The sequence below is a fragment of the Macrotis lagotis genome, chromosome 2, assembly GCF_037893015.1.
Source record: "Macrotis lagotis isolate mMagLag1 chromosome 2, bilby.v1.9.chrom.fasta, whole genome shotgun sequence".
Taxonomy (NCBI): domain Eukaryota; kingdom Metazoa; phylum Chordata; class Mammalia; order Peramelemorphia; family Peramelidae; genus Macrotis; species Macrotis lagotis.
In genome coordinates, this window is record NC_133659.1 from 242,838,576 (window position 1) to 242,897,482 (window position 58,907).

General features: G+C 38.7%; 1 protein-coding gene across 1 annotated transcript; it reads left to right on the top strand.

The window, feature by feature from the left end:
- Positions 1–309: 309 nt before the first annotated feature.
- Positions 310–31,491, top strand: GUCY2D (guanylate cyclase 2D, retinal). The gene is made up of 20 exons (XM_074221010.1): positions 310–334; positions 397–969; positions 1,447–1,748; positions 2,857–3,208; positions 3,589–3,673; positions 4,072–4,174; positions 4,719–4,820; positions 20,313–20,393; positions 21,076–21,288; positions 21,447–21,603; positions 23,470–23,619; positions 24,379–24,527; positions 25,200–25,363; positions 26,717–26,909; positions 27,191–27,365; positions 27,593–27,691; positions 27,896–27,990; positions 28,974–29,059; positions 29,649–29,762; positions 31,297–31,491. Exons 1-19 carry the CDS (start codon positions 310–312, stop codon positions 29,740–29,742), a joined length of 3,198 nt encoding a protein of 1,065 aa, XP_074077111.1. The 3' UTR covers positions 29,743–29,762; positions 31,297–31,491.
- The last annotated feature ends 27,416 nt before the right edge of the window (positions 31,492–58,907 follow it).

Here is a 58,907-nt window from a genome sequence, read left to right on the forward strand (position 1 = left end):
GGTGAACTTCTTTGGGGGTGGCAAAGAACTAGCCTGGTCTTAAAACATCAAAGGATGAAGGTTGAAAGATGAAGGATGGGAGAGTGAGGAGGGAGATACCATAGTTTGGGGGGTAAGGGTCCAAACAGGATTTTCTATGATTATTTTGTCCTCTCTTTTCTCTCTCTCCTCCTGCATAATCCTTTTCCTTTGACCTTTATCTTTTCTGTCTGTTTCTCAAGTTGTCCCATGATGGATTCCTCTCCATCTTCTCCCTTGTCTCTTTGATCCCATTACCCTTTTATCCCATAATGCTGGTCCCCTCCAAAAATGGTCTCTCCCATCACCAACCATGGTACTTTCCTCCTCTCCCCTTTCTTCTTTTCTTTTTATTTCTCCTCTTCCCCCCTGCACCAGTCTTCCCAGCCACCTTCACGGTGGGTGTCCTGGGCCCCTGGACCTGTGATCCTATCTTTTCCCGGGCCCGCCCAGACCTGGCTGTCCGCCTGGCTGCTACCCGACTCAACCATGACCAAGCCCTGGAGGGTGGTCCCTGGTTTGAGGTCATTCTGCTCCCAGAGCCATGCTATACCTCAGGCTCCCTGGGGGCCCTATCCCCTTCACTAGCCCGAGTCTCAGGCCTTGTGGGCCCTGTGAATCCAGCTGCATGCCACCCTGCTGAACTGCTGGCTCAAGAAGCTGGGGTCCCCCTGGTGCCTTGGGGCTGTCCCCAAAGGGAAACTCGGACCACAGCTCCTGCCCTCCCCCCAGCCCCTGATGCCCTCTATGTCCTGTTGCGGGCATTCCACTGGGCCAAGGTAGCCCTAGTCACTGCCCCACAAGACCTATGGGTAGAGGCTGGCCAGGCCCTGGCTGGGGAGCTCCGGAGCAGGGGCCTACCTATAGCCACAGTGACCTCCTTGGAGACTACGGACTTGGAAAGTGCCAGGAATGCCCTTAAAAGAGTCACAGATGGACCCAGGGTCAAAGGTATGGATAGAGTAACAACACTGAATTCTTGCAAACAAGACCAATTCTTGGACTTGGGAGGTTTAGATAACTTTGTACAGGTATCATCTCACTGGAAAAGGGAGATGGCCTGTCCCCCAAGGACATGCAGAACCACTGCATCATGGCAAACACTTCTTGAACCCCTAAGAGGTGGGTGGGAGCAAGGAAAGTTTGGCAGACCCTAGCAAAGAAGCAACGCAGCCACAAGATCATGGAGGTGATAACCTAGGCTAGGAGTCTGCTCCTTGTGATATGAGATGACAGAAGACAATAAAGCATGGGGATGGTAGGCATCCCTTGCTATGGCACTGAGCATGGTTCTCTAGGAGGGGAAAGTAGTTGAGAAGATTCAGGTGAGCCAGGGCCTGGGGCAGGGGAACTCCTGAGTCAGATAGGAGAAAGAAAGGTTCTGAGGCCTGAGCTGCTCTCCATCCCTGAACTGACCTGCCTCCACAGTGGTCATCATGGTGATGCACTCAGTTCTACTGGGTGGGGAAGAGCAGCAGCTGCTGTTGGAAGCTGCCGATGAACTGGGCCTTGTAGAAGGAACAATGGTGTTCCTTCCCTTTGACACCTTACACTATGCCCTGCCCCCTGGTCCCGAGGCTCTAAGGCCCCTCACCAACAGTTCCAGACTCCGAAAAGCTCATGATGCTGTCCTCACTCTAACCCGATACTGCCCTAAGGGGAGTGTGTCAGCTAACTTACGCCAGGCCCAGGAGCACCAGGAGCTACCAAGGGACCTTAAACCCCAGCAGGTGAGAGGTGACTTCCCGTCTTAGATGGTAAAGACAGGTAGAGGGCTGGTTGGGATCCCCGATCAGGAAGAGAGGGTCCTGAAACACTGGGGAGAGAAGATGGAGGAGATGGGGGGACAAGATCTAGATGCAGAGAGGTGACGAATGAGAGAGAGTTAAAGGAAGCAAGGAAGAAGCTGAAAATGGGTACCTAATGACCAAAAGGACGATAAGACTAAGCTGATGTGAAATGTCTCACTTTAGCCAGTGGAGAATGATCAGTCAATGAAGCAATAGAAGAGATGGATTCCTGGTTAGTGAAATGGGCATGGCTCTGGCCCAGTCTCTCTTCCCTTCCACTCTTCCATCAATGTCTTAGTCATTATTTCTTTGTCAAATATTTATGTTTATCAAATTTCTGGATGACATATAGAAATTGTGATGTGCTCCAAATTGTCAGTATCCTTCTTAAGTGTGGTAGTCAGATCTGAACACAATACTCCAAGTATTAAGATTAGAGTAATAACCATTAGGATCATTACCCCCTTCATCTGTTGCATTGGGACTGATTATAAGACTGGGTAATATTCTGGAGAACAGTTTAATGGACTGGAACAATGGACTGTAACTAACAACATGGAATGTAGTATGGAGAAAAAATATCTTACATTTTGCAAAAAAGCAAAACAGTTACATAAATACAAGGGGATGGAGGTGGGATATGACATAATTGGGAAAATACAAGGAAGGAACTCGTAGTCCTATTGTTCTCTGCTTGGTCAGATTTATCTGGAGTGTTTTAAGAAAGACATTGGTGAAGTGGTAGGCATGCAAAGGAAGGGCATTGGAATAGTTAGGGACATAACTGTCTGACAATATTTGAAGGTTTATATGAAGATAAAGAATTAAACTTGTTCCTTTGGGTCTCAAAGAAAAAAGCTAAAAATATTAACTGTAAATCATGGATACAAATCATAGATAAAATATCCTTACAATTAGAGCTATCTCAAAAGAGATATTTAGTATTTAGTTCCTCATTACGGGAGGTCTTCAAACAGACTAGAAGGCTACTTGTTAGGAAGATTGCAAAGGACTGAACTAGATGACCTCTGATTCTCTCATTATTCAGGTATCCCCGCTCTTTGGAACAATCTATGATGCTGTCTACCTGCTGGCAGGAGCTGTGGCAGGAGCACAAGTAGCTGGGGGTGGTGGATGGGTCTCTGGGGCAGCAGTGGCCCGTCACATCCCCAAAACTGAGGTCCCAGGCTTTTGTGGAGACCTAGGAGGAGCAAAGGAGCCTCCTTTTGTGCTACTGGATACAGATGGGGCAGGAGACCAGCTACTCCCTACTTTTACACTGGATCCAACCCAGGGAGTCCTCAGCTATGCTGGTAATCCCATCCACTTTCCTCATGGTGGTCGGGGGCCTGGTCTTGACCCTCCTTGCTGGTTTGACCCAAATGTGATCTGCAGTGGAGGTAAGGTTCTTTCCCATTCTCCATCCCTAAGACTCTATATGTCCTATGTAATTTTTTCTGGAATTCTCCAGTTTCTTCTTGGTTGTCCTGCCTCTCACTTCAGTATCTTTCTTTGGACTCTCCTTCAAAACTCTTAGAAATTCCCAAATGTTTCTCCCCTAGAAACTTACCAGGACCCCCTTATTTCCTGTAAGACACTCCCCACCCCACTCATGTCCATCCTAAAAATTCCCTCCCAAGCCTACCAGAGCCCTTGACTCTGCCCCTTATGTTTGTTTCTTACATTTGATTATCGTGTTTCCAAATACTCTTTCCCTTTCTGACCCAACCCCAATAAATGTTGCCATTTGAGCTCCTCTCCATTTTCCTTTTGTCTTCAGGAGTAGAGCCCAGCTTCATCCTTCTTGTCATCCTCATCTTTGCTGGGGTGGGGCTTGTGGTAGCCACACTGGCCTATTACATTCGGTAAGCTGAGGGTTCAGGAGGGGGAAAAAGGATGGAAAAGGGGAACAGGACTTACAAGAAGGAGTAGGGGCTAGTTCTAGAAACTGATATTGGAAGTTGATAGATGAGTCAACTCTCCTTTCTGTGCCTATGAACCATGTGTTTAGATAGCCTGGTTCTACCTTTCTTAATTGAGGCTGTAGAGAAAAAAAAAATTGTTCATCAGACCAAGGAGAGTGGATGGATGTTAGGGTTGTTGTCAGTTCCAGTCAAGTTGTGTAGCCTTGGTAAAAGAAGTGTTACCTAGCTCATCCTCTATTACCCTAGGGATAAAGCTCCCTCATTTCTTATCCTGTACCTGGATTATCCTGTCCCCATCATTCTCTCCCCAAGTGACTAGTCTACATTTGGGTTTTTAGACGCCAGATCCTCCATGCTCAAATGATCTCTGGTCCCAACAAGATGATCCTGACTTTGGAGGACATCACCTTCCTCCCTCGCCAAGGCAGTAGTTCCCGAAAGGTAAGGGAGTCTAGGTGTAGGGGGATAGCAGGAGAAATGTGATGTCCGTCTAGTCCCAAGAGGTTGGGAAAATCTGGAAGATTTTTGGGGTATCATTTTATCCCCTGATCTCTACCCTAGTCTGCTATTCCTCTATCACTTTCTGAAAAGTCACACGTTAATGACCAGAGCCCTAGCCTGAGAGTCAGGAGAACTAGATTCCCATTTGCTCACTGCTACTGAATTACTGTGTGACTTTATAGGCAGCACACCCAATTTATCACTCTGAACTTCAATTTTTCTCCTCTGTTAAATGAGGATAAGAATATTATTATCTGAGAACTAATTATCTCAAATAGTGGGGGTGGGAAGATGTGAAGGGGCTTTACCTTATAAATAACTATACACATGGAAGAGATGATTATTTTCTCCCTTGACACCTGGCCCCTACCCTTTTCCTTCCCTAATTTTTAACTCTCAATCTCAACCTGATTTCAATCACAGCCCACAGTTGCTGCCCCTTTCCCTATCATCTTATACTTCCCCTAACTCTCTCCTTGCCTAGGTAACAGAGGGTAGCCGGTCAAGCCTGGCTGCCCACAGTGTATCTGATATGCGCAGCATCCCTAGCCAGCCCCAAGACAATTCCAACATCGGCATGTATGAAGTGAGTACACTACCAGGATCCTTCCTCACAGGGTCAATCTTTCTTCATTCAAAAATAATATCAACTGAACAATGGAGTGAGGGAAGAATGGTTGAAAAGTGATTTATTCAAATGTTAGTTATATTAAACTGTGTTTTAGATTATCAAGAATGATAGGGTCAAACTCCAATGAAAATGGGGACTTCTGAACCATCCAAAGGGGCAGCTAGGTGACAAGAGTGCCAAGCCTGGAATCAGGAAGATTCATTTTACTGAGTTCAGATCTGGCTCTGACACATTTCTTTTTAAGGTTTTTGCAAGACAAATGAGGTTAAGTGGCTTGCCCAAGGCCACACAGCTAGGTAATTATTAAGTGTCTGAGATCAGATTTGAACTCAGGTACTCCTGACTCCAGGGCTGGTGCTCTATCCACTGTGCCACCTAGCCACTCCTGTTCTGACACTTATTAACAGTGTGATCCTGGGTAAGTCACTTAACCCTGTTTGCCTCAGTTCCTCATCTGTAAAATGAGTTGGAAAAGGAAACGGCAGTAACTTTGACAACAAAATCTGAAATAGGACTAGGAAGAGTTGGAAATGACTGAACAAAAACAGCAAACCATGATAAGGATCCCTGTGGGCTACATATTGACTTAGTTGTAAATGTAATGTTATCTATGATTCACTATATATTTATTTTGATAACTGTTTTCCAAATACATTTTGATCTAGTTTTGGCACAGTATTGCAGGAAGTAAGTAGCTTTCTTGACACTTCTGTTCTAAGGTATGTCTCTAAGGGATGGATTTCTTTTTTTTTTATTATTATTATTATGAAAAAATCTCTCCAGCAAATCAATCATGATTAACTAGAGAATTTTGAAGGTGGACTTGACAAATTGCCTAGCCAACAGCTATCCATACTTATATCTTCAGTGATTGTAATTCCATTTGAAAAAGGAAAAATAGATTCCTTTACTAAAAAAACAAAACAAAACTGAATATCCTGGTGCAAAAATGTGGTTAATCTGGATTGTTGTCAGTGATGCAAAATGTGGGTTATCTGGAATCCTGCACAAATATTTACAATAAGAACATACCTCCCACGGGACTGATGTGGGCTGTGCAGGATGTGAGGTGTCTATGTCAAGTGGTCTCCCACGCAGTAATCCTAACTTAACCCAGCAAAATGGCAATTGTGGATTCTGGCTCAGAGTTTGCGACTTTGGGCAGGTCACATTGGAAATTGAGGGAATGCCCATCAACTGGGGAATGTCTAAATAAGCTGTGATATATGATTATGATTAAATATAGGATAGTATCAGAAAAACCTAGAAAGACTTTTATGAACAGGCAAAAAGTGAACTGAACACTACCAGGAGAACATTGTACACAGTAAATAGCAGTAATGTATTTATGATTAACTGTGGATTAGTAGCTATGTTAATCAACACAATGATCCAAGATAGTTCTGAAGAATTTATGATGAAAGTTGCTATCCAACTCCAGAGAGAACTGATGAAATATAAGTATAGTTTGAGGTATCATTTTTTTTACTTTATTTTCTTTGGGTTTTTTTTTTTGCAGCATGGCTAATATGGAAGAAAGGATTAATAATTCAATAATTTTTTAAAATGAATGTTTAAAATAAATAATAAATTTATTTATTTTTAAAAATAGATAATGAACTCCTAGGCCTCGTCCAAATTAGACTCTTTCTATGAATTTCTTTTTTTTGGGGGGGTTTTTGGGGCAAAACACACACACACACACACACACACACACACACACACACACACACTACACACACTATCTGAAAGCAATGATATTCCTGGGTGCTTTTCATTTTGGAGTTTCTTTCAGGAGGTGACCAATGAATTCTTTCTATTTTCACTTTGCTCTCTGATTCTGAGAGATTTGGGCAGGTTTTTTTTTTTTTTAAGATTTCTTGAGATAGGATGTCTAAGCTCTCTTTTTTTTTTTTTTTTTTTGGTCATGTATTCAGCTAGTCCAGTGATTAATTTTTTTCTCCATTTGTTTTCCAGGTAAGTTGATTTTGCTGAGATAGTTTCTTCCATTTTTTCAACCTTTTGACTTTCTTTTTCTATTTCTTATCACCTTATAAAATCAGGGAGTTTGTATCAAACTGTTAATTGTTTCCAATTTGCTTTTTGGCAAGGCAATGGTGTTGAGTGACTTCCCCAAGGTCACACAGCTAGGTAATTATTTAGTGTTTGAAGTTGAATTTGAACTCAGGTCCTCCTGACTCCAGGGCCAGTGCTTTCTCTACTGTGCTACTAGCAGCCCTGCATAGTTCTTTTTTTAATGTTTTTTTCCCCCAAGAGTTCTTACTCCATTTATAAAAAAAAAAACATTTTGACTCTCTTTCAAGAAAATAAAACTCTTGCTTCATCTCTTCCAGAAATTTTCATTGAGTTGGTACCCAAGCTGTTTTTCTCTGAGACATTGCTATCAAGAAGTATTAATTATGCTTCTACTATGTGCTAGGGCACTGTATATTTTGAATACTAGAAAGGCAAAAAAAATCCTACTTTTAAGAAGTTTCCAATCCAATCAGGAAAACACTCTGTATGCAACTTTGTACATATAAGTTAAATATAGGCTAAATTGGGGATAATCAACAGAAGAAAGGTACTGATATTTAGGGAATTCAGGAAAGGCTTTATGTAGAAAGTAAGACTTTTAACTGGACTTGAAGGAAACCAGGGAAACCAGGACACTGAAATATGTAAAGCTTTTGTATATGGAAGGGGAAGTAATACAAAACAAAGCTGGAAAGATAAATTTTGGTCAAGTTTTGTAGGAGGCTGTTATAATAATCTAAATGCAAAGTGATTATACTAGCTGTGCAAGTGGAGAGAAAAGGTCAGATGTAAAATATTTTTTAGGTAAAAATGACAAAATTGGCCATGGCCATGGTGGGGGGGGGGGCAGTGGATAGAGCACTGGTTCTAGAGTCAGGAGGACCTGAGTTCAAATTGATCTCAGACACTCATTAGTTATATGACTCAAGCAAATCACCCATCCCTGATTACCTCCCCCTTCAACCCTCTCCCCCCCCCAAAAAAAACTTTGACAATTGACTGGATATGTAGGATAAGGGAAAATGAGTACCAATTTTATGAGTTATAAAAAGGATGGTTAGACTTTCAACAAAGAATAGGAATAGGAAGTTTGGAAGAGAGGGTGACAAAGTAAAATCAATGAGTTTAGTTTTAGACATATTGAGTTTAAGATGTCCCTAGGATATACAGTTTCAAATGTCTGATAAGCAATTTGTGATTCAGGACTGAAGGTCAAGGGGAGAAATTGGAATTAGATACAGGGATCTGGGAGTAATCTGAAGAGAGATAGTTAAATACATGGGAACAGATGAGGAGAGAGAGAAAAAAGAGTAAGAGGGGTAATGGGAGGAAAATGAAGAAAGAAAGAGGGAAACAGAGAAAGGAAAAGAAAGAATAGAAAGAGAAAAGAAGAGGGTCCAGAACAGAACACTGTCAAGCATTCAGGTGATGATTAGATTCATTGGGAAAGGAGCAGTCAGATAACTAGGAGGTAGAGAATGAAATCATAAAATCTTAGGGAGGTCAAGTGAAAAATGAAACAGACAAACCAGGAAGGATGAAGACCGAGGAAAGATCATTAGATTTGGCAATTAAGAGCACTGATTACAAAGGAGATAGAAAGTAGTATAGTATATGATTGAGGAGTGAGTGAAGGTAGAGGAAATAAAGGCTATTCCTTTTTCAAGGAATTTGATTGAGGAAGGGAGCAGAAATATAGAACAATTTGCTGATTGATGGTAGGGGGTCTAAGTGACATTTTTTAAAAGATTTGTAGTGATTTGGGCATGCTTAAAAATTATTAAAAAGAACCAGCTATTAGGGAGAAGTTAAAGATCCAAGAGAGTAAGGATGCAATCTACTGAAAAGACAAGAGGGGATGGGATCAAATACCCATTTAAAGAGTTTGCCAGAGGCTGAGGGAAAGGAGGAGAAAGTGAGAGATGACTTCAGGGGGTTTTGAGATGAAGAGCATGGGAGAATGGTCTCAATTTTTTAAGTTAAATACAAGACAGTCTTCAGCAGAGAGGTGGGCAGGAAAGAGGTATTGCGGAAGCAAGGTAAGGTTGTAGCTTCTGTTGGACTTGAGATAGGAATCAATTAAAAAGGACTTGTCAAGGATTAAAAGAACTGTTTTGCTACAGGGAGGGCCCCATTGAGGTTGGATAACATGAATTTGTAATGGATATACTATAATCAATACAGTTATGGGTTTTCCTTCAGCCTCATTTAGTTGTTCATTTATAAGAGGAGAAGAAGGAAGGTGAGAGTTACAAGGCTGAGTACAGTGATTGTATCACCCTCTAATTTGTGAAGTTATTAATGACTTTAAAACATTATATAAAAAATTATATAAAAGCTATTATTATTATTATTATTAGTCCAATAATGCATTTTTTGTGTTACTCTATTACACTGCTGATTCATAATGGCATTGTAGTCCACTTAAAACTCCCAAATCATCCAACCAATTCTGAGTCATTCTAACTGTATTCTTCTCTACTCATATTTCTTTATCTTTTCCACATGAATAGTAATGAGATATTTTATGAAAAGCTTTGCTAAAATATAGAGAAACCAGCTCTACAGCTCTCTGCTTATCTACCAGTTTAGTAATCCTGTCCAGAAAAAGAAACAAGCTTAATTTGAAATGACCTATTCTTGACGAAGCAATATAGGCTCCTTGAAATCAAAATAGTACAACAACTAAGTTGGTTCACCTCTTTAATTACCAGTTATAGATTTTTCACCATGACTCACCACTTCATCACCACTGGTGATTCACTAAGCAAGCTGGTTCATCTTTTTAATGACCTATTATAGAATTTTCCTGGTAACTAAAGTCAGACTTATTGGCCCATAGTTTGTAGAAACTTTTTTTCCCTTATTAAAAAAATGAGGACAATGTTTATCAGTCTCACATCTTATAGCACCCCTACCATTTTCCATGATTTTTCAAATATTATTGATATTGGCTTAGAAGTCACATCTACAAGTTCTCTTGGTGCCTGAGAATGCACTGGTTTTCATGACTTTCCACAGAGGAGGATGGGCAATCTGGGCTCTTTTGAGGATCAACTCTCTATTTTGCTTTTCAAACCTTAAGATGCCATATAAATGTTTGTTATTATTATTAGTCACCTTTGTTCTCATATATATCCAGCACAAAAGTCATTTTACTTGTTTGGGGGAAAAGCAAAAGCAAAATCATAATAATTAAAAACTAATACCTGTTGTGAGATATATTTCCATTTACCCCAAGCATCTTATTCTTTGATTTTTCCTCTTTTCTCCCAGAATAGATTTAAAAAAGCACACACACACACACACACACACACACACACACACAAACAAAACCCCTTTTTAGTTGTCTTTAGGTTCCTTCTACCCTCTTGACTTTTAGCATATCTGACATATATCTGACATTTTTAGGAATGTACCATATTCTTATATTCAAGGTCACAAATGGCAACCCTTTTCTTTACCCTCTCCCTCCACCCCAATCTGGGGAGTTGTTAGAAAAGGTCATGTCCTATTGCTTCTTTTTCCTCATTTCAGGTACTCCAAACATGGAGGGGAGAGATCTCCCCCTACCCCAAATCCTTCCCCTCTAAGACACTGGGGAAATCAGAGCAGCTCTTCATGAAGAAAAGTTTGAAGTTTCTAAGTTTCTCTCTCTCCCTTGACCCTGCACTTGTAATTCCACCGTCATGGATGTTTTCTGTCTTTGGCAATTCTTTCCCTGCCATTTTGTCTCTTTTATTTTCTGTCCAACTCATTTTCTTGCTAACATCTGTTCTTAATATCTTTCCAACTTCATTCTGTAGCTATAATTCATCCATTTAGCTCAGCTAAACTCTAAAAACATTTGGTAATCCAAGAACATGAGACAGGAGAGTGGGCTAAGAAATGAGCTGAATTCCATTCTTAAAAACCACTACACCTACTGTTCCTGGTCTTTCTCTGGTCTAATTAGACATTGCTTTTGATGGCAGGAATGCCAGTTGGTTGTCTCCAGTTCCCTTATAGGCTCTGCAAGGTGAGGCAATCTCTGTCAGAACCATCCTTCCTCTTCCAAGGTGTCATTTGATTTTTCTTCAAGGGGAAGGCCCATCAGTATAAACCAAACCAAACCCACAAATGGGTAATGTCTGTTCAGCAGCATGCCTGCATTCCTACAAACCAAGTTTCCATGTCAATGTGTATGGAGGAAGGTAAATCTCTCACAGGGCACTTGGCCTACATATAGACTCTAAGAATTGTAAAGGACCTCAGAGGTTGACTCAGTTGTCTGAATTTTGTATGAATTCTCATTTTACCATATATTCGCTATCTAACACTTGTGGAATCCCTTCTCTATTCTAGGATTTAATTCCTCCATTTTTGAAATGAGGAGATGGGACTAGATGTTGTCTACAGTGTCTTTCAGCTATTAATTTCTGAGCCAAAAGTATTAAAAAAGCATTTGAAAGCCAGTCCTCCCTAAGGGAGGGATCTTAATCTTTACTCAGTTAGAAAAAGAGCTGGAGGAAGGAAATGTGATGAGTAGAATTATACTTGGATTAGACTGATTCCAGATCCTAGAAGAAGGGAAGCAGTTTATACTACCTCTAAAATTTCTAGGAATAGGCTTCTAAAATTTAACCAGGCTAGTTTCAATGATCATTCCTAATGGAGTAGAAGACAAGTCTGCCAAAAGCAATTTTTATTAATTTAACATTTTTCTAAATCCAAGTTATTTCTAACTTAAAGAGAAATATCCAAACTGACATAGGTCCTTCTCTCTTCCACCCTACTACCTTGGTTAGCACATGCTTCTCTACCCCAAACATGATTTACAATAACATTTAGAGTAATCTTGAACAAGGAAAATATCTCAATATATTAAAATACAGTTTAGGGTTAATATTCTACTCCAACAAATAGAATATTATTTACTTAATAACTATTCAAGTCCTTCCTTGACCACTACCCTTGAGGGTAGCAAAGGTCTTCTTCCTTGTGACCTTATCCAGAATCCGTTCTGAAAAAGCCCTCTGAATGGAGAAGAGGGCTCTTCTTTTAAGTAGGTAACAGGCCAGTCATTTACAGGGGTTGGGGAAGGCTATGAATTTAACAAGATAACAGGTTTTGTTTCTACCCTTAATCCATTTCCCTAAAGAAAAGTCTTCTGTTTTTTGGCCTATGTGCTTTCAAACAGGAGCAAATCTGACTATTAGACTTGAGAAATATTAATTACTTATATTTTTAGAGAAATTCAAATAGAACATTTTCATGTACTTTATCAGAACCTTTGATTCTACCTTCAGACATTCTCATCTAGTCTAACACCCTTATTTGACAGATGAGGACTAGGAAGGGTAAATGCCCAAGGTCATGCTAAATGGCAAAATGAAGATTTGAACTTGAATCTCAAATCCAGTTCCCCTGTATCATGGAAAGTGGAAGCCATGGTTTAATCCTTCTTCTCCCTCATTATCTCAAAGATAGTATATATATATATATATATATATATATGTACACATATATATATATTGAGATACTGAGATTTTTTTGTTCTTGTTTTTGCAAGGCAATGGGGTTAAGTGGCTTGCCCAAGGCCACACAGCTAGGTAATTATTGTCGGAAGCCGGATTTGAACTCAGGTACTCCTGACTCCAGGGCTGGTGCTCTATCCACTGTGCCACCTAGCTGTCCCAATACTGAGATATTTTGAGATACCTCAAAGTTTTCAGGAAAACTTGGATCTAGTATGATTTCAGGACATCTCTGCTTCATGATAATAGAAGTTCCTTAAAGAGGATTCCTACAATTAGGAATAAGATCTGTGAAGAAAGTAATCTAATGTTGGAAACTCAACAGCTAGTTAGAATATAGCTTCCTAATTGGAAACTCAGTCTGCTAGTGGTGGAGTATAAATGGTAGGGACAGAGCTTGGGCTTGCGATTTTAGCCATACAGGAAACTTTCTAAGCCTGCAGGTATACTTATAATTAGAATTACCTAGGATAGAGGTGTTAGACACACAATCAACTGCTCCTATGCAACCTATGACATCCAGGAGAGAGCAGAACCAGATTAAAATGTAATTGAGACATAGTTAACAAAATAAATACAAATACAATAGAACATAGATAATGTTAACATGTGATATTTTAAATAAGTATGAGCCTTAGGTGTGGTTTGTTGCTGTTATGAAGTTACTTCAGACTTAGCTACCCTATTTGGTGTTTTCTTTTTTATTATTATAATATATAAAAATTTTGTTTTTCCAATTGCATACAGTAATAGCTTCTACCAATATTTTTTTTTTTAAGTTTTTGTGAGGCAGTAGGGTTAAGTGGCTTGCCCAAGGCCACACAGCTAGGTAATTAAGTGTCTGAGATCAGATTTGATCCCAGGTACTCTTAACTCCAGAGCCAGTACTCTATCCACTGCGCCACCTAGCAGCACCCTCTACCAATCTTTTTTTTTGCAATGTTTTGAACTTTACAATTTTTCTCCCACCCTCCCTTCCTTTCCCCCTCCCCAGAAGGCAATCTGATCTAGGCTTTACATTTGCAACCATGAGAAGCATGGATCAAAATTGAACATATTGTGAAAGAATCAGATCCAAAAGGAAAGAAGAAAATATTAGAGATAACAAAATTACATGAAACCTAAGATAACTTTTAAAAATTGAAGATAATTAACTTTGGTCTTCATTTAATCTCCACAGTTCCTTCTCTGGATATGGATGATATTCTCCATCCCAAATTCCTTAATATTGTCCCTGATTATTGCACTGATGGAATGAGCAAATCCATCATGATTGATCATCATTCCATGTTTTTCTAGTTCTGCTCATCTCACTCAGTACATCTGGTAGGGGTTTTTTTTTTGTTTGTTTGTTTGTTTGACGAAAATACTAGGGTGGTTTGCCATTTCCTTCTCCACTTCATTTTGCAAATGAGGAACTGAGATAAACAGGATTAAGTGACTTGCCTAGAGTCATACTTAGTAAATGTCTGAGGCCAAATTTGAACTCAGATTAGTCTTCCTGACTCTAAGCTTGGCACACTATCCTCAGCAGCACCTACCTTTCCAAGTGTTAACTTTTTGTTTATTTTTTGACTTTCAGCTATGGAAAGATAAGAAGATACAAGATTGTTCTTGCAAGTAACCATAATAATATTGAGCCATAGTGGTGCTGCCTTTCATAATTCATGAAGATCATAGAATTTGAAAATGGAAGGAACCTTACTTCCACTAACTTCTTTCCAAATTAAAAGGCATCTAGTCTTCCTCTTATAGAGAAATAGGTTAAGTGATTTATCCAGGTCACACAAGTAGTAGTTTGCAGAACTGGAATTTGAACTTGGAATCTGTAACTCCATGTTCAATTCTTTTCATAGCACTATGATTAAGTTAATGGACCAACTTTTCTATAAAGGAACTGCTTCATAGTAGTAACCCCACCCTAATGCAGAACTGACAGGCCTGTTCATGTTAGCTCTCACTGACTTTTACTAAATATTTTAGAATAACTTATGTTTTAACACAAACTCCTCTGGCCCCACAAATTATGAAGGTGAATGGTCATTTGCCAGAAACCAGCTAAGGTTATTATTATTATTATTATTATTATTGTTATTATTATTCAGCAACTTATGGAGATAGCTAGGTGATCCAGTGAGCAGGGTGCATGGACTTGTAGAGAAGGAGATCCAGTTTCAGGTAACTGCAAATCACTTAACCACTTAACCTCACTTCCCTCATCTATACAGAGAGTTGGTTGTTCAGATGATTAATAACATCTCTCAAAGCCTCTCAACTAGTCTCAAGGCTACTATATTTCAGAAGCAGAACTTGAACCCCAATCTTCTTGACTCTGAAGCTACCTCTAATTTCTATTGAAAATAATTATTATGATAATGAAAGTAACAACAGCAACAACAACTTGGTGCCTAGAATGACACTTTCCAGAAGCTCAGTATCTGGACTAAAGGATAACAAATTCCCTTACTATAAATAGAGACCTCAAAATATGTTTGATAGAACTATTGGTCAATCAATAAATTGTACTGAAACTGAAGTATTACCATAGGATGAACTGTTGCCCATTATTACTCATTCATAAGATCAGTCCATAAAATCTTAAGAACATTCCCTATTCTCAAGGAACAAATATTTTAAAAGATGTTGTCATACCCAAGACTCATATCTCCAAAATGTGTGGAATGAAAAGATTTAAAAATGTAGACCTAGCTGAAGAAATAAAAATCATATGGGAACAGGTTAAAGAACACATCACCCCTGTGATTCTGTCTGTTGGTGGAGTTTTCCCCAAGGATTCTTTCACAATCCTGCAAAGATGAACATACATGCTAATTCTTTGGTTTCAACTTTAAAAAGCAGTGCAATAGTCCATAGTACATAAAATATAAAAGGATAACAGTAGAATGCTAACTTTAAATTTTATTTACATTTTCAAGTATTTATTTTTTCCCTTCCTATCTTTCCAAGCCTACTAAGGGAAAAGGAAGAGAATGAAAAAGAAGAAAACCCTTATAACAGTGTAATCAAGCAAAACAAATTCCCTGTTGGAGCTGAATGATTTTCCCAGGACTGTTCTATCTGAATTCTGTTGAACAAAATAAGAGTAAATTTTCTATGACAATAATAATAATAGCTTACTATTATATGACTAAACACTGTACCTGAGATTTTGCTAGTATAAGGAATTTCCCAAATGTAGAATTTTCCTCAACTAAAGCAGGCCAGCCTTCTCTTCAGCTCAGAGCTTTGGAGATCTGCCTCAACCACTAAGGGATTAAGTAACAACCAGGGACTCACAGACAATAACTATCAGGTTAGGACATATAAAGGGCAATGTATTTTACATAAGTTATTTAATTTGAGTCTTGCAACAGCTTGTGAGGATGGCATTAGAAATATTATTTCACAGATGAGTCTCAGAAATGTTAAATGATTTCCCCGAGGTGACCCAATTAGTAAGTGACACAGGCAAGATTTGTACCCAAATTTTTCTGACTTGAAGATCATGAAGGAGAAGGGAAGATTCAGAGATGATTTTCTAGTATTTTATAAGGGTACAGAAATGGAAAGGGAGGAAAGTTTGTTTTATAAGAGGGGTTCAGTTAAAGATGCTGATGAGTTCAGTTGTGCCTGCAGGAACTCCAAGTGGAACTCACAGGATCATATAATAACTAGAAGGAATCTCAGAAATTATCTAGTTTTCTTCCTTTTCCATAGTAGCTTTAAACCACACATACTGAATCAACAAATGGAATAAATCAGTAATTTTTTAAAATTTATTTTTATTAAAGATATTGAGTTTTACAATTTTCCCCCAATCTTGCTTCCCTCCCCCCTCCCCCCCCCACAGAAAGCACTCTGTCAGTCTTTACTTTGTTTCCATGTTGTACCTTGATCCAAATTGGGTGTGATGAGAGAGAAATCATATCCTTAAAGAGAGAAGTCTAAGGTAATAAGATCAGACAATAAGCTATCTGTTTTTTTCCTAAATTAAAGGGAATAGTCCTTGCACTTTGTTCAAACTCCACAGCTCCTTATCTGGATAGAGATGGTACTCTCCTTTGCAGACAGCCCAAAATTGTTCCCGATTGTTGCACTGATGGAATGAGCAAGTCCCTCAAGGTTGAACATCACTCCCATGTTGCTGTTAGGGTGTACAGTGTTTTTCTGGTTCTGCTCATCTCAGTCAGCATCAGTTCATGCAAATCCCTCCAGGCTTCCCTGAAATTCTGTCCCTCCTGCTTTCTAATAGAACAATAGTGTTCCATGACATACATATACCACAGTTTGCTAAGCCATTCCCCAATTGATGGACATTTACTGGATTTCCATTTCTTTGCCACCACAAACAGGGCTGCTATAAATATTTTTGTACAAGTAATGTTTTTACCCTTTTTCCTCATCTCTTCAGGGTATAGACCCAGTAGTGGTATTGCTGGGTCAAAGGGTATATGCACACTTTTGTTGCCCTTTGGGCATAGTTCCAAATAGCTTTCCAGAAGGGTTGGATGAGTTCACAGCTCCACCAACAATGTAATAGTGTCCCAGATTTCCCACATCTCTTCCAACAATAATCATTATCCTTCCTGGTCATACTGACCAATCTGAGAGGTGTGAGGTGGTACCTCAGAGAAGCTTTAATTTGCATTTTTCTAATAAATAATGATTTAGAGTATTTTTTCATATGGCTATGGATTACTTTGATCTTCTCATCTGTAAATTGCCTTTGCATATCCTTTGACCATTTGTCAATTGGGTAATGGTTTTTTTGTTTTAAAAATATGACTCAGTTCTCTGTATATTTTAGAAATGAGTCCTTTGTCAGAATCATTAGTTGTAAAGATTGTTTCCCAGTTTACTACATTTCTTTTGATCTTGGTTACATTGGTTTTATCTGTGCAAAAGCTTTTTAATTTAATGGAATCAAAATCATCTAATTGGTTTTTGGTGATGTTCTCCAACTCTTCCTTAGTCATAAACTGTTCCCCTTTCCATAGATCTGACAGGTAGACTAGTCCTTGACCTTCTAATTTGCTTATAGTATTGTTTTTTATGTCTATGTCCTGTAACCATTTGGATCTTATCTTGGTAAAGGGTGTGAGGTGTTGGTCTAATCTAAGTTTCTTCCATATTAACTTCCAATTATCCCAGCAATTTTTATCAAAGAGGGAGTTTTTATCCCAATGGCCAGACTCTTTGGGTTTATCAAACAGCAGATTACTATAATCATCTCCTGCTTTTACACCTAGTCTATTCCACTGGTCTACCATTCTATTTCTTAGCCAATACCAAACAGTTTTGATGACTGATGCTTTATAATATAATTTTGGATCGGGTAGGGCTAAGCCACCTTCTTTTGCACTTTTTTTTCATTAAGCTCCTGGCAATTCTTGACTTTTTATTTCTCCATCTGAATTTACTTACAATTTTTTTCTAACTCGTTAAAGTAATTTTTTGGAATTTTGATTGGTAGGACACTAAACAGTTTAGTTTTGGTAGAATTGTCATTTTTATTATATTAGCTCTACCTATCCATGAGCAGTTGATATTTGCCCAGTTATTTAAATCTAATTTAATTTGTGTGAGAAGTGTTTTATAATTGTTTTCAAAAAGATTCTGAGTCTGTCTTGAAATCAGTAATTTTTATGTTGCTATTTATGTCCTCAGACTCTGATTGCCAATAGCCTAGGAGTTTTAGGAAAAACACAATTTTGATGTTTAGTCCAACTCACTGTTCCTCCTCTCCCTCCTTCCATTAAAAGGGAGCAAAGGGGACCAACTCCCTAATTTTTCTGATGAAGAAACTAAGTCTCAGAGAGGTCAAATTATGACTATAGATATAAAGAGGCAAAACCAGGATTCGGTAAAGTCAGATTCTCTGATTCCAAACTCAACATTCTTTCCCCTTTTGATGTTCAACTGTTTTAGATGTGTCTGATTCTTCATGACCCCATTTGGGGTTTTCTTGACAAAGATCCTGGAGTTGTTTGCCATTTTCTTTTCCAGTTCATTTTACAGATGAGGAAACAAGGCAAACAGGGTTAAGTGACTTACCCAGGCTCACACAGTAAGTGTCTAAGGCCAGATTTGAATTCAGGAAGATGAGTTTTCCTGCCTTCAGATTTATCATTCTAACCACCTAGCTTCCATTCTTCTTCCTTATACTATATTATATATCTCAATAGCTAAAGATATAGATATGGGAGATATCAACACAGAAGGAAAGATTTAATGAAGTTTCAAGAAAGGGTAGGATTGCAAAAGGAGAGAGCTTAGAGAGAAGGGCAGAGGTTCTGAAGATAGAAGAAAGTAGGGGAAGCTCAGCTTAGCATACTTCAGCACCAAAGAATCAGAAGTCATTTAGTTCTCATTTTTCAGTGTGACTGATGAGAGGAGTAGTGATTTACACATGATCACAGAACTCATCAATGGCATAGTCAGAATCATAATCTAGGTCTCCTGATTCAGAGTTCTTTCTGTTGAAGTACTGAGTACAAGATAATAATAATGATACATTAAAGGGATGACTATGATGAATTATAAAGGTTAAATGATGGACATTGTTCAGAGACCCTGAGCACAGAACTCTTTTCTTCCAGACCATCTCTAGAGTGATGGTGATTGATAATTTAGCAATAATCAAGTGGCTATGGGTGATAATGATGAGAAAATTATGATAATGATTACCATGATGACATATTGAAACTAATTCCCAGTATCCTGTGAAATGAATATGTTCTAATCAAGTTAACTGGTTGTAAAATAGAATTCCAGATATGGAGCTCCATTTTCTCATGATGGGGAAAAATAAGAGAATCTTCATATTATTAATTAATTCCTGTTATTATATAAATATTTAAGTGGTGCAATAAATAAAAGGAGTCAAGAAAACTAATCTTTCTGAGTTTAAAACTGGCCTCAGGATTGCCAGTAGATAGAGCACCAGCCCTGGTGCTCAGGAGAATCTGAGTTCAAATGTGGCCTTAGTAAATAATTACCTAGCTGTGTGGCCTAGGGCAAGTCACTTAACTCCGTTGCCTTAAATAAATAAACAAACAAACAAATGAATAAATAGAAAACTGGTCTCAGACACTTACTAACTGGGTAAGTCAGGTCAAGTCACTTGTTTGCCTCAGTTCCTCATCTGCAAAATGAGTTAGAGACAGAAACGACAAACTACTCCAGTATCTTTGCCAAGAAAACCCTAAATGGGATCATGAAGAGTCAGATATGACTGAAAAATGACTGAATAACAATAATAAAAATGTAATGTGATACTATTGCACTATAAGAAATGATTAAAGGGACAGTTTCAGAAAAGTAGAGAAAGATTTGTACAAAATAGTGCAGCATGAAATGAGCAGGACCAAGAGACTAATTTCTACAATAATGGCATTCTAAAGTAAAAGACTTGAAAGATATAAGAACTCTGATTAGTGCAAGAGGATCATCCTCATTGCATTGCTACCCCTCTCCTGACATAGTGGTATTAGACTTAAAATGCAAAATAAGATATTCATTTTTAGAAATGGACTATGAGGGATTTTTTTTCTTGACTCTGTGTTTTTGTTATAAGGAAAGAAAATACATTTTCATTCAAAAATTAAGAGATTCCAAGGAAAAGTTGAGGAAATTTTGTATCTCTTTCTTTTAGGGGAATGGTGCTCCTACTTAATACTCTTTTTATTTTTATTTTTTTTTAAGTTTTTTCAAGGCAAATGGGGTTAAGTGGCTTGCCCAAGGCCACACAGCTAGGTAATTATTAAGTATCTAAGACCAGATTTGAACCCAGGTACTCCTGACCCCAAGGCCAGTGCTTTATCCACTACACCACCTAGCTACCCCATGGTCCTACTAAATACTGATCCCCTCTTTTCCATTCTTTCTGTTCCAGGGAGACTGGGTTTGGCTGAAGAAATTTCCAGGTGACCAACATACTGAAATTCGTCCTGCAACTAAGATGACCTTCTCCAAGGTGAGGAAAGATTAGGAAAATAGGAGAGAGATTCAAACATCCTCTGTTCCCAAGACATTGTTGAATAAATTAATGAATAAGTGAGTAAATGGATGTCCTATACCCTGAAGGAGTTTATAATCTAGGAAAATGAATTTAGCTGTCTAATAACACATCTATTAAATTAACAAAACTCAAAATTAGAAGATAGGAAAGAATTCTACCCTTCCACCTCTGTCCCAAGTCTCTCTTTGCTTGCCCTTCTTCCTATAAACCCAATAGTATCCTAATGTTCTTCTTTCTCCTTCCCCTCTCATTGGAACTTTCACAGAGAGCTTTCTATCTTTAGAAAAGGAATCAGTAGGGGCGGCTAGGTGGCACAGTGGATAAAGCACCAACTGGTTCAAATCCAGTCTCAGACATTTAACAATTACCTAGCTGTGTGGCTTTCGGCAAGGCACTTAACCCCATTTGCCTTGCAAAATATATAAATAAACAAACAAACAAACAAATAAATAAAGTCATTAAAAAAAAGGAATCAGTAGTGAGGGGCTTCCCAGACATCTTTCTCCTTTTTTCCTTTTCCTTAAGGCATGAAGTCCTTTGACAGTCATATTCTCTCCTCCCTACCCTCACCCTCAATTAGGAAATCTCCCTCCACAATCTAATTGTCTTTTTTCTCCCCAATTCCAAAATCTCATAGCTACGTGAGCTCCGCCATGAGAATGTAGCTCTCTATGTGGGGCTTTTCCTGACGGGGAATACAGAAGGAGCTGGATCAGGAGGGCCAGGAGGGAACATCCTGGCTGTGGTCTCCGAGTACTGTGCTCGAGGATCCCTCCAAGATCTGCTCACTCAGAGGGACATAAAACTTGACTGGATGTTCAAATCCTCCCTCCTGCTTGATCTCATTAAGGTATGAGAGGGAGAGGGAGAGGAGTCCTTGGGAGGAAGCAGAGGAAGGGATTGATAGGGCCCAGAGGAGTAGGGCAGTAATGATCCTAAGTGAGGAAATAGGGCTATGGTTACATCCAGCCCTCTCTCAGTGCACCTCTGATGTCTGCTACTTCGAAGGGCCTGCGCTATTTGCACCATCGTGGGGTTGCCCATGGGAGACTCAAGTCCCGGAACTGCGTTGTGGATGGGAGATTCGTGCTCAAGATCACAGATCATGGTCATGGGCGGTTGCTGGAGGCTCAGCGAGTGTCCTTGGAGTCACCCCAAGCTGAGGGTACTGGCCCTTCCCAAATGTTCCCCTATTCCTTATTCCCAAACAATTCCCCTTATCCTTGCCCCCAGGGACCTTTGATCTGCCTACATCTCTGTTTTTCTGTCACTATCCTTAGTATCCTTATCTCTTTTAAGGCACAGATCATAATTATTATTATTAGAAGGAGCCCTGAAATTGAACTCTGAAGGTCAAAGTTCTGTTTCTTACTACTTGTGTGACATTGAACAAATCAAATATCCTTTCAGGGCTTCAGTTACCTTATTTGTAAATTAGAGATTGAATTGAATAATAATTTAAGTTTCCTCCCCATTCTAAAATTATAATGAATTCTTGTCCCCATGTCCTTTTGGATATCCCAAGATCATAACCAGAGAGTCTCCATGAATGGGTCCCTACTTCCAAGGACCTCTCTTCAGTCCCCTAGGTCCAGGATAGTAATTTATCTCCCCCATCTCCAAATCTTCTCAGAGCCTAACTGGAAAGTGGTAAGTCTCCAGTGGGTAGGAGTTGGGTAGGAGCCCAGTCCTTGGAGCAATAGTGAAGGTGATCTTTGGCCCAGAGTAGTTTAGGAAATGGGGGTACTATGCCTCCTTTTATCAGTCTGCAAAGAACAAAAGTCCTGGCCAGCTGGAAGTCAGGAAATTTTGAGTCCTAGCCCTAGCCCTGCCACTGACTTGCTGTATGATCTCAGGCAAATTCCTGTTCCAGGAATAATAGTAATAATTCTGACAGTCATAGTTGGAAAGGGGAGCTAATGTGGTTGAGCAGAGGTAGCGTTATATTCAGCAAATTAAGTGTCTATTGTGTGCAGATGTAAGTGGTGGTTGTGGGAAGAAACCATGTATATTTTTTGGTCTGGATCTGCTATTTGATCCATATGTGGGTTTGGATGTCTCAGTGTGGAATCTCCTCCCACTAATGCTGACCTGCAACTCTTTTTGTAACTTAACTTTTCAGAGAGTTGCTTGGGGGACCCAGTGGTTAAAGAACTTACTTATGGTCATACAGCTTGTAAGGCAGAACTTAAAGAATGCAGGTTTTCTTGACAATGAGGACAACTTCTAGACATTTACACAACACTTCCTCTAGGGAGGAGATAAAATTTAGACAGTACTTGTCATGATGAAATCTACAGTTGGGGAGTATATGGCATCCATATAGTAATATCAACAGTTACATGCTAAGCACTTCATTGAGGTGCACAAAATATTCATGTCTGAAGTCTGAGGGGAAAAAGGTCATTGGCACTTAGGGGCCATGGAAGGCTTCCTTGAGGAGGTGATAAGATGAAAAATTCAATTTGTGTCATGTTGAGAAGAAGGGGCTGGCACACCATATGGGCAAAAATGACTTTAGAGATCATCTGATCCACCCATTTCCTCCTACTGCTTTCTTTTTACAGATAAGGAAATCTTCAGAAAGGTAATATGAGAAAGTTGGAATAGATAATTTTTGAGCTCCCTTTTTTAGAATCTTGTGATCTATATCTGAGGGTGTGAGGATTCCTCTCCAGGGGAAGAAGTTATTAGGAAATTTTGGTGCAAAGATCACACTGAAATGACCTTTAGTTTAACTCTACAATGAAACATCTATGACTTTAGACAAGGTTTTTTCCCTCTCTCAGCTTCAATGCCTTTGGAGGCATTGGACCTGATGGGTTCTGAGGTCTCTTCACTCTAACTTCTGATTCTTTGAGAAACAGGTCTCCTGATAGTAGAAACTTATCATGGGACCTGGGATGGTTAGTGAATCAGAGAGAAGCAAGGATTGATATCGTGGAACCCTGACTTTGATCCTCAATACTGCATGTTAAATTTTTCCCTTTCTTTCCCTATCCTGTGACCCTGCCTCTCCCCTCCCACTAAGACCGCTTGTGGACTGCCCCCGAACTCCTGAGGAATGAGGCTTTGGAACGACAGGGGACCCTGCAAGGAGATGTGTTCAGTGTGGGCATCATCATGCAAGAAGTAGTATGCCGCTGTGAGCCTTATGCAATGTTGGAGCTGACCCCTGAGGGTATATCTCCCGACTCTATTTGGAGCTTGCTCTTAGGGAAGGAAGTGAGCAGGAAGACCTTTTCACTTACATGACTCTCCCAGTTGAACACTCCCTTTGACTTCCCTTCACTACCAGGGATACTACCTGGAACTCATCCCTAAAGGCATGGACACTGTCTCTAACCCAAAGAATCTTTTCAAATCCTGGGATCTCGTTTTCTCACCTTTTAGAGGCCCCCTTCCTCACACTGGAACCTACCACACTATTTGAGAATTTTTAATGGAGCTGTACCTCCCTGGATTACTAGGGTGGAATAGAAGAACTCCACGGGGGAAAAATTAAAATGTCATCCTCACTTTTGGTTGGGGACAGAGTATCTTAGAGACATTGGGAGTGTTGGGAATTGCCAGCTTCGGCTAGCATATCCATACTTCTTAGGACTGCCAAGGTCAAAATGGCACAGTGTCCTTGGCTCCCCTCAACTCACACACAACCCACACTCTTGAAACTCATTAACAAAAGAGCAACCCTAGAACCCCCAATTCCTAGCCTTATAATCCATTGGTCCTTTGCTCTCAGTCTTCCAGTTTCCCTCAATATCTCAATCTCTTTTCAATGGTTCTCCAAGCTCATTTCCCTCATCACCACACTCCCTTCTCTGCTACTCCTTTTCTTATATATATTTCCCCAAAATTTCCCACTCTTAGACCAGCTGAGATCAGGGATGGTTTTTGACTGGTACTTAGAAACCAGACTGTATGCTCTCTTTCCCCACAGAGATTGTACAAAAAGTGCGGAGTCCCCCACCAATGTGCCGGCCCTCAGTGTCCGTAGACCAGGCCCCCATGGAGTGTATCCAGCTCATGAAGCAATGTTGGGCAGAGCAGCCAGACCTGAGGCCCACCGTGGATACAACTTTTGACCTGGTCAGGAACTGGGAGGGCCCCAAGGGTAACCCTTTACCCCATAGCCAAGGATTAATGTAATCCTGCACTCAGTCTATGTTTGGATATTGAGGGAGACAGTAGGGTAGTTAGTGGAGGGGGTAGGTGTATCTTTAGCTTGTGTGCAACAGCTGTCTAGACCCCCATTGAGTGAGAGTAGAGCCAGGACTAGGGATGGACAGGTAAGGTAAGGTAGTCAATTGCTTAAGGCATGCCACGTGGGTGGAACAGAAGACACATTTTGATATCACTTTTTACAAGTGGATTTATTTTTTAATGACTGAAAATTGTGTGCTCTATGCCCACAGGTACTTATTTTGTGTTACTTGTGTGGCAGTAATAACTAAAAGCTATCAGTAGACAATAAGAAAACAATGAAGGCAGAGAAAAGTATCCTTTTTCAAACAAATGCCTTACGTTGGCTAGGATCAAAGCAGGTAGACTTGAGTAAATCTGTCTATGAGAATAATTGGAGAGAAAAGGAAGGTCCAAGTTTACTGGCTGAACTGCTGGGGAAAGGGAAGAAGAGGGAAAGCCCTTGTTAGGAGTAGAGTGTGAAAGAGTTTGGGCCTGGGAGAGATTTGGGCTCCAGTCCTTAGACTGTTGTGTGAATAAGTCTTTAAGAACCACTCTTCCCCACTTCCTACCCTTAAGTTCAAGAATATCAACAAAGGACGAAAAACAAATATCATTGATTCCATGCTTCGGATGCTGGAGCAATATTCTAGCAACCTGGAGGATCTGATTCGAGAGAGGACGGAGGAATTGGAGCTTGAGAAACAGAAGACAGACAAACTGCTCACTCAAATGTTACCCCCGTGAGTGGCTCTGTGGGAACACTTTAGTGGGAGGAAGGAGAAGGTCTGTTGTGGAAGACAAACCTGAGAAGAAATGCCAAAGAATAGGGAGAGAACAGGTGGGTGAGGGATGGGTGGGTAGGTATTAACAGAACTGTGGCCTGTTACCAAAACACCAGAATCAATTGGACCAGATTCAATCTTGGAACTTCTTTAGAATCTATATGAATAATTTCTCCAATTAGTTTTCTCCTAGAGAGCAATCAAACTTTGGGCAGTTGGATCCTCATTAATACAAATAATGAATCCCATGAAATATATTTAAATTTGGGCTAATCAAAGTTTATGCAAAATATGGTCATTGGTTCCAGCCCAAAGGAAATATGCAGTACAAATTCAAAGAATGGGACCATGTCATAGGATTCATTATTTGCACTAATTGGGAGCTAGCTGTATAAGCATAGAAAGAAGCAGGAGGTTTTGAATATATTGAAAATGACTGATCATGAGCATTTAGGGCAATGATGGGAGCATGGGTAAGAGGGATGAGTTACTGAGAATCAGTAGTGCTATGGAAATTGCTCTGGATATGAAAATTAAAAGGCCTGAGTTCAAATCCTAGCTCTACTTGTGGGATGTTGGGCAAGCCACTTCATTTTCTTGGATCTCACTTTCTTCATCTGTAAAATGAGGGTATGAAGTCTAAATGACTTCTAAAGTATGAAGTGATTCCCACCAACCCTTAAACTATCTTGTCCCATGTCCTCTTTACCAGGACAGTCATTCTTTAAGGACAAGGATCCTATCTACATTCCTCACTACAAGTTGGTGGACAAGACATTGAGGACAAGGTCCTTGGGCATGGAGCTGCTCTCTTTGAACTATAGAATATGTGAACTAGAAGACATCTTAGAGATAATTTAGTCCAATGTTTCCTTTTTCTTATTGTCTTCTCCCATGGAGATGATTGAGGTCCTAGACATAGGTACACTCTGCCCTAAGCTGACCATACAGTTACAAGTTATATAGAGTTCCCTCTTCCTCATCCAAACTAGACTTTTGAAGCTCTTTAAACATATTCCTCCTTGTCCTTATACTATTTCCTCTGTCTGGCAGGTGCTTCCTGAGACCTAGCTCAAATGTCACCTCCTCCCTGAAGCTTCCTTGATCTTCCCCACCAGGGATAATCTCTGACTCTTCTGAGCTCCCATAGCATTTTGTATGGCAGCTTGTATCAGAGTTATTTGGATTATGTGTTTCACTCTGTTCTCTTGGTGAGCACATACCATCCATGGTGCTCTGCATAAAATAAATTGCTCAGAGTTTGCTGACAGGGCCCCTCCAGCTCTGCACTCACTATGCTGTCTTCCCCAGGTCTGTGGCTGAGGCTCTGAAGCTGGGGATCCCAGTAGAGCCTGAATACTTTGAAGAGGTCACTCTGTATTTCAGTGACATTGTTGGCTTCACCACTATCTCAGCCATGAGTGAGCCCATTGAGGTTGTCGATCTGCTTAATGACCTCTATACGCTTTTTGATGCCATCATTGGTTCCCACGATGTCTACAAGGTTGGGGACATAGAGGGATAGGGATGGGGAGTGGAGGCCTTAGAGAAAATGTCAGGGGATGCTACCTACTCAGGAACCTCCTGCCATAGCATTTGCAGGAGGTGAGAGGGGAGAGTGAGAACTTCAGCTGAAGCAGGGCAGTGGAACTTGTATTGAGTACTTGAGCCTGGAAAGACCCATGGGAGGGGAAGATGTCAGAATAGAATGGAAGATTTTATGGAGAGGAGTCACAAGGCTGTGAGTTGGGAATAACTCATTGTTGGCTGTCTTGGTCCTTGAAGGTGGAGACAATTGGTGATGCCTACATGGTAGCTTCAGGGTTACCCAAGCGGAATGAGCAGAGACATGCAGCAGAAATTGCCAACATGTCATTGGATATTCTCAGCTCTGTGGGCTCCTTCCGCATGCGCCATATGCCCGAGGTTCCTGTACGCATCCGGATAGGCTTGCATTCTGGTAATCACTCCACCAACCCAAAACTCCCATCTATTGTCAATAAACATTTTCATCTCCAGAGCTGCCCAAAACCATCCTCTTGGGCTCCACCCCTTTAAACCCTGGACTCTCCTAACCCCCCTTAAAAACATACTGTTTCTGTTTTCTAACAACATAAACTTTGTTTTCTCTCTACTCCATTTCTCTCTGTGTTTCTGTGCCTCTTTGCCACCCTGGTCTATAATTAGGACCCTGTGTGGCTGGAGTGGTGGGCCTCACCATGCCTCGTTACTGCCTCTTTGGAGATACCGTCAATACAGCTTCTCGAATGGAGTCTACAGGGCTACGTGAGCTGGGGCCAGGGTGGAGGTTTGAACTTGTTGGGGTGGGAAGAAAAATAAGGAGGGTTTACTGTTGTCAGGGCAGGTGTAGAGTGAGAAGTTGGGGAAAACAACTTTGGCGGGGGGGAAGAAAATGATAGATATCATGGAGGAGTTTGGGGTTAGAGGTTTTGAAGTGTATTCTGAACTCTCAATCTTCCTTCCCCTTAGCCTATCGAATCCATGTAAATGTGAGCACAGTGAAGATTCTTCAGGGTTTGAATGAGGGCTTCCAGGTAGAAGTCAGAGGCAAAACAGAACTCAAGGTGATGTTTAAAGAAGCTGAGAGTGCTAGATGGGGGGGGGGGGGCAAGAAGCTCTGAGTTCAAATCTTTCCTCCAACACATCCTCCTCCTCATTTACAGAGTACTTACTATCTGCCAGGCACTGGGTTGTGTGACCAAGTGACTTATTCTCTATTTGCTTCCCTCTACTATAAAATGAGGATAATAATAGTACTCACCTTCCATATTGTAAGGATTAAATTAGATAATATTTATTAAGTCTTAGTAATAGGTACTTAATAGATGCTTGTTCCTTTCCCCTACTATAAACTCATCCCTATAATAGGACTATCCCCTCTGAAAGTCTTTGGTCTCACTACTAACTATATCTTCCCTAGTTCTTGTTTTCTCTCTCTGACTCTGTCTCTCTCTGTCTTTCTCTTTCCCCACCACTTCAGAAAAACAAACAATATTGTTTTATTTCTTAAAATTCTGGTGAAAAAATAAACCTCCAAATGAAAATCCTTTTTTAAAAAAATCGTTAATTAATGTCTCTGGGTTAGTCACACTGCAGACTGCATTCTAATTTTTCAAGATACCTAAACATTTCATGGATTTTTTACAAATGTATCAGGTAGTATAGTTTCATTACAATCCTAACTTGATCCTTAATCCCTTCAGGGAACATCCACCCTTTTTCCTATCCCTTGGCTGGAATAGGTACATTTCCCAGGATGTCAGGTCACTCTTGTTTCTTCATCTCTCTGATCAATACCCTCTCATACCATAGACTAATAAAGTAAAGTCATCTCCAGGTTTTGCTCTAAGAAGACACCCCCATTGGTTTCTGGGCTTGCCTTGCTACTACTTTCCAGTTCACTGGAACCCATTCTTCCCTATTTCTATTGACTTTGAACTTCCTCCCAGATCCAACCTCTTTCCACAGTGGTCCTCTAATCACTATATCAACTTTCCCTCCTAATCCCACACCTATTCTGATTGCCTTCCCAAATTTCTCCCCACAGGGAAAAGGCATAGAGAATACCTACTGGCTTGTGGGGAGAAAAGGGTTTGACAAACCTATTCCTACCCCTCCTGACTTACTGCCAGGGTGAGTGGGCTTGGATGACAGGAAGGGTGGTGGGGTTGGAGCCCACAAGGGATATCAGGATTGCAAGTGGAAAAATTTGAGGGAGAATTTGATAATTTCCTCACTATTATATAACAACCTCTCCAATTGCTCTACATCTTTTATAAAGGCCATTGAACATAAGTGTTGAGAAATAAAAGGACTAGATAATCTTTAAGGCCCCTTTCAGATCTCAGTCCTATTATCCTATGGATAGGATATCCTTTGCCCTTCCTACCTCTCACCTCCCTCCATCTCTATCTCCTTAGAGTTTTTGATATTTGTCTTTCTCCTCTATCCCAAGCACTGGACTGGGAATTAAGAGATCTGGGTTCTAATCTAAGTTATATCCTTGGACCAATCATTTTTCTCTCAGTCTCAATTTCAACATCTGCAAAATAGAGATAATAACTTGCCTCTCTGGGGTGAGAGATGTCAACGTGTTTTAGAAAGTGTCAAGTAATAAACAAACAAATAAATAAATAAAAATTTGAAATGATTTTAAAAGTATAAAGTCCTCTCTGTAAGCTATAAGATATTATTACTTTTGTTGTTGTTTTAATTTCCCTAGGGCCAGTAGCCATGGCATTAGTTTGCAAGAGATTCCTGAAGAGAGAAGGAAGAAGCTAGAGAAAGCCCGTCCAGGGCAATCATTAGGAAAATGAGGCCATGGCCCCAAGAACAGGTAATTCTCTCTTTCCTAAATTCCATGACTCTTGCTCTATGGTATTTCCTGCTGTGAGTCCTCTCCACAAAAGCCTTTGTGGACATCTGAATCTACTTCATGACTACTTCTCTATGAAATCACTTGATGAACTTTCCCATTACTTTCTTAATTTTTAAAATTTTGTTTTTAATAAAATTTTCCATAGCATAGTATAATAAAAAAGATGATTGCATATGAAACTATAAATCTACTATGCACAACTTGCTACTCCTTTCAAATATGCAATAAAAATATTATGTATATTTCTTTTTTCTTTTTTTTCTTCCCACCCCAGCCTCAGAGATGGCCAACATTAGACACAAATAGATGTGTGTATATAAATATATATGTATACATATATTACATATATTCTATATATACTTCTATTTATTAGTTCTTTTTTTCTGGATGCAGATATGTCCTTTCATAGTTACTTTGGGTGGGTATTTATAATAGGCAAAACTGCTTATTCTCATTCTTAAACCAATATTGCTTTTACATATACAATGTTCTCTTAGTTCTGCTTATTTGGCTCTTCAATATTCTGTGCAAATATTTTAAAATAATATTCAATGAAATAGAGTATTATTGTTCTATAAGAAATGATTGGCAGGCAGATTTCAGAAAAACCTGTAAAGACTTACATGAACCAGAAGAACATTGCACAGTAACAGCAACATTGTGTAATAATCAACTGTGATAGACTTAATTCTTCTCAGCAAAACAATGATCAAAGACAATTTAAAAAATTTGTGGTAGAAAATGTCATCCACATCCAGAAAAATATCTGTTGTGTTTGAAAGGGTCCAAGGCATACTATTTTTACTTTTTTTGTTTCTTTTTTCTTGTTTTTTTTTGTTTTTTTTCTTTCTTGTGGTTTTCCCCTTTTATTCTGATTCTTCTTAAAGGGAATGATTAATAGAGAAATAAGTTTAGCATGATTGTGCATGTATAACATATCAAATTACTTCTATGTTAGGGAGGGGGAAGAGAAAGGTAGGAGGGAGAAAATTTTACAAAAATGATTATTGAAAACTATCTTTACATATAATTAGAAAAATAAATAAATTATAAAAAGAAAAAATTCAAATAACATTAAAAGTTGTTATAATTTCTATTTTTGAATTTCCTCCAACTTATTTTTATTCACTTTCCCCCCCTCTGTCTCCCTTATCTCCTTATTCCTTATTTTACCCTTCCCTCTAATAGTCCTTCATCTAATAATAATCTTAATAGAAATTCCTTTCTAAAAGTCCCTCCAGGATCCCAATAATTTTTTTTACCTCTCTAGAAGTAGTCTTCTAATCCTCTTTAGAAGTACATTCATATACATTGTTTCCTCTTCAGCCAGATGTAAGTGTAAGGATCCAGTATTCATCCCTAACTGCTTCTTCTTTATTAGTTCTTTTCACACCTTTTCACACCTTCCTTTAATGCCTTTCTCTCTTCTCTCTCTCTCTCTCTCTCTCTCTCTCTCTCTCTCTCTCTCTCTCTCTCTCTCTCTCTCCCTCAGGAAGAATATAGTTTGTACTTCTGGACACTCTCAAGGTTTCCTGGAGTCATTGAAGATAACTGAGGCCCAGAAGGGATAGTGATATGTTAAAGGTCACACACAGCATAGGTACCCTTTGAGTTTGCTCAAAACTGGGGCTAAATGTCCTTCAGCAAACCTTAAGCCAGAACCATAAGATTCTGAGACTGTAGATTATCTGACTGCAAGTTTGTTCTGTGACTTTTGAAAAGGATTTTTTCTTTTCTTTAAAATAAGAAAGTTGGACTGGACAATTTTTAGGGTCCCTTTGTACTGTGACCCTCTGACATTCTGTGGTTCTGTGATCTTGATTCTGAGATATTAGAACATTGATCGCTATTGGATTTCTGGAATTCTAGGACCTTCTAGGAACTCTGAAGGCTCCTCCAACTGCAGAGATTTCTGGAATTTCAGATCAACTAGCCACCAAGGGCTTTAGACCTTGTTCAAATGGAAGATTTTTAGTCATTTGAACTTCCAGCTTCAAATAGTTCTGGAACTTAGGATGTCCTAGGGATTCAGAGATTTCCGAACCTAAAGTCTCAAATGATTTGAGGACTTTTGGAGCTTTAAGTATCAGAAAAAGAGTAGCATAGGGACCTCCCAGTGAGTACCAGTTGGAGTGGACTTCAGATATTTTGTATCTGCTTGCAATCCAAGTGACTATGTTAAGGCCATATTTCATTTTGGGGAAAGCCATTTTCTGGCTATTCAGGACCAAAGACCTGGTACTACAAGAAGAAAGAAATATCTTCTAATAGACTGTGAAGTCAGAAAAACTGATGACTGAACTGAGACTAAGTAGGTATAAAAATGGAAGCAACTTCCCTCACTCTTGCTGCCATGTCATTGATTACAATCATTACAATAGTGAGTGATCTCAGAACTTGTCATAATACACAACTTGATATTTCAAAACAATTTCAATTATAGACATTCTTTTCTTTTTTTAGGTTTTTGCAAGGCAAATGGGGTTAAGTGGCTTGCCCAAGTCCACACAGCTAGGTAATTACTAGGTGTCTGAGACCAGATTTGAACCCAGGTACTCCTGACTCCAAGGCCGGTGCTTTATCCACTACGCCATCTAGCTGCCCCAATTATAGACATTCTTCATGATATTTTGTCTTCTTTAATTATCACCATAACTGTCCATGGATCCTTCCAAGATTGATTTAACATTTGGAGAAAAATATTATTCAACAATTCATACCTTATTTATGAGGTGCTCAGCAACAATTTCCCTCAGTCCAGTAGGAACTCTTCATTATATGTGTGTGTGTGTGTGTGTGTGTGTGTGTGTGTGAAATATGCATTTCTTCATCTTCATTTATTATATATATATATATATATGTATGTATATACGTATGTGTGTGTGTGTGTGTGAAATATGCATTTCTATACAGCTCCACAAAAATGAGAACCACCATTATTCCCATGTTGACTTTCTTTGGATTGCATTTTTGAGGAGATCCAAAATACTGTTTATACATTTTTCATTCAGGGTCATCAGAAAGGCCCAGATCTATATCTTAGCTATTCCTGTGGCTTCCCATCCCTCCCCTTTGATTCCATATTGTTCTCCTCCCCCTTTTCTCCTATCTAGGTAGTATGTCAGCTTGGATACCAGGGGAGAGAAAGATATAAGCTGTCACTACAAAATATCTCCAGACATTGCAGTACTTGCAAGAACTGATGACTGGGCATCCCTAACTCATCTGCTGCTCTGTCATTTAATCAGGGAAGAAAATGTGAAAGAAACAGTAGTGAGTGTTCACAGCCACCATCCAGCTCCTGAGAGGTAACTCAAAATTGCTTCTTCATTGTCACAAAAGAAAAAGAAAAAAGAAAGGACTGTAGTTCTGTCTCTGAAAGCCCTAAGTCATCAATTTTTCTGACATTCAGTCATTTCATGGTAACAACCTTAGTCGTATATGACTGGAAACCAACTGTCCCTAAGTTTCCACATGGTGACTTGAATTAAAACTAGGCAAATAATATCTGAACATGTTTCTAGGACTAGCCATCATGGGCCAATCGACTCATGCTATATCAGCCTTGGAGTCTATCAGAATCCTGGAATTCATTGCCTTCTACTTCCCTTCACCCTCACTACAATCTGCCCTCCCAGGGATCTTGGGACTTGAGCCCAAGACAAATCATAGAAGATAATGGAATTAGGTGTTGTGACCTCAGAGGATTTCAGGCCTTGCTGGAAACATAGGCTGTCAAGAGGTGCTGAGGTCATTGCCCTCCAAAGACAGAGGATAATAATCCTTCTGAATAGGATTTCCTTCCACACTCCTGAGGAGGGAGGTATATAAGAGGGTATGGGAGGGAGGTGTAAGTGTGTGTGTGTGTGTGTGTGTGTGTGTGTGTGTGTGTATTTTTTTATATGGAGGGTATGGTGAGAGGTTTGGTTTGTCACTCAGGGCTTAAAAAAATATCTAAGTGAACACTTTAGGGAATATCTTGTCACTATTTAGAACCTGATCCTTTTGCACATAGGAGAGAGGCAGTGTGGTAGTGAGCAAAGAGCACTGAACTGGCCATCCTGAAGCATGAGTTCAAGTTCTTCTCTGCCACTTACTTAGCTGTGTGACTGTGGGCAAGTCCCTTTACCTCTCTGAGCCTCAGTTTCCTCAACTGTAAAATGGGGAAATGTTATTTGCACTACCTGCCTCACAGGACTATTATAGCTTATAATTGTAAAGCACTATAAAATTCAGTTTATGGACAAAGATAGCTTGCTTAAGGATATAAAACCTCAGATTTGGAAGAGATAGTTTAATCTGAGTAATCCTACCTGAGTAGGATTTGCCTCTTCAATATCCCCAACAGCCTCTGAATAAAGTCCTCCAGTGAAAGGGACTCCCTCCGTCCTAAGGCAGTCCATTCCATAATTGGATAACTTTACTTGTTAAAAAATTTTTTTCCTTGTTAGAAAGTCAATCTACTGAGTGAAATTGGCCTCTCTGCAGTTTCTACCCATTTCTCTGGTTCAAGAACACAGATTTGAAGATCACTTTTATGTCCCCCATGCCCAGTCTTTTCTTCTTTCTTTCTTTTTTTTTTTTTAGGGTTTTTTTTTGCAAGGCAAATGGGGCTTGCCCAAGGCCACACAGCTAGGTAATTATTAAATGTCTGAGGCCGGATTTGAGCCCAGGTACCCCCTGACTCGAGGGCCGGTACTCTATCCACTGCTACACCTAGCTGCCCCTTTTCTTTCTAAACATTTATAATTATCTCAATTGGTTCCTCTCTTCCTCTTGGTTATCCTCTTCTTGTCCTTCCTAAACAATGGAGTCCCAAATTGAACACTTGAGACTGAGTTTGACCTGAGGAGAATATAATAGGATGCTCACTTGCCTCCACACTCTTCCTGTCAGTGAACTCTAAAATCATATTTGCTTTTTGATTTTCATATTGCCCTACTTTTACATTCAGTTTGGATCCAGTGATCCCCTCCTCCCCTCAAAGAGGCTGATTCTGGGCTTTAGGGGGAAAATGGAGTCCATAATGAGAATTTACAGTGAATCTATAATGACCCAGAATGTTGGGGGACCAGCATTCTTCCTGGATTTTTTTCTTAACAAGAGGTTGTAAAATTCAAAGCCACCTTCTTACTTATCTGATTCAGAGACTCATAATACTCTATGAGGGTAGTCATTCTGAACAGCAGCTCCCAGGATATGGTATTATTTTATTCAATTAAACAAACTCTTAATAAAATGTAGAAGGAACTCTATTGAGCAATAAGGACACAGATAGAAAAAATGAAGCAGTCTTTGGCCTCAGGGAGATTTCAGTCTAATTGTGCAAAATATATATAGTCCATTAAACATGGTAGAAGCTCAATGTTTGTTGAATTTGAATGAGCATATTACAAGGTACAAAGTGATGGGGCACAGGGAAAATCCACATAAAGTACTTTAGAAAGATTTGAGGAAAGAGAGATTGCTTTTGCTTGGGAGAACCAGGGAAGTCTCCATGGAAGAGGTAGCAGTTGAATTGTTGAAGAAAGATTCAGGGGTAAGGGTGGGAGAGGCTAAGTTACATTTGGGAATAGTGAGCCATTCATTTAAAAAAAATGTACATGAAAGCAAGTAGTATGAAATAAGACTGGAAAGACAGATTAGAGTCTAATTATGTAAGACCTTAAAAGATCAGTTTAAGGAATATTGTATTTTAAACCATCATCAGTGAGAAGTCAATGTGCCTTAGACTCACTTAGAGTTAACAAGAACACATGTTGGTGATCATCTAGTCTAGGGGTGGGGAACTATTTTTCTGTCAAGGGCCAAAATTTAAAAATTAGCCTGTTCTATTTGGTAAAACATTTCATTGGTATGCCCTAAAAAGTTCCTGGATTTATTGAATTTTGATTCCTGCCTGGGGTTGCCTTGGCAGTGCCAGACCAAATGATTTTTTAAGCCTTATTCAGCCCTTGGGCCAGATGTTCCCCACTCAAGTCAAAGGATACCCCCAAGCTCCCATCTCTAGTAAGCAGCAAAGTTGGGATCCTAGCCCACATTCTCTGACTTCAAACCTAGGATTCTTTTTGCTATACTGGTCTAGAGAGGGGCAAGACTTGGAGGGAAAGATGCCAGTTCAAAGGTTGTTATAATAGGTCATATAAAATTTGGAATAGGTTGTGGCAGAGTGAGTGACAGAACAAATTGGGAAGATGTTTCTTGGGGGTATAATTGATAGGATTTGACAACTTACTGGATTTTGGGGGTGAGAAGTAAGGTAGAAGGAAGGGTCCAATATTGCTTCCAGATTTCAAGCCTGGGTGACTAATTAGGAGAACTGTGGGACCATTGAAAGAAAGAAGAGAGTTGAGAAAAGGTAAAAGAGGATGAATGGTTTTGTTGAATTTGTGGTACTGATTTGGCTTTCTATCAGGAGAGGTAGTATGAAGCAGAGAAAGGACTCTGCATTTGAAGTCAAAAACCTGGATTTAAATTCTAGTTCTACTATTTGATACCTGTGCAACCTGGGACAAATTACTTCACCCCATTGAACTAATATCTAAGACCCCTTCTGGGAATGGTGCTCAAGGCTGAGGTTTGGGATTCATCTATGTACAGATGACAATTGAAGTCCTGGGAGCAGGTGAGATCACCAAGAGAGAAGAGAGCAAAGGATAGAGCACAATGGGGAGTTTAGGAAGATGATTTGGCAAAAGAGGCTGAGAAGGAATCATCAGATAGGCAAACCAGGAGAGTGTGAAGTTCTGGAAGCCAGTATTCTGAAATATGGATGATGAAAGAACTTTGCAACAACTAGAGTCAATGGTCAATAAAATGGCTTGCTTTGGGAAAGAGTGAATTCACCATGGGAAGAAGTCATAAAGGAGATTCCTACATTGAATGAAAGGTTGGACTAGAAGACCCATCAGAGGTCCTTTCAGTTCTAAGATTTTAGGATTCTGTAGATAAAGTAAAAATTGCTGTATGTTCAGTATTGTTGTGGTGGGATTAATCAGATGTCTGGACCTCAGAAAGAAATGAAGATGATTATGAGTATTTCGGTGAGTTTATTGCCTATTTCCTTAACTCAGGCAGTATTCCAGAACAACACAATATCTCTGCTTACTGAGATAGGAGAATAAACCTGGTATCTAGGGATTCTGCTGTAAATATCCCTTTATTCTCTACACTCCCAAGGAATCTAGCTCTGCCATTAACTCATTGTATGCGTGTGTGTGTGTCCTTGATGATCACTTCCTTCTCTGGACCTTAAGTAACCCAATTGTAAAATGAAGGAATTGGATTGTTGTTCAGTTGTGTCCAACTTTTCCTGACCCCATTTGGGACTTATTTGGCAAAAATTCTAGTGTTTTGCCATTTCCCTCTCTAACTCATTTTACATATGAAAAAACTGAAACAAACAGGGTGAATGATTTCCACGGGGTCAAAAAGCTAGTACATACATGTCCAAGGCTGGATTTGTACTCAAGAAATGAGTCTCCAGTCCTGGAACTCTGTCCACTGTGCCATCTGACTGCCCAAGGAACCTGGATTAGAGGATCTCTAAGGTTCCTTCTTATTCTAGAATTCTACGACCTCTAGTCTTGGGAAGGTATCTGAGGGTTGAAGAATATAATATATACCTGCTCCAGGTCTCCTTCTTGCCTCTCAATCATTCTACACAGTTGGGGTAGAAGTCAGACTAGCTGACAGAGCAGGGAAAACAAAGGCTAAAAAACATTAAATTTGAACCCTTTCCTAACACTCAGAATATTCCTTTTGTTGTTGGTGTGAAGAGTTATTAGCTAAATACCTGCTAGCAGCTTATTTTCTTATGTATTAATGCATTCAATTCAACAAAAATAGAATTATTCACTTCTGTGAGCAGAGCACTATGTTGAAGGCTTAGGTGAGATGCAAAACTCAGAAAAGTCTGCCTTTAGAGTTTAAGGGGAACATGATGTGCTAGGCTCCAGTATATATATGAGTAATAAAAATACTTAATAAGTAATATTTGTCAAGCACATACAAGAGATACATCAAAGTGCTCATTCTTCTAAGACAGATGGGGGGGGGCAGTTAAAAAAAGCCTAGGAGAAAAAAATCACAGTAAATTGAGTTTTGTTTGGATTGAGCTGCCATGTGTTTCTGACCTCATGACCCCTCCTCTGTCATATTCCTTTATGAAAACATTGATATCTTTTTTAAAAATTGGGTTGAGATATTGAGCTAATCAAAATAAAATAAACTTCATTTTAATGCAATATAAAGTGATTTTAATTGAGTTGGCATTTAGCTCCCTGATTTATAAATTCAATAAAAATATGAGATAAAAATAAAGCTCTTGTTCTGTGTTTCTGTTGCTATTGCAAAATTTCCTTTTAAATTTGCTCAGAGCTTAAGTGTCACCAAACAATTTGCAGATGGGCTAGGTTCTGACATATGCACTGTGCTATTTCACTACAGGTCTTTTACAGGTTGTACTCAGCTTCTCCCAGTTATGGTCAGGGAGTCAGAACTCTAAGCCCATGCATCAACAATGCCCCCAATGAGTGATCTTCTGTTCCCTGCAGGAAAGTTTCCTGTGACAGGGAACCCCTACCTCTTGAAGCATTTCCTACTTCCTTACAGTCCTAACACCATTTTTCTAGACTCCAACACTCAAGGATTTAAAACCGCTAAACAAGTTTTATTCTTTGTCTTATCCCATCTCCAGTCATTTTAAACCTTTTCTTTCTTCCTCAGCTATTCCTGCCTTTAAATTCCAATCATCCTAATCCAGGCCTTCACCATTAAGCATCTGCCATCACAGAATATCCAAACGGGAAGGTGCCTTGGTGGCCACCTTGTCCAACTTGTACCTGTCCAAGACAGTCTCCTATTATATTTTCCCCAAAGTAGTGATTCACTTTGCATGAGGACTTCCAATGAAGAGAAACCCTCTACCTCCTGTGACAGCCCATTACACTTTTGGTTAGCTCTAATTGTGAGTAATGTTCTACTGGTTGTGAAGATGCTTTGGAAAGTTTCCTCCATTGTGCCTAAGTTCTGTCTTCTGTTGGGAACTCTAATGTTCCTCCACCCACCAGCCCTTTAAATACTTGAGGATAGCTTTCCTTTCACTTCTAAGTTCACTTTTCTCCATGCTAAATTATCCTCAGTTCCTTTAGTCAAGCTTCCAGATATATCACATGACTATGTTAACAAGTCTGTTTTGTAGCTCCCCAGACTGGCTATCCTCTCTCCTGTTTCCATAATTTTGCCCTGTCTGTCTTATATATCTAGAATATTTTCTCTTTTCATCTTCACCTCTAAGAATTCCTAACTCCATTCAAGGCTCAGTTTAGGTGACACTTCCCAGAGGAAGTGGTCCCTTCAGTTGTTAGGATTCTCTGTTCTCAGATTATCTTATATTTGTGTTTGAGAACATATTGAATTCCCTCAATTAATAGATATTTAATAAACATTCATTCAGTGAATTGAATGTGTGAAGATCTTGAATGCTTTCACCATCTGAAGATATTTTTAGCTTGTCAATATCCTTCCTAAAATATGTTTCTCAGAATTTAGAACAATATTCCAGATGACCAAGACAAAGTTCTTACGACATTATTCTAGGGCAGTACAAGCTTTTATTAAACATTTCTGGTCTACCAAGTGACACTATTGACACATAGACTTGCAGCCCATTAAAAATTCCTTCTTTGGGGCAGCTAGGTGGCACAGTGGATAGAGCACCAGCCCCTAGAGTCAGGAGTACCTGAGTTCAAATCCGGCTTCAGACACTTAATAATTACCTAGCTGTGTGGCCTTGTGCAAGCCACTTAACCCCATTTGCCTTGAAAAAAACCTACCCCCCAAAAAACTCCATCTTTTTTAGGCAAATCATATTCTAACATTTGAAGCTGATTTTTTTGTTTTATCTTTTTCTTTCTTTTTTGCCTATTTAGCACTTTACAGTTTTTCTTGGTAGATTTCATCTTATTATATTGGCTCAATTTTCTAGATTGCTGAGGGGTTTATTTTGGATCCTAATTCTGTAAAAAATGAAGAATTAGCTATCTTTCTACCTGTGTGATTGGGTTGTTGTCTTTGGTGTGGGGAACCATCTGCCCATTTATACCCACAATATGTTAGCAAAAGTCATTTGTCTGGGGGCAGCTAGATGGCAGCTAAGGGAATAGAATACCTGCCCTGGAGTCAGGAGGACCTGAGTTCAAATCTAAGCTCAGACACTTAATAATTACCTAGCTGTGTGACCTTGGGCAAGTCACTTAACCCCATTGCCTAGCCAAAAAACAAAAACAAAACCCAAAAAATCATTTGTTTAGGCAGGGAATTGTTGAGGACAGACACTTACTAAAAAGATAGAATTGGAATGGAATGACTGAAGTTCTGGAACTCTGGGTAGGAACATCCTAAGAAGTGGAAAAGGGGAGGAGAAATTGAGAAGAGAACTGAGTTCTTGGATCTCAGCTTACATAATTAGGGAACCCTAGTATCCTGAATCAATTTTGAAGGAAGTGAGCATAGTAACTTAATAATGTGAAGAACTAGGACAGACTCGATGAGTAGAGGAATAGCAGGAATCTGTCTCAATGCTCATGGATAGGTAGGGAACATTTAGCCACCTCCTGCTTACTTTTCAATGACTTAAGGCACTGGAATATGTGTTGGAGGCAGGACTTTGATCCAAGGTCTTCCTAGCTCTTTATTCACATTCTTTATTTTCTAACGTCTACAAGTTCATGTTATCTTGCTAGAAATTTCCTTCTCTTTTTCATCATTATAGTGAACCTACACTTATCTTAAATTTGAACTTCCAACGAGCTTAACCTGGGGTCCAGAAATAGCCATTAAAGGCATCATCTTCTCCCTTTTATGCATGAAGTCTTATTGACCCCCTAAGTTTCTTAAGAATTATATATCACTTGGCTTTCCAGCCTATGACTGGAAACAGAGAAACAAAAAGTAAACTGAAGAACCAAATGAGAATGGAAAAAAGCAATAACTAAGCTCAAATATTGGAGATAAAAACTAAAAAGGACAAAAATTATGTATAACAAAAATGTATGTTCATTTAGCTAATATTTCAGTTCATAAAGCAAATAAATCTGTAAATATCTGCAATGATGGTTAATCAAAAGTTTTGGCACTTCATAAATTTCTTTGAAAATTACTTGTACTAGACCTATTTCCCTGATGAATATAGATGCAAAAATCCTAAATAAAATCTTAGCAAAACGACTACAACAAGTCATCACTAGGATAATACATTATGATCAAGTAGGATTTATTCCAGGAATGCAGGGATGGTTCAATATTAGGAAAACTGTTAGTATACTCAATTATATCAACAGCAAACCTATCAGAAATCATATGATCATATCAATAGATGCTGAAAAAGCTTTTGACAAAATACAGCATCCATTCCTATTAAAAACACTAGACAGTGTAGGAATAAATGGACTGTTCCTTAGAATAATTAGCAGTATCTATCTGAAACCATCAACAAGCACTATATTCAATGGGGAGAGGCTAGAGGCATTCCCAATAAGACCAGGGGTGAAACAAGGGTGCCCATTATCACCATTACTTTTCAATATTGTATTAGAAATGTTAGCATCAGCAATTAGAGAAGAAAAAGAAATTGAAGGAATTAGAACTGGGAAAGAAGAGACAAAACTCTCATTCTTCGCACATGACATGATGGTCTACCTAGAGAATCCCAAGAAATCATCTAAAAAACTACTGGAAACAATTAGCAATTTTAGCAAAGTTGCAGTTTATAAAATAAACCCTCATAAATCCTCAACTTTTCTATATATGTCTAGCAAGAAACAGCAGGAAGAGCTAGAAAGAGAAATCCCATTCAAAGTAACCTCAGACAGTGTAAAATATTGGGGAGTCTATTTGCCAAGACAGACTCAGAATCTTTTTGAAAACAATTATAAAACACTTCTCACACAAATAAAATCAGATTTAAATAACTTGGCAAATATCAACTGCTCATGGATAGGGAGAGCTAATATAATAAAAATGACAATTCTACCAAAACTAAACTATCTGTTCAGTGTCCTACCAATCAAAATTCTAAAAAATTACTTTAATGAGTTAGAAAAAATTGTAAGTAAATTCATATGGATAAATAAAAAGTCAAGAATTGCCAGGAGCTTAATGAAAAAAAATGCAAACGAAGGTGACTTAGCACTACCGGATCTAAAATTATATTATAAAGCATCAGTCATCAAAACTGTTTGGTATTGGCTAAGAAATAGAATGGTACACCAGTGGAATAGACTAGGTATAAAAGCAGGAGAGGATTATAGTAATCTGCTGTTTGATAAACCCAAAGAGTCTGGCCATTGGGATAAAAACTCCCTCTTTGATAAAAATTGCTGGGATAATTGGAAGTTAGTATGGAAGAAACTAGACCAACACCTCACACCCTTTACCAAGATAAGATCCAAATGGTTACAGGACATAGACATAAAAAACAATACTATAAGCAAATTAGAAGGTCAAGGACTAGTCTACCTGTCAGATCTATGGAAAGGGGAACAGTTTATGACTAGGGAAGAGGTGGAGAACATCACTAAAAACCATTTAGATGATTTCAATTACATTAAATTAAAAAGCTTTTGCACAGATAAAACCAATGTAACCAAGATCAAAAGAAATGTAGTAAACTGGGAAACAATCTTTACAACTAATGATTCTGACAAAGGACTCATTTCTAAAACATATAGAGAACTGAGTCATATTTTTAAAACAAAAAGCCATTCCCCAGTTGACAAATGGTCAAAGGCAATTTATAGATGAGAAGATCAAAGTAATCCATAGCCATATGAAAAAATGCTCTAAATCATTAATTATTAGAGAAATGCAAATTAAAGCTTCTCTGAGGTACCACCTCACACCTCTCAGTTTGGCCAGTATGAACAGGAAGGATAATGATTATTGTTGGAAGGGATGTGGGAAATCTGGGACACTATTACACTGTTGGTGGAGCTGTGAACTCATCCAACCCTTCTGGAGAGCTATTTGGAACTATGCCCAAAGGGCAACAAAAATGTGCATACCCTTTGACCCAGCAATACCACTACTGGGTCTATACCCTGAAGAGATGAGGAAAAAGGGTAAAAACATTACTTGTACAAAAATATTTATAGCAGCCCTGTTTGTGGTGGCAAAGAATTGGAAATCCAGTGAATGTCCTTCAATTGGGGAATGGCTTAGCAAACTGTGGTATATGTATGTCATAGAACACTATTGTTCTATTAGAAAGCAGGAGGGATGTGATTTCAGGGAAACCTGGAGGGATTTGCATGAACTGATGCTAAGATGAGCAGAACCAGAAAAACACTGTGCACCCTAACAGCAACATGGGAGTGATGTTCAACCTTGAAGGACTTGCTCATTCCATCAGTGCAACAATTGGGAACAATTTTGGGCTATCTGCAAAGGAGAGTACCATCTGTATCCAGATAAGGAGCTGTGGAGTTTGAACAAAGTACAAGGACTATTCCCTTTAATTTCGAAAAAAAAAACCCAGATATCTTATTGTCTGATCTTGTTACCTCTGAGAATTCTGTTCTCTTTAAGGATGTGATTTCTCTCTCATCACACCCAAATTGGATCAAGGTACAACATGGAAACAAAGTAAAGACTGACGGAGTGCTATCTGTGGGGTGGGGGTGGGGGAGGGAAGCAAGATTGGGGGAAAATTGTAAAACTCAAATAATATCTTTAATAAAAATAAAAAATTAAAAAAATTACTTGTACTTCAAAGAATGGAAAACTGAGGCTAATTCCCATCCATTGAACTGAACAGTTGTAATATATGAATATAATGGAATATATTATTTCAGATTTTAGAAAAACTTGGAAAGACTTCCATGAATTGGTGCTGAATTGAGCAGGACCAGGAGAACATAAGAGCAATTCTGTGCAATTATCAACCATGACAGACTTAACTCTTCTTAACAATTCAGTGAAGACTTGTGATGGAAAATGCTATCCACATTCAGAAAAATAACTGTAGCTCAAAATATACTACTTTTACTTTTTAAAATTTGTTCTTTGTTTTTTCTTCTTGAGGTTTTTCTCTTTTGTTCTGATTCCACAACTAACAGGGAAATATGTTTAACATGATTGTGCAAGGGGCAGCTAGGTGGCACAGTGGATAGAGCACTGGCCTTGGAGTCAGGAGTACCTGAGTTCAAATCCAACCTCAGATAGTAATTACCTAACTGTGTGGCCTTGGGCAAGTCACTTAACGCCATTGCCTTGAAAAATCTAAAAAAAAAAGCATGATTGTGCAAGTAAAATCTATATCAGATTACTTAGTATCTTAATGCAGGGGAAGGGAAAAGTGGGAGGGAGAAAACTTTACAATAATGAATGTTGAAAATCTGACCATAGAGAATTATTTTAGTCCCATGGAAGATCAAAACACATACTCAGATGATGACAAAATTGAAGCTTCTGTATCCAAAACCTCTAAGAGAAATAGAAAATGGGTTCAGACTATGGATGAGCTCAAAAAAAAAACTTTGAAAAGCAATTAAGGGAGGTGGAGGAGAAATGGGGAGGAGAAATGAGAGTGATACAGAAAAATCATGAAAATCAAATCAAAAGCTTGGTGAAAGATATACAAAAATATACTGAAGAAAATAATATGTTAAAAACCAATTTAGGCCTATTGGAAAAAGCAAAACAAAAGTCAAATGAGGAGAAGAATGCCTTAAAAAGCAGAATTGGCCAGCTGGAAAAGGAGATAAAAAAGCTCTCTGAAGAAAATAACTCCTTCAAATGCAAAATGGAACTAAAGGAAGCTAATGACTTTGCAAGAAAGCAGGAAGAAATAAAACTCTGCCAAAAAAGCCAAAAATTAAAAGAAAATGTGAAATATCTCATTGGAAAAACAACTGACCTCAAAAACAGATCCAGAAGAAATAATTGGGCTATCTGAAAGCATGACCAGGAGCAGAGCTTAGACTTCATTTTTTTTTTTAGGTTTTTGCAAGGCAAATGGGCTTAAGTGGCTTGCCCAAGGCCACACAGCTAGGTCATTATTAAGTGTCTGAGACCAGATTTGAACCCAGGTACTCCTGACTCCAGGACCAGTGCGCTATCCACTGCGCCACCTAGCTGCCCCTAGACTTCAGTTTTCAAGAAAAAATATAGCAAAAGTACCCTGAGATCCTAGAAGCTGAGGATAAAATAGAAATCGAGAGATTTCATCTGTCACCCCCTGAAAGAGATCCCAAAAGAAAAACTTCCAGGAATATTATAGCCAAATTCTAAGACTCCCAAATCAAAGAGAAAATTCTAAAAGCTGCCAGAAACAAACAATTCAACTACTGAAGCTCCATAGTCAGGATTACACAGGATCTAGCAGCATCTACATTAAAAGGGCTTATAGGGATTGGAATATGATATTCCAGAAGGCAAAAGATCTTGGTTTACAACCAAGAATCAACTACCCAGCAAAACTGAACATTCTCTTTCAGGGGAAAAGATGGACTTTCAATGAAACAGGGGACTTTCAAACTTTCCTATTGAGATGACCAGAGCTAAACAGAAAGTTTGATCTCCCAAGTACAAGACTCTGGTGAACCATAGAGGGAGTGGAAGAAAGGGACTAACTATGAGGAACTTGATGATGTTGAACTGTTTGTATTCCTGCATGGGCAGAAGGTATTGCTAACTCATATGAACTTTCTCATTTATAAGAGCTGTTAGAAGAAGCATATATAGACAGGACATAGGAAGGAGCCAAATATAATGGTATGATGTGGTAAAGGAATGGAGTCAATGGGTGATGGGAGAAAGTACTGGGAGAAAGGAAAAAGAGATGAAGAAGAAGCTGATAGATTTCACATAAGAGTCAAGAAAAAGCTTTTTTCAAAGGAGTGGAAGAGGGGAAGGCAAGGAGAAATGAGTGAGCCTTCATTCTCATCAGAAATGGCTCAGGGAGGAAATGACATACATACTTAATAGGGTGAGGAAATCTATCTTGCTCTGGAGAAGGATGGGAGGAAAGGGACAGGATGAGTGGGAATGGGGGAGGGAAGGGGGAATAGGTGATAGAAGAGAAGGAAAGATTGAGGGAGAGCATACTCAGATTCAACACACTTTTGGACAGGGCCAGCATGAAAGGAGAGAGAGAATAGAATAAATGAGAGTGGGAAGAAATAGAGTGGAGGTACAGCTAATAACAGCAACTGAGGGAAAAATATTGAAGCAACTTTTCTGGTGGACTTATGATAAAGAGAGCAACTCACCCCAGAGAGAGAGCCATTGAAATCTGAACACAGACTGAAGTACAATTCTCTCTCTCTCTCTCTCTCTCTCTCTCTCTCTCTCTCTCCTTGGGGTTTCTCATCTTCTTGGAGGGGGGAGGGAGTTTATGTTTATTCTTATGTTTACTCTTATAACATTTAATTTACATAAATGTATGGTATGATGGTATGGAAACAATGTAGAGACTGTCAGACAGCCTTCTGTGGGGGGGGGGAGAGGAGGGGGAAAAATTGTAGAATTTAAAGCCTTGCAAAAAATGATGGGTACATATTACTATTGTATATAATTGGAAAACAAATAAAATGCTCAAATGTTAAAAAAAAGAAAACTATCCACATATTTGGAAAAATAAATAACTAAATAAACTCAGAAAAAATAAAAGGAAATTATTTGCTCTCAAGGGATTCTTAACTTTTTAGCCTTCTTATACCTTACTCCCCACTGAAATCAGTGACCCTGGCCCCCTTACTCTTCCTCAAACAAGACATTCTGTCTTTTGAATGCACTCTCCTTACTTCCATTTTCTGCTCTGCCTGATTTCCTTTAAGTCCCAACTAAAATCCCACCTTCTTCAAGAAGCCCTTTTCCATTCCATTTAAATTCTAGAGCCTTCCCTCTGCTGATTATTTATAATTTTCCTTTTTATATATTGTTTATATATATAGATAGATATTTGCATGTCATCTCCCCAATTAGATGGTGAGCTTCTTAAGAGCAGGGACTGCATTTTTTTGAGTTTTTTTGCAGCCTAGCACCTGAAACATACATGGTAGGAACTTAATAGATATTTGTTGACTGCTATAGAATGAATTCTTCAAATACAGAGCAGATGGCTTTGGGGGTCTCTTCACAAATAAGATTTTGTGAGCCTGTGAGTTATGTCCACTCTGACATCTATGGTTGTAAAAATACAACCTAGCTTTAGCAGAAAATCTTAAAATAACTACCCTCCAAGAGAGTCTTCTCTGTGTCCTCATTCTGTCTGTGTGCCTTTGTGCATCTGAATTTCTCTATGATTTCTTCTGCGTTTCTGTCTCTATTTCTCCCTGCCCCCATTTTAATTTCACACATTTATCCAAACATTGTCCTTGTGCTGTGCATTATGGGGAAAGCCACCAAAACTATGTCTCAGTCTTTATAGTTTTACTAAAGAGTCACACATAGAAGTACACACACACACACACACACACACACACACACACACACACACACACACACAAAGACACACCAGTTAGACAAAACAGAATGATAAAGTTTTCTCATTCTCTTTCCTTCCTAACACTCCACCTCCCTCCAATCTAAGTCTAAATTTGGATTTGGATTCATCGGACCTTGGCCAAGTTACTTCTCTTTTCCTGGCATTCATTTCCTCCCTTGTAAAATAAGGGAATTGGATGTTATTTCTAAGGTCCTTCCAACTCTTATATTCTGTGGTATAATTCTGCTATAATAATATAGAGCTAAACTTCTCTCCCTTTTGGTCATAGATTAGAATTCTGTCCCCTATTCTTTTTTTTGTCTAAAAAATTTTATATGCTATTTTTGTTTTATCATTTTCATGTCCAAAAATATCTTTCCCTTCCCCTCCTCAGAGAGTCAGTTCCTTTAACAAAAGATTTTTTATAAAGAAAAAAAACAGTTTAGCAAAACTTAAGAGAGGCAAGAATTATATCTGGAAAAGCTGAATCTCTTCCCCCATGTGGATCAGGAAGAGTAATAACAATCCGTTATTCTTTTTTTTTTTAGGTTTTTATAAGGCAAATGGGGTTAAGTGGCTTGCCCAAGGTCACACAGCTAGGTAATTATTAAGTGTCTGAGGCCGGATTTGAACTCAGGTACTCCTGACTCCAGGGCTGGTGTTCTATCCACTGTGCCACCTAGCTGTCCCCTTTATTCTTAATTAACAGAATAATGGGACATTTTCTCTGCTGTGTTTCTGTCTCTGAATCTATCTAGGTCTGTTTCTATCTCTGCTTTTCTGTCTCTCTATCTCTGTTTGTCTGTCTCTTTCTCTTTGGACTTTAGGATAATTCCTCAGATGACTCCTCACTTAAATCCACCTCTTTGACCTCGTTATGCCAGCCATCTTCTTCCATTGAGGATTTTCTGTGAAGCCCTCTCCAATTTAAAGTGGACTAACTGCAACCCCACACCTCCAGCCGTTACTTTTCCCCATCTCCACTGCTCTGCTCAACCTTTTCAGCATTCCTTCTGTGTGTAGTCTTCCCTATTAGAGCATAAGTGCCTTGAAGGCAGGTGCTTTCTCTTTCTGCTTGTATGTGGATCATCAGGGCTTAGCACAGTGAGTCCTTGGTAAAGCTTAATAAATGCTTATTGACTTTTAAATGCCTTTGCCTTTTCAAACCCACTAAGTTCAGTTGCTTTTTATTCAGGTACCCCTCGATTACATTGTTTCCTTGGGCTTTCTGCTACACTATTTCTGATTAACCTTCAGAGGACATAAAAACTCCAGGGTTGTAACTATTGCCAGGAACAGGTTCATCTATCTGGATGAGTTTTCATCTTAGAGCCCTTTAAAGCCTGTCAAAAAAAAAAAAAATACCAACATCACGATGAGAGTGCAGGAGATAGATCTAACTACAGACCTCACACCTCTTGGTCTTCTGGTGATTGCATACATACATACCTTGGTTTGCCACTCCCTAGTGCATTTATTATATATTGAAGTAATTTGGAACTATGCCCCAAAAGTTGCTAAATTGTGCATATCCTTTGACCTACACCTAGGCCTGTTCTCCATAAAGAATAAAGAAAAGTGAAAAGGATTCATCTGTACCAAAAATTATAACAACTTTTTTTTTGTAGTGGAAAAGAATTGGAATTTAAAGGGAGTCTACCAGTTGGAGAATAACTGAATAAACTATGGTACATAAATGAGATGAAATACTATTGTGCCATAAGAAATGACAAAAGGGACGTTTTTGGAAAAAACCTAGGAATGTTTGTATGAATTGAAACAAATGAAATGAGTAGGACCAGGAGAACAATGTATATAAAAACAGTGTGAAGACAAACAACTTTGAAAGGCTTAAGGACTCTAATCAATATAATGAGCAGCTATGACTCCAGGGAAATGAAGAGAAAGCATGCTACATACATCTTGACAAAGGTGAAAAATTCTAGCTGTAAAACAAGATTTATATGGGCATGACCATATTTTACTTAATTATGTTTATTTTATATAAGGGATATATTTTTGTTTTCTTTCTTGGGGGGGGCGAGTAGAGATAAGGAGAGAAAAATAAATGTTTGTTAATTGAAAATAAGGTAAAATAAAAGTTAAAACTCAAAAAGGCTTCAGATTCTCAGGGTAGATTCTCAACAAAACTAGTTATTCTTTATGCATTCCTGTAGTTAAACAGAAAAGGCATATTTTAAGAGCTTTTGCAAAATGACTTTGTCTGCCGAGTTTTGGTTCTAGCAAGGGATGCTTGTTGGGCCAGGAGCAAGTTCCATGATTTTGAAATTGCTTTTTTTTTCCATTTTATTTAAGGAATTTATTTATTTCCTGTTTATTTATTTTTCAATTACATGTCATGAAAGTGTTCAACATTCATCCATTTACATATTTTATAAGTCACACATTTTTCTACCAACATACCTTCCCACCCCCACCCCCTCCACTCAGGGACAAATAGTCTAGTAAAACTTGTATGTATACATATGTGTTTAATATATCTACATATTAGTCATTTTGTGTATGAGGAATTAGGACTAAGAGAAAAGAAATAAAACTATGGAATAGGGAGGAAAAACATAAGAGATATTTTTTTAAAAAGTGAACATAGTATCCATTCAGATTCTGTTTTTGTTTTTGTTTTTTGTTTTTTCTAGATAAGGATGGTATTGTCCTTAATAGGTCTCCAGGGTTGTCCTAGATCTCTGAACTGTTGAGAGGAACTGCATCCATCATAGTTGGTCAACTCACAATGTTGTTAATATGTACAATGTTCTCTTGGTTCTACTACCTTTGCTCAGCATCTGTTTGTGTAATTCTTTCCATGCCTCTCTAAAGGACAACCATTCATGTTTGGATAGTACTCCATAACATTCATATACCACAGCTTGTTCAGCCATTCCCCAATTGATGGATATCCTCTCAATTTCCAACTCTTCGACACTACATCTTATCCCATTTTTTGATGAAATTCCTTTTGATGCCACATGAGTTCCATCTTTCTTCAGTCCCCAAACCCTTCAATGGAACCATTGGATCAAAGACTGTCAAAGTTGGAAAAATACTGCATAAACCAAACAGCTCTTTTCACAGGTGAAGAAACTGAAGGTTAAGGAAGCAAAGTGATTTAAAACATAACAGAAAACATTTTACATAATTTTTTTCTAAAGTCACTAGTTAAATTATAACTTTGTTTACCCCCAGGGTTCAATTGGGGGTAGATGAGTGCAGAGTGTCAGAGATGGGAACATTTTGTGATATAGTGGGAAAAGAGTCTCAACATTTGAAATAAGAAGATCAGTTTGAATTTTAACTTCGCTAATGCATGACCTTGGCAAAGTCATCCCTGCTCTCCATGCCTTAATTTCCTCTAATGCAAAATGAAGAAGTTGGACTGAATGATCTCTAAAATCTTTCAATCAAAAAAAAAGGGAAAAAAATCTTTCAGCTTAAAGAATGAAATGCCTTAGGTGCTTAGTAAACATATGTTGAATTAAATCAAATATACTATTTTCCTCTTGGTTTACTCAGTAATGTGATATTTAGAGAAGGGATCAGGAAAACCCAAAGGGTTCTTCATTTGGACTCAGACAAAACTTTTCAAATTAGTTGAAGATCTGAACATAAGAAGGATTCAAATAGAAGGTTGGAAAGAACTTAGATCTGATCTAGTCCAACCTTCTCATTTTACAATTGAGGAAAATGAGGTTTATTTAGGACACTAAATATAAACATTTATCAAAAGACCTAAATAGTAAAAGCCAAAGCACTAACCAAAAATTCAGTACTTTTCCCCTGTTATCACACTGCCTTTCCTGTCTCAGTCTTACCTTTTTTTTTTTTTTTGCAAGGCAATGGGGTTAAGTGGCTTGCCCAAGGCCACACAGCTAGGTAGTTATTAAGAGTCTGAGGTCGAATTTGAACTCAGGTACTCCTGACTCCAGGGTCGGTGCTCTGTCCACTGCGCCACCTAGCTGCCCTCCTCAGTTTTTTCAATAGAAGTCCAAAGCTTGGAAGTGATGATAAAGAATGACAGCTCTAGATCAGGTACCCATTGGCAGGACAATGATGGGGGTGATACATAATACTCTGGGTGGGAAAAGTCATTCTAGAATGTCTAAACCACACAAGATTGATTGAAAGCGACAACTAGGGAATAGTTTGATACTGTGGTCATAAATTTGTGCCTGCCTTGTTTGTGCTAGACCCACAAATTTGCTAATCTCTTGCCCAATGCCAAAAATATTTGCAACCTCTGGACACCCAGAAAAGGTAAAGGTCAGTGTGAGAGGATGTTTGAACTCTCACTTAGACTTTATTTTTAATTTCTCAAGGAAAAATGCATTAATATACTTTGTTTTTACATGGTAGAAACTCTCCAACAAATACCCAGACACAGGTATTATTGTTAATATTATTAATTAATATGAGATTTCTGAAGTTTTTCCTTGAAAAGTTAATCTATTAATTGTTAACAGAAATGAGGCATATATTAGTATACTACTAATGTTGGGGGTGATAGTTTTGTTGCTTCCCAGTACTGATTTTATTTTCATTGTTGTTATCACAGTGTATTTTATGTGTTGTCTCTTCTTTCTGAACTCTGAATCTCTTTATTTGTAGTCCCATTTTTTCACTGAATTCTTTCTTCATATTCATCATTTTTGCCAAAACAATCTTAACTTTTCATTTATGCACAGGTTGTTCAATTAGTTCCAAATATGGAGGATATTTTGTTTTCATTTTACAAAGAATGCTATTAAGAGTAATTTTATACATATTGTGTTGAAATGGGCTTTTATAACTATTAGTAATTTGCTTGTTACTCAGATTTTTGCAGTGGCTTACAGGTAAATTTCTGTGATTTCAATCTTTCTCTAATAAGATCTTCTTTGTAAAAGACATTTGATTTTTTTTATGGAGGATCTTTTGGACTGTGCCATTACTTCCTAATGACATGTCCCAACCCTGGTGCCTCCAAAAAAAGGACTTTAGCTACATTTGACAATATATGTTTCATTCTACATGGATAGCCCACAGCTTTTCTGCTGAGAAGAGGCAGGTATGTTTTACTTCTGAGATCATTACAGTTCTTAAGACTGAAATTCTAAGCTTTTTTTGATGTATTCTTTTAAATTATAGTGATCATCTTATGTGTCCTTCTTTAGGCAGCTAGTGATACAATGGATTGAGATCTGGTCTCGTAGTCAGGAGACCTGAGTTCAAATCCCACCTCAGATTCTTATCAGGCATGTGACCCTTGGATAATCACATAAGTTTTTCCAGTCCTAGTTTTTCCATTTGTAAAATAAAGATGATAATAGCCCCTACCTCACAGGGGTTGTTACGAAAATCAAATGATTTCAAATATATGTAAAGGGCTATGTAAATGCCAGCTGTTATTCCTGTCCCAAATGGGTTCACTTCAGTTAGTTTCAGCCTGTAAAATGTTTCCAAGTTTTTCTAAATTCTTCGTCTTTATAATTTCTTATAGCATAGTGGTAGCCCACTACATTCATTTGTTCAATCATTGCCTAATTGTTATGCATCTGGTTATTTTCCATTTCTTGGTTGCTACAGAATATTGCTACATTTTTTATTTGTATGGGACTTTTCCCTCTGTCTTTGACTTCTTTGGGATATATTCCTAGTAATGGTATTGCCCGATTAAAGCTTAATGACTTTTTCTAGTATTTTTTCCAAATTGTTTCTCAGAACCAATCTATTGTTCTCATTGTTACTAAAAGAATTTTATAATGCACAGGTCTGATCATCATTCCTCTCTGATCCAAAATCTCAGTGACTCCTTATTGCCTTTCAAATAAATTCCAAACTCTTTAGCCTGGTATTCAAGAACATTCCCAATCTGGTCTCTAGTCTACTTCATAGCATTGTTATCTCACCCATTTTATGTTCATCCTACTCATTATCTCATTTCATATTCCTTAGAACATCTGGCCCTGTGTCTTTCTGGATGCATTTTCCTCTACCTGGATATGAACTCTGCCAAATATCAATTACAAAAAAGTTCTTGCTTAAGAAATTTATATCAGGAACAATTTTGTAAATGTGCTTGGGAGTAGTTTTTGTTAAGATTTAGTGATAAAGATTCTAAATTGTAGATAGATATGAACTTCTTTAGTTTGATGATGAGAAACTGCCTAACACAGAACTTTGGCTTACTCCCCACTTTCCTCTTACTACCTCCCAATTGTGTTCATCTTCATCCATAGCCTCTAACAGTATTGAATATAAGCTAAACCAAGTGGCCCAAAAGACCAATTGTGAGTTCAGAAAGAACTGTCTGTGAGTTGTTTCATATGCATAACTGATTAATCAACATTCCTAATCTTTCAAGGCTATCAAAAAATAATTGAGACTATTTATCAACTAGGCCTGAAATGTACTTTCTCTCTCTCTCTCTCTCTCTCTCTATATATATATATGTATATATATATATATATATATACATATATATATCTATATATATATATATGCAAAAATAGTCCAGCTTCAAATTTCATTACTGGTGAAGATTTGTCTCACAAACTTCATGGGGATGCTAGTGCTTATATTGCTATGTTGACAATTGATGTAGGACTAGGAACTTGACAACCTAAAAAGAAATGCCACTTACCTAGAAGCACTCAAAGAGACCCTGCTAACAGTCAGACTTTGAATATTCATGATGGATATGAGCTCTGGATGATTTTACCATATCTTTTAATGAAGTGCACTAGACTATATGTGAATTGTGTGTAGGACTTTGTTTCACAGTGGCATGTTTACCACAAACTATCCCTCTAAAGAGCATTTGCTACTAAATGCTTGGGTTTCTCTCTTTAAAGCTACAAGAAGAGTCTATATTGAAGAAATGAGAAGATATTTCTTATATATGACTCTGGATGAATACAACCTTGTAATGAACAATAAAGTTCTGAAAATTTGAATCCTGTGACCATAGGTAATTTGCCTTAATCTCTCCTTTAATTCAGCATTTATTAAGCACCTACTATTTTTCAGGCATCATGAAAGTGCTGGAGAGAAAGAGAGTGATGGAAATACTTTTTTTTTTCTGTTGTGTCTGATTCCTTATGACCACATTTGGGGTTTTCTTGGAGTTCTATTGGAGTAGTTTATCATTTCCCTTCTTCAGCTCATTTTATAACTGAGGAAACTGAGGGTAGATAGGAGTTAGTTAAGGTCATGCAGTTAGTAAGTGTATGAGACCAGATTTGAAGTCAGGGAAGAGAGTCTTCCTGACTACAGGACCAGCACTTTATCCACTGAGCCACCTATCTACCCCAATGGATAATAATTATAATAATAAGTGCCTAGATGGAATTGCAGAGACACAATGAAAAAAGAAAAAATAGAGACAGAAATGGAGGTAGTAAGGCTGAGTAAGGAAGGGAGTAAGGGCGATGAGTAAAGGAGAAAAAGATAGGCTGAAGTAGCTGGGACTGTGAAGAGATGGTTATGGAATCTGGCAAGGCTTGGGGAGGCGGGGGGAATGTGGGAACTTCAGTACTAGTTCTTAGTCTTCTCTGAGATTTTTTTAAGGGTGTAAGTTGGTCAGGGCTGTGATGGCTAGAATGAAATTCTTTCTTTTCAGCTCGTTCCCGAGCTGGGTATAGAGAAAATTTAAAGTAGCTTTGTTATTTCCAGAGCCCTCTATCATACCCTGCCCCACTAAGATCTGAGCAGAAGTTAAGGTGAGGGTATGAACTGGGGGAACCAGAATAACTAGAGAGCTGGGCAGAACACATGAAAATGTTCTTGTATTTGCAGATGAATTTTCCATTTCCATAAGACACACTATGGATGGGAGCTCCAAGATTCCTGTCCTAAGACTAGCAAACTCCTTTTCTTTTTAAAAAAAAATTTATAGTACCTTTTCCAATTATTTGTAAATATATGTATACATATATATATATATATATATATATTACAAATTTTTCTCTTCTTCCTTCCCTCCCCTACTCCAAGATAATCTAATATAGGTTATACATGAACAATCATGATAAATGTATTTCCACATTAGTCATGTTGGTAAAGAAGAATCAAAACAAAAGGGAAAACTATGAGAAAGGAAAAAACAAAAAAGTGAAAATAATATGCTTTGGTCTGCATTCAAATTCCATAAATCTTTCTTTGGATGTAGATGCAACTTTCCATCACAAGTCTTCTGGAATTGTCTTGGATCATGTTGCTGAGAAGAGCTAAGTCCATCTTAGTTAATCATTGTATGACATTGCTGATATAGTATTCAGCTATTTTCCTGGTTTTGCTCATTTCATTTTGTGAAAAGCACAAATTTGTACAAGTCTTTCCAGCAAACTCCTTTTCAATCAAGCAAGCAAAAAGGTATTTAAAAATTTGACTCTACTTATAGGTTCTCCTTTTTATTGGAAACTTGCCTAGGGTATGATATTAGTGTGTTTCCCTTGCTTGTGGGACTTCCCATGCAGTGTCAGGGCCCATTCCTCTTTATCTCTCATCCATACTAAATCAGTGATGTGCTTCTTATCTCTAAAGGAATCAAAACTTCTTCCTAAAGGTCTACTGGTATTGGCATTAACCATACCAAACAGGGGTTTGGTATCTGATTTTCTTTATTCATAATTGAATTCAGTACATATATAACAATGCAAGTTGGACTGGGGCATGGGGGCATCATAGCACCAAATTTGACACTAACCTGAACAAATGAGCCCTGGGCTTCTTTGGTCAAAAAATGGGGGAGAAGGGGGAAGGAATCAGAGTCCAGATCTTTGTCTCTCCTTCTATTTGTACATTATCTAAGCAGAAGCAGAATGAGATTAGTAGTAAGTGCTATGTCCTGTCAGAGTTCTGGAGAAGCAGACCAGGGGAGCTGGCATTTTGAAATCTGATCCTTCCTGTGGTACTTTTTTCTACATGGTACAAGAGGGAGAAAGAATTCTCTTTGGACTTTCTCTTCCTAAAAGATTCCTAAGCCAACATGTCACCAAACTGGGATAAGGTCTGCTTGATTTTGCAGTCCATATAATACAGATAGTTACCTATTCAACATGTTGTATCGTCTCTTCTTTCCCAAGGAGTAGAGGTCCTTGATTGTTCATCATTTTGTCACTGTATTCACTGTATGCAATATATATAATTAGATTGGACTGGAAGTGAAGTAAGAAGTGACCAAGATTGAAGGAGAGAGGTTGATTCATTCTTGAGAGGAGGGGCTGGCTTTGGGGGAAGTAAGGGATCTCTGATGTTTTCTGGGACAGCAAAATGAAGGTAGTCAGAAAGGAGACTTCTTGATTGAGAGTAAAGAGAGAAATGGATATGTTTATGTTCTTTTCTAAAGAAAGCCCTGGGGGCTAGACAGTTCTGGTCTGGTGTTAAAGCTGGCTATGAGCCAGTCTGATCTAACTTTGAAACCTGGAGTTTAAGAGTCTCTTCACTGGTGAAGACAATTATGGCTCAAAGTCTCTAAGGTGGCAAGCTAGAAATCAAGGACATGTCGAAAAGCAGGATTTTACTTTCAAAATCAGTATTCTTTCTCACAAGATCTCTCCCCGAAGAGAATCTGGAATCACAGGCGATTTTTTCCAGAAGCAGAAGGGGAAATTCTGTACCCCTCCCCAGTTTTTGTCCCAACTATCCTCCTCCCATGGCCCATGTAGTGTTGAATCATCTTTCTCTTCACCAATAATTAGAATCCTAAGCAAATGGCCCATGCTTGAGCCCTGGGTTATACCTCAATCCTTCCTTTACATCTTGACCTTCTCTGTAGTTTATAATCCCTCTGGGAAGATTTGTTAAGATTAGGGAGACATTGGCACAATCTAGGTTTCAACCCATCTATTTTCTTTATAAATGAAAAGGGACATATGATTTCTCTCAACACATTCAATTTTGATCAATCTATATCATGGAAACAATGTAAAGACTATCAAATTGCCTTCTTTGGGGGGGGTGGGGGAGGGAAGTGAGATTGGGGGGAAATTGTAAAATAAAAAAAACAATAAGCAGTCATTTATGAAAAAAAAAGGAGACACCAAACTGAGGCAGAGGCAGAGAGGAACAAGGCAAAGCCTAAAAGGACCCCTCAACCTTCCCACCCTATCCATAATCTGACCCCAGCTCTGAACAGGCCTTCATACTCATCCTCCAGTCTTAGCCTTGTCTCCATTCTCATTTGATCTCAAGCATAAATAGATATTTCAACACCATCTTAAATAGTCCCCTTACCCTGATTCCCTGGTTCCTGTTTCCCTCTGCATTTCTCCTTGTCCTCACTTCAATTATTAGATGAGGGTGCATATTGTTACAATCACCACAGACACCTTTGTGGAACAACATTTTGATCCATCAGTTTGGTGGGGACAGTAGGGGGAAGTCTTCCCCTGCAGCTGGGCAGCTATCAGAAAGATTTTGACCAAGGGATGGTAAGTAAAAAAAACCTTACTCTGTTCTCACTCTTTTCTCTAAGCACAGACCTGTCTTGCTCCCAGTCCCCTATCACTCCCTTCACCCCTAATAAAGCTTTGAGTCCCCTTGTCACCAGAAGAAGGATTTTGAAGTAAAGATCTGAATTGCTGCTGCATTTTCACATGGTATCCCCTGAACAGTCCAAGTCGTTGCCCTCTTTGGTTCTGCCAATGGCCTTCAACTCATTTTCCCTAATGGCCTTTCCTACCATTTCCCAGTTACAAATGGCTGGAAAGCAAAGAAAGCCTGGTGTTTCTGGATAGAGCAGGTAAGAATACTCCTCTTCACAATGAGACTGGAAACTCAGACATCTGTGCAATTAAATATTTAGAAGGGAGACAGAAAGATACATAGCACAATGCTAGATAAACAGAAAACAAAATTGTTGAAAGACAAAAACAAGGATGTTCGGGGAAGGAAAGATACATATTCAGTCAAAAACTATTGATTAAGGATCCCTGGGGTATGGGTCAGACAGTGGAATTGAAGTTTACTACATTATAATCATATTTTGGAAAGTAATTGAAGTGTTCTTTCAGTTCTGACATTTTCTGATTTCTGATTCAGAGTGAGGCTTTGAATCAGAATCAGCTTTTAGTTAAGGTAATTGTGGGACTGAGAGTTTTGTGTTTGGGTCCAGGTTGAGTATGTTGTTAGGGTCATGTTTAGGAGTATAGAGGGTTTTCCTTTCTCTTCTCCCTGTCCATTTTCCTCCATTCTCCCTTAGCCAAAGCGATCTGGGTTGTCTCTTCCCCAATCCTCCTCCAGCAGCATTATTTGGAGCTCATAGAAAGATAACAGAAGTGCAGATGAGTATGAGCTACTATGGCAAAACACTACATTGGCTGCTTACCTGGAGGACTGTCTGACCGCTGTAGATTTAAAGTCCTCCTAAATCTATCATCTGGGTAAAGTCAAAAATTTCTGTGCTGTGATTTCTCTGATTCACTAGTGGACGCACGCCCAGCTCTGCAATTTGAGGACAAGAGCCCTATTTGTAATCAACCCAAGTAGAGAAGTAGACTCTTGGCTGTATGACTCTGGGCCAATTACTTAACCACTTGATTAACTTAACCTCAGGCAACTCTGTAAGACTTCAAATCACAAACAAGTGCTAGTTTCCTCCTCAGGGATTCCTTTTACCT

Coding starts and splice junctions, on each gene's coding strand:
- GUCY2D (XM_074221010.1), top strand. CDS start 310: ATGGTCTCTCCCATCACCAACCATG. Junction 1,749..2,856: donor GGGACCTTAAACCCCAGCAG/GTGAGAGGTGAC, acceptor CTCATTATTCAG/GTATCCCCGCTCTTTGGAAC. Junction 4,821..20,312: donor CCAACATCGGCATGTATGAA/GTGAGTACACTA, acceptor TTTCTGTTCCAG/GGAGACTGGGTTTGGCTGAA.